Source organism: Antechinus flavipes, chromosome 3, assembly GCF_016432865.1.
Source record: "Antechinus flavipes isolate AdamAnt ecotype Samford, QLD, Australia chromosome 3, AdamAnt_v2, whole genome shotgun sequence".
Lineage (NCBI taxonomy): Eukaryota > Metazoa > Chordata > Mammalia > Dasyuromorphia > Dasyuridae > Antechinus > Antechinus flavipes.
This window is the reverse complement of record NC_067400.1, coordinates 596886189-596957975: the sequence shown is the minus strand read 5'-3', so window position 1 is coordinate 596957975 and position 71787 is coordinate 596886189. Positions and strand designations below refer to the sequence as shown.

General features: G+C 44.4%; 1 protein-coding gene across 1 annotated transcript; it reads left to right on the top strand.

The window, feature by feature from the left end:
* Nucleotides 1–28581: 28581 nt before the first annotated feature.
* On the top strand, nt 28582–71168 carry H6PD (hexose-6-phosphate dehydrogenase/glucose 1-dehydrogenase). Its single transcript, XM_051988624.1, has 5 exons — nt 28582–28678; nt 36642–37278; nt 38933–39050; nt 60480–60749; nt 63232–71168. The coding sequence occupies exons 2-5, from the start codon at nt 36658–36660 to the stop codon at nt 64593–64595; spliced, it is 2373 nt and encodes a 790-aa protein (XP_051844584.1). The 5' UTR covers nt 28582–28678; nt 36642–36657; the 3' UTR covers nt 64596–71168.
* Nucleotides 71169–71787: the final 619 nt, after the last annotated feature.

The window sequence follows — 71787 nt, the reverse complement described above, 5'->3', positions numbered from 1 at the left end:
CAGCAAATAATCTAATATATGTTAAACATATGCAATTCTCTTATACATATTTTCACAATTATTATGCTGTGTAAGAAAATCAATCAAAAAGGGAGAAACGAGAAAGAAAACAAAATGCAAACAACAATAACAAAAAGGTGAAAATGCTATGTTGTGGTCCATACTCAGTTCCCACAGGCCTCTCTCTGGTTACAGACGGCTCTCTCCATCACAAGACCATTGGAAACTGGTCTGAATTGTCTCATTTGTTGAAAGAGCCACATCCATCAGAGCTGATCATCACATAACTTTCTTGTTGTTCTGTACAATGATCTCCTGGTTCTGCTCATTTTGCTCAGCATCAGTTCATGGAAGTCTCTCCAGGCCTCCCTGAAATCATCCTGTTGGTCATTTTTTATAGAACAATAATATTCAATAACATTCATATATCATAACTTATTTAGCCATTCTCTAATTGTTGGGCATCCATTCATTTTCTAGTTTCTTGCCATTACAAAAAGGGCTGCCACAAACATTTTGCACATGTGACTCCTTTTCCCTCTTTTATGATCTCTTTGGGATACAGGCCCAGTAGAAACACTGCTGGGTCAAAGGGTATGCAAAGGGAATGGCTAAATAAGTTATGATATATATATATACTTATACCTTTTGGGTATAGTTCCAAATTAGTCTCCAAAATACACCAACGATGTATTACTATCCTGATTTTTCCCATATTCCCTCCAACATTCATCATTATCTTTTCCTGTCATCTTAGCCAATCTCAGCGGTGTGTAGTGGTACCTCAGAGTTGTCTTAATTCATATTTCTCTCATGTAGAACATTTTTTCATATGACTAGAAATGGTCGGGGAATGACTTGTAAGAAAGTTCATTTTCCTGGTTCATCTAATGACATGGAGAAAACAAAGAAGGCTTGCGATATCACTGGAAAAGTGTAGAGTATATTTCTTAAAAGTCATGTAAAAGAGTGAACATGAAGCATTCTCTCATTTTCAAATTATTTTCCATGTGGAGGAGGAGACACATTGCATATTGATATCACTGTTCAATAATATGATCTCCTTAGGGCAGATTTGCACTGGGAAATACCAGAGAGCTGCCAGCCACTGGATTAAATAGACAGATAGCCTGTTTGTCAAATTTGTATACGACAAGGCTGGGAGGAAGGGATGATTCCCTGAATTCAGTGCACTTTTAAGGGCCAGAATTCTTGCCATCACTCAATCTTGAGCATGTACATTAAGTCTCTCCTGAAATCTAAATGAGGGACCACGGGTGTTATTGCTTGAGCTTTCTCCATTGTAATACTTGGTTCTAGGGAGGAATACAGAGACATTTCACTATCCTGAACCTCAGTTTCCTCATTTGTAAAATGCAGATCCCAATGGTTGCAAGAACTTGCAATTGGGGGCCAACTTGCATAAGACTTAATTGGAAGCATTAGAGAAGAAATAACTTAGGAAGTGGGGGGGAGATGGGGGGGAGATGGTAATGTCTTCAAATTTCAAGGACTATGATATGGAGGAGGGATTAGCTTTGTTCTGCCTAATCCTACAAGGCAGAACCAAGAGCCAGGGATGAAAGTCACAAAAAGGTGTGAATGAAATAAACATCTATTAAACACCTACTTTGTGTCAAGCAATGTGTCAGGCTCTTTATATCTGACTCTCACAACAACCCTATGAGGTAAGTGCTATTATTATCTTAATTTTTTACAATTAGGGAAACTAAGGCTGAGAAAGGGTAAGTCATTTACCCAAGGTCACGCAGTTAGTTGATGTTTGAGGCAAGGTTTGAAAGTAGATCTTCTTGACTCAACTGTGTCATTTAGCTGCCTCAAATATTTCAACTTGATGTCAAGAAAAGCCTTCTAACAATTAGAGTCATCCCAATGTGTAATGAGATGCTTTCTGAAGCAGCAGAATTATAATTATCCGTCATACCTAGAATAAGTGGCACAAAACATACAGTAAAGGCTGAGAAATGGGTGCAAATGAAGAAGGTCACTTCAGGCATGGCCTGTCCTGCAGTTTTCTGGTTTTGATGAATTATTCTTGCCCATTGGATGCTAAGCTCAGTTGCTTCCGCACTGCTGAAGACATGAAAGCTCTATCAACCCCCTTTAAATGTCAGTACCCTAGAGAAAAGCCTCAGTTGCCTTACCCCAGTTGCAGCTCTGGGAGGTAGAAGGTTCCCCATCATTGATATTCTTTAAACAGATTTTTATGAAGTTTCCTTCCAGTCCTAAATTGAATCTTTTGAACTTATAAAGAATCAAAATGGATTGGGGACACCAGAGTACAATGAAAGAAGGGAGGTGTCGGGATGGATGATAGTGTGCTGGCTGAAGAGTAGTCAGAGATTGGATTGTGAATACCCACACCATCTAGATACTAGATGGAGTAGATGCTCCCTTCATGTCCATGATTTATCTCCTGTGATATCATTATAGCTCTGCAGAGAGGACAAGGCTGTTCTTCCCTGCAGGCTACACAGTCAAGAAAGAATAGAACCAAATTAAGTTTAAAAATCTACCAAATGCCAACTGTGTGGGAGTTTTCAGCCTACCAAGTGACATCATTTTCTTAACCCTGATAATATAGAATTATAGCTTCAGAAATGAAAGGGTCCTAGAAATCTCCTGATTTGTCATTTTTACAGATGAAGAAAGTGAAGCTCTCAAAGGTCATCCAACTCCTCTGGCTCTAATCATATCATTGGGGGAAAATGCAGTACTTGAAGGGCCAGATTTAATATCCTGGAACCTGAATTCAAATTCTGATTTTGCCACTTAGCTACCTGTGTAATCTTGGCACTTAATCCTTCCCTGGGACTCAAGAAAACACAGTTCACAATGATAGAAGTTCTTTGAGAACAATAATAAGATCAATCAGTTAATCAACCAATAAAATAAATATTTATTAAGCCCCTACTATGTGTAAGGCACAATGCTAAATCCTATGGATACAGAGAAATAAATGAAATAATCTCTGAACTCAAGGATCTTGCTGCCTACTGGGGAAGAGGAGACATTAATATTTAAATATGTGCATGATGTGAATAAATAAATGAAAAAATATTGCAAAGATACATACTTAGAATGTAAAAACAAAAAAGTTAAATACAAGGTACTTTGGGAAGGATGGTACTGGCATCTGAGAGGAATAGGAAAACTTCATGTAGAGGTATGTGTTGAAGGAAGGGAGGGAGGAAGTATATGAGTTGAAGGGAGTATATTTTAGGCAGGGGATACAGCCAAGGCAAAGGTTTGGCTGTGGGAGATGATCTTGGTACGTAAGGAATAGTAAATAGAGTTCCAGGGCTAGATTGTTCAGTTTGGGATAGGGACTAATATAGAAGAAGACTAGAGATGGAGTTAGGGTCCTGGCTGTGAAAGAGTTTAAATATTCAACAGAGATATTTATATAGGATGCTATAGGTACTAGAGAGTCCCTGGAGTATTTAGCAAATGAATTCACTTGGTCAAACCTGCATTTTAGGAAAATCCCCTGGGCAGCATTGTAGAGAATGGACCTGAGGCAGTCTGGGAAATTGTTCCTAGACCAGAATTAGTGAGAGCCTGAACTAGTCCCGCATGGCCAATCAGAAATTAGGAGAAGATACTTCCCCAGGTAATATGTAACTCATCTGAAAGTCTAGAATTTTTAATAAACTAATGAGTTAATGATAACGAGCATCAGGAAATTAGCTTTTCAATAGCCCTTCTCAAGAACATCCAGTTTGTAAAGCAAAGTGCAGCAATAACACCCCTGCCTTACATAAATAGTACCCCTCTGCTACCACTCCCCTAGCCAGACACAGGTTTGAATCCCTAGAGAAGAGGCTGACTACTGATCACAAGCTGATTCTAGGGGACTGTGATTTTTTTTATTAACTTTTAAATTAACTTTTATTTTATTATTATTATTATTTTTATTAATTGTTATTAACTTTTATTAACAAGTCCCCAGTGGTGTGCTCTCCATCGACAATCAGCCAGTTGTCCTCAGTAACTTCCAGAAAAGGGGTTTAATGGCTAAATATTTTGCGTGACTGCACATGTATAATCTATTTTCTAGATGAGTTACATACTATTTGGAGAAGTACTTTATGCTAATTTTTGGTTGAGCATATGAGTCTAGTTCAGGCTCTCACTGATTTTCTAGAGCCTCAAGGTGATTTTCCTAAAATGCAGGTTTGACCACCCTTTGCCTTACTCCAGGGGCTCTTCATCAACTCCGGGATCCAATATGAATGTTTCTATAGAACATTTAAAACTCTTCACGACCAAGCCCCTCTAATCTTTTTCTAAATGTTCTTTAAATCTTGCTTTCTTAAGGAGGTGGGGAGGGCAGAAGGAAGGGAAAAAATATGGAACTTAGATTAAAAAAAAGTTTAAAATTTTCCTTTACATGTAATTGAGAATGATGATAATTAAATATAAAAAAAGTTACTGTAACATTTAAAAAAGAAAAGGGATTTACTGGGAATTTCATTGGGAAAGTGATAATGGTTTTTACAAGATGTTGCCCTCAAACCTGGAATACAGTTGCCCCTTACACACACACACACACACACACACACACACACACACACACACACTGTCCCTGGGGAGAGTGGACTCAAGCTTAAAGTCCAAACATGATGAGCTACATTAGTAGAGAAGATGTGGGACAGAGAGTTACCTTACAGCTCCAGTCTCCTTCCAGGGAATACTTTTTTTTTTTTTTAAAAACAGATTTTTATTTATAGAACATACATATGGGTAATTTTTCTAACACTGACCCTTGCAAAACCTTCTGTTCCAACTTTTTCCCTTCTCTCCATCCCCTCCCCTTTGTGGCAAGTAGTCTAATATATATTAAATATGTTAAATTATATATTAAATCCAATATATGTACACATATTTATACAGTTATCTTATTGCACAAGAAAAATCGGATCTGGAAAGAAAGAAACATCCCTGAGAAGGAAAACACAAAGGCAAGCAATCAATAACCCAAAGAGTGGAAATGCCATGTTGTGATCCACCCTCTGTTCCCATGGTTCTCTCTCTGGGTGTAAATGGCTCTTTTCATTCCTGGAACTGGGTTGAATCATCTCATTGCTGAAGAGAGCCACATCCAGGAATGCTTAGGTTCCCCTCAGGGAGAGCTCCCTTTTGGGTGGACAGCTCCTACGGACCCTGACAGCCATTGCCTGTGGTGAGTCCACAGCCAGTACCTCTCCAAGGGTCACCGGATGTCCCTGAAGCTGCCTCTGCCTCCATGTCTCTCTCTAAGTGTCTGTGGGTAGTTCCCTTGGGTAGCTTCCTGCCATTCGGCCCATTACTGCCATGTCACCATTTAGCTCTGGTTACCTCTGGGATTTCTGATGGGACCATTGGGTTCTCGGCCTCAATAAGGTCAACTGATACTTTCCTCTTAGAACACTCATCCTCCTAATATCAGGGGGGAAATAGACCCAAAAAATGCAAGCAGCCATGTGCTCATGGCCGTTAGGTCTGGGTTGGAGAGGGGCAGGTGCCCTTCCCCCTGGCCCGGTCTCAGGGGGGCCGTCCTGCCTCCTCCTGGAAACTGCAAAGGAAAGAGACAAAAGACAAAGGACGGGTCTTCCATTCTGGATGCTTACTCAGCAGGCTCTGAGTCATCATTTTTCTGGCTCGGAGGCCAATTAGAAGACGTTTCTTTATCCTATAATACCAACCCCTGAGTCATCCGTTTGGTTGTTTGGACGGAAACCAGGCAGGGAATATTCTGCATGCTGCAAGGACTGGCCTTCAGAGGCTATTCCGCCCAAGGTGCAGATTACAAATGAACTTTTGACACAGGTATACTCCATCTTATCTTCCCGGGTCCTGGAGTGCGACTTCTCAGGGACAGAGATTACATCTTATTTGCCTTCGCATCCCCTGGATGCCTAAATATCTACAATAGTGCCGGATCAGTGGAAACAAATAATATTCCCCAAATCATAGCTCTAGAACTGGAAAGTACCTCAGGTCCTCAGATCTAACTCCTTCCTTCTCAAATGTGGGGATGGGTCACTACTCTGGCTCAAGGAAGGCTGCAGCTCCCCTCAGGGATCTCGGGGTGTCCTTGGGGAGGTAGGGAATCTCTCTAGTGCTTTTGACTTGAACTCCCATTCTGGCATGTTCCTACCAATAGTACCAGTGTTCGATGCCAGTGATTAATGTCTTAATTCAATTTAAGCAATTAACATCAATTAGCTTTTCCAAAGGGATGTGTAATTCCAAGTACAAAAGTGCAAACTTTTCTTCCCATCACATGAGTGGGGAGGGCACATTCTCCCTTAGGGTGCCTCATTCTCTAGGGAAAATGGGCTCAAGCTTAATGCATTTTCTACAAAAATACAGAAAAGGAAACTGAGACCCGGAGGAGTGAGTTAATTTGGAAATCTTTGGCTTTTCCACCATGCCTCCAATAACCTCATCACTGGGAAATCATCATTTTGCAAAAGCTAATCAGCCTTGGTATGTACAGCTCATCAGTGCCCTCTGCCCCTCCAATGGGGGAAGGGAATGGAATTATAAAATCCTCAACTTCCTTTTAAGGAGGGGAACCAGGAGAGAAGTCCCCTCATTTCCCTCCGAGATGCGTTCATTTTTGGATTTCTTCTACTTCTCTACCAAGTCCCCAATCCTCGCCCCTTTTCAGCTTTCTTTAATGTGTCTTTTCCCCCATAAATTATAAGCTCCTTGAGGGTAATTCCTGCATTTCTTTTTCATATTTATATCCCCAATGCTTAGCACAATGCCTGGTACATAGTAAGTGCTTAATAAATGATTATCAACTACTGAATTGACTTACTCGAGAGCAAATGGACAGCTAGAGGGTGCAGTGGATAGAGCGCAAACAGGCTTGGAGTCAGGAAAACCTGAGTTCAACTCCAATCTCATATACTTAATGGCTGTGTGACCCTGGACAAGTCACTTAACCCGGTTTGCCTCAGTTTCCTCATCTGTAAAACGAGCTGGAGAAGAAAATGACCGCTCCAATATCTTTGCTCGGAAAGCTCCTAATGGGAGTCAGACACAACTGAGCTACAACAAAATTTCGCACTGGCAGGAGGTAGACGTGAGATACAAACCCAGAGCCCTTAACCCTAAATCTGAGGTCATTCTACTCCTTTGATATTGCTTGAACAAGCATAGGGGAGACCCAGAGAGGAAAGCGGGAGAAGATGAAGCAGCAGATGTAAGCCCCATAGCCTGCCCTTCCATCCCGGGGATGGCGCTGGTTGGGGAGAGGCCCCTTGCACTGAGGTCTTGGCTCCTAACCAGGGGACTGCAGTTCTCCTGCTCTGAATAATCCCCTGGGGTTTGGGAGTGGGGAAGAACACTGTCCTCTGCCTGCAGCCCCGGGTGGAGAGCAGAGGGACGCAGGGGCGGGCGTGCTCCCCTGGATGCTCTGCCGGGCCCACTTCCCAAAGGCCCCGTCCTTGCTGCTGACTCTGCATCACCTGCCCTGGGTGCTGGGAGGCCATCCCTCTCCCTCTCAGGCTGCATGTGCCTCCTCCATTTGGCCTGAAGGAGAGAATGCGGCTTTTTCTTTTGCCAGTGCAGGGATTTCTGGGGTGACTGCCAATGCTTTTATCTGCTCGTTTCATCTGCAAGCCAAGAGCTTTTGCTAGCTCCTTCGTCTTGAAACTTAAGGCAAGGGATGGAGGGTCCAGGTGCATCTGCCGGGGTTAGCCGGTGGGCCCTTTCCCTGCTTCTGCTCCCCTTTCCTCCTCACCCCACCAACCAGCTCTCGCCCCCTTCAGCTTTCTTTATGTGTCTCCCCCCAATAAATTATAAGCTCCTTGAGGGTAAGTGGCCTTTCATATTTATATCCCCATTGCTTAGCACAATGTCCGGTACATAGTAAATGCTTAATAAATGATTATCAACTACTTACTCAAGAACAAATGGACAGCTAGGTGGTGCAATGGATACCATGCGCCATATTGATGATATTCTTCCCTCTCACATTGGTGATAATCTTCCCTCTCCTTCCCCTCTCCTTCCCAAGCACATTCATTGTGACTTCCTGAGCAACACTTCCTCTAGTACCGATGAGACCTTTACCTCCTTTATCTGAGGGTGTCTAAGTACTCCCCATCCATTAACAGCCTCTCAAAACTGAGGGTGATGCTGTGGCTGCTCCATCCAATGTGGGAAATTGATGGACCCATCTACTCCGAGCCCCCAAAGTGAGCGATATAGCCCAGTTCTAACCATGACAGTCTCTTACTTAAGGGAGGCTTTTCAGAGATCCCCTTTTTTAAAAATCACTGTTACTATAAAGTACCCATCTTTGCAGGTTCTTTCTTTTAATGAACTCTACATTCTGATCAGACTGGCTTATTTGCTAATTCTCAAACTCACTATTCCATTGCCTTAAGGCTTAAAGCACTAAATAAATGCTATTGATGATTGATAAGGAAGAAGATGATGATGTCTGGGTGGAAGGGCACCAGCGTCTGGGAGTTCAGGAAAGACATGGTCAGACAACAGTGTCTAAACTGCTTCTCATTGAAAGAAATGAGGTAAGGTAGGGAGGGAGGGCACTTCAGGCATGAGGCACAGCCAGTGCAAAGACCTAGAGGTGGGAACTGTAATGCTTTCAGAAAAGACTAGTTCTGCTTGACTGAAGAGTTTGGGAGGCAGAAGGGGGGGGAGGGCAGGTCTGAAAAGACTTTAAAAGCTAAACAGGCTTTGTGTTTTAGTCTTAAGGCAGCAGAACATTAATTGAGTTGGGTAGTCACATACTCAGATTTATGGCTAAGGAAAATCACTTCAGAAGAGGGACTGAAGGGGAGAGAGACTTGAGGCAGAGAAGGCCTCTTAGGAGACGGTTAGAAGAATCTTGTTGTGGTCCATCTTGTGTTCTCAAAAAGGACTAATGACATCGCAGGCTAATGTCTTCACGTTTTAGTGCATTCTCTTTAAGTGAGGCAAAGTCATCAGTTTCCCTCTCACCTCCAGGGTCATTGGAATCCCATGGCAGGACAACGTCAAGATGAATAAATTAGGGCCTCTCACAGGCCTCGATTTGTCTGAGGCAATACCCATTTGATGACTAAGGGTGAGGTAAGACTAATCTAGGGGAGAAGGGAAAAGGGCCTGTGTGAGCCAAGTGAGTGGAGGAAAGAGGTGGGGTAAGAGAACTGTGGAGGTAGAAATGGCAAGGTTTGGCAACTGAGGAGATGTGTGAGCTGAGCAGGGGGAAGATTCAGTCCAAGAAAATATCAAGATCAGGGCCCCGAGACACCGGAAGGATGGTGAGGCTCTGACAGAAACAGGGAAGTCTGGAAGAGGGGAGGCTTGAGGGGGAAAGATGATGACGTCAGTTTTAGATCTATTGAGTGAAACCATTTCTGGGGCAAACAGTTTGAAATGTCCCATGGGCAACTTTCCCTATGGAAAAGGAGCCAGGACTAAAACTTAGGGCAGTTTGTGTGTGTGTGTGTGTGTGTGTGTGTGTGTGTGTATTTGGGAGACATCTACACAGAAATGATAGTTAAATTCATGGGAACTGATGAAGTTACAGAGACACAGAAAAGAGAGTCAGAGAAAAGCAGAAGACAGAGAAGGAGAGAGAGAAGAAACACACACACAAAAAGAGAGAGAAAAGACAGAGACAAGAGAAAGGAGAAGAGAACAGAGAAGAGACAGGGACAGAGAGAGAAGAGAGAGTGAGGAAAAGAAAGAAAGAAGGAAAGGAAGAAAGAAAGAAAGAAGAGAAGGGAAGTACATAGAGAGAAGAAAGAAAAAAAAGAAAAGAGAAAGAAGAGACAGAGATTGAGAAAGACAGGAGGAGGAGGAGAAGGAAGAGAAGAAGAAGAAGAAGAATGAAGAAAGAAAAAGAAAAGAGAAAGGAGAGGAGAGGAAAAGGGAAAGGGGAGGTGGGAGAAGAATGGGGCAAGAGAGAGAGAAAAAAAAAGATAAAGAGAAATGAGATGACCTGTGCTAGAACTTTGGGGAATCCTCACAGCCAGGGAGCATAATACTAATTCAATTAGTGTCTTGGCCCAGTTCATTCAGATAGATGGGGGCAGATTGGGGATTTGAATTTGGAGTTTTCTGTGCCTCCTCATACAGACTGGTCTCAGGGCCGTGTGAACCCCCTGGTTTCTTCAGTGGCAGTGTCCTTACATCTGGGTCATATTTTACACATTCAAATTTCTGATGGAAACAGGAAAGGAAAGCGGAGCTGGTCCAGAAGTCAGACAGGAGTCTGAGATGAGCACAGAGATAAGGAGGAAATCCTAGTTGAACAGGAGGAAGAAAGAGATTCAGTGAGATAAAAACAGAATCGCGGGCCAAGCCGCCACGTTGGGGGAGTCAGGATGCTAGGCTTCCATTGGAACCTTGGGAATTACAGAGTCTGAACCCTAAGGGGTTTGTCTAAGAGCACAAAAACAGTGGCAAAGGTAGAATTTGAACTCAGATCCTCTGACTCCATAACCAGCTCTTTCCAGGGCCTCCAAACTATTTTAAGCACGGTATAAAGTATTTTAAGAAGAAGACCTAGTTTCATTTCATGGGACTTCCTTACTCCTGAAAAAAATGTTGAGGCATGAATTTCTTTTATTTATCTTTCAACGATGAGTAATTTCATCAATGTGGGTGGGTATTTCCTGCACTGATGCAAATGATGACTCTCCATGACTGAGCAGAGGGTCCTCACGAATTGCTGTGGTTGAAAATTTCATTGCCCTGGGATGAACTTGATACTGTGCCTTTTCAGACTAGAACTGGCCTGGGGTAACTGAGGCTCTGTCCCAGACTGCTAAAATTTAGAGGGGGCATTTTTAATTTCCAAAGAGTTCACCAGTTTGCCATCCTCATGCCTCATGGCCCTCCCCCAATCCCATGGCATAGTCTGTCATATTCAAAAGACAATTTCCCAGGATCCCTAGCTGGGCCCATTCTCACCCCTTCTGCCACTCAGAACCCAATGGACTAGCCGCCACCATTCCTTTTTCACAGAATCCCAGAATGTTGACTTAGAAGGGTCCTCAGGAGCTATTTCATCTAACGGGTGCTGGAACAGGAATCCCCATGATAACATACTAATATGCACCGGGTCATTGAAGACCTCCCACAAGAGGGAAGCCATCCATCACTTCCTGGGGCAGCCCATTCTTGTTGACACAGTTATCATTTGGAAGTTTTTCCTGAAGTGAAACTTCAATTTCCCTCTTTGAACATCCTCCATTGCTCCCAGTTCTACCCTCTGGAACCCAATGGAATAATTTCTTCTTTATGACGGCCCTTCAGAGTCTTCTATTCTCCAGGCAAAACCTCAGTTCCTTCGACTGATCCTCATGCCTGAAAGGACCCAATCTAAGGGACTGATTAGGAGAAGCAGTCCCTGGAGGGGACGATGGTCAGAGGAGATCTGGTTGCCCCGAGATTTAAATGCCAAATGGGGGAGTTTCCACTCTGCTTTGGTAGAACTGATTAAAGCTTAGTTTCCTCCCACAGAACCTTTAGGACCCTCGGGTCTTCTTCATTCTATAGCATTAGTGCTGGCTGTCTTTTGGTTAAGAGAATTTCCTTTATTTATTTTTAATCCTAGCCAATTAAGGCTCTAATTAAAGTAGCCCTGGGTTCTGATGAGTCCTGCAGAGAGAGAGGGAGAGAGGAGAGGGCTTACGACCTCTGCCAGCCAGGACTGACATTCAGCTTGGCGTCCAGGAACACTCAGGCTGGCCTGCCACATCCACCTGACCCCTGCTCCGGGCCCTCCCTTGGCTGTGGCTGCAGGAGCTGTGTGGGGACAGAGAGACCTCCTGGGGGGCCGTTAGGAAATCTGAGAAGGCTCCCAGAATTCAGAGGGCTTGGCTGGCTGGAGCCCCAATCCCCTCCCCCCCTCTCATTCTCCTACCAGCGCTCCTGCTCCAAGCTGAGGGTGTGGCTGGCAGTGAGTCCCAGGACATATTTGTCCAGCTATGGGGCACCTGCTCACCACGGTCCTGAGTAATTTCTCAGAAGGGAACATCCCGTGCGGGAGACCTCCAAGCCGTCCCTGTGGCCTTGAGAGCTGTTTGTGTATGTGTGTGAGTGTGTGTGTGAGTGTGTGTGTGAGTGTGTGATTGTGTGTGAGAGTGGGTGTGTTTGTGTGTGTGTGTGTGAGAGTGGGTGTGTTTGTGTGTGTGTGTGAGAGTGGGTGTGTGTATGTGTGTGTGTTTGTGAGTGTGTGATTGTGTGTGAGTGTGTGTTTGTGAGTGTGTGATTGTGTGTGTGTTTGTGAGTGTGTGAGTGTGTGTATGAGTGAGTGTATGTGTGTGTGAGTGTGAGTGTGTGATTGTGTGTGAGTGTGTGTGTTTGTGAGTGTGTGAGTGTGTGTGTGTTTGTGAGTGTGTGAGTGTGTGTGAGTGTGAATGTGTGTGTATGTGTGTGTGAGTGTGAGTGTGTGTGTATGTGTGAGTGTGAATGTGTGTGTATGTGTGTGTGAGAGAGTGTGTGTATGTGTGTGTGTTTGTGAGTGTGTGTGTGTGTGAGTGTGAGAGTGGGTGGGTGTTTGTGTCTGTGTGTGTGTGTGTGTGAGAGTGAGTGTGTATGAGTGAGTGTATGTGTGTGAGTGTGAGTGAGTATGTGAGTGTCGTGGGGGGAGGGGACAGATCAGCCTGGTACCAGCTGCCCCAGAGATCAGAGCTTTCCCGGAAACCCCTTGCTTAATCTCCTGGCTGCTAACAACCCTTGGGGAGAGAAGCAGGCAGGAGGTGAGCATAGGGAAGGGAGCGAGGGTGGAGGAGGTGATTTCTTCCCCCCTCTTGGCTAGAACTGCTGCTTTCTCTTGGACTCCTAACCCCCACCTTCTGTTTCCTTTCCCTTTGCCTCCTACAAGGGGTGGGGGCAGGGAAAGCTAGCTTCCCACCACCAAAAACTCCAGGTCCCCTGTCCCACCTTCACTCAGGACTTGTGGGAAGTCCATGGAAGGAGGCCAGAAATTTAAAGCAAGGGTAGATTCTCATTGGCTTCAAGTAGTGATCTCAGAGCTGGGGGAACCTGAAGGTCATGTTATTGAACTTGAAGCTGGGGAAGTTCATAGTCCCCAGCAAATGGACAGTGCAGCTTCTACTTGTATACATCTGGTAATGGGGAGCTCACTATCTCTTGGGGAAGCCCAATTTACTCTTTAGCAAATTTAAATGTTAGGGAATTTTTCCCTATGTGGACCATATAAAAAACATCGTGGAACCAGGGAGAGAACTTTTCATCTGGAATCAGAGGACCCAGGTTCGGATTCTGACAAAGCATTTGTGCAAATCTCAACCTCCCTAGACCTCAGTTTACTTGGAAATTAGACTCAATGACCCCTTAGGATTTTTTGTTGTTGTTTTGTTTTGTTTTTTTGGCTCTAACAATTTTAAATACAAAAAAAGAGGCGGGGGGGCTAGTTTCAGGTTAGTACCTAGCTCTATAGATGAACCTCATTAATCCAGAAATTCAGAATATGCTTTATTGATGGATTGATTTATTTTTGTTTGTTTTTGAGGCAATGGAGTTAAGTGACTTGCCCAGGATCACACAATAAGCCTCTGAGACTGGATTTACACTCAGGTTTTCCCCACTCCAGGGCCACTGGTTCACCTAGGTGTCCATGACTTTATTTATTTATTAAATTAAACTTTATTCCCAAATAATTTCACTTTTCAGGAAATGGGCCCAGAGGAAACATATGCCCTGTCCAGTCACATAGTGAATTAGTAGCAGAGGCAGGGATTAAACCCAGGTCTCCTGACCTGCAGTCCAATGTGCTTTCCTGTATATCACGTATCTGACTCCCCTTTGCCAACTTTGAGGTCACTAACTCCAAGCAGAGAAAAGAGTGGGTGTTTGACCTCTCTGGAAAGTGGCCCTTTCTTTCCACTATTTCAGGCCTTTATCTATCATCCTGACAATTGCAAGTCTCCTAATTATTTTCTGTCCTTTAAGCTTTGACTTCCTCTAACCCATCTTCCACACATCTAATAAAATGAACCTCAAAGATACAGTACCACTTAATTGCCTCTTTAAAAATATTTTATTCCCCCCAATTATGTGTGGAAATAATTTGAAGATTTTTTTTTTTATTTTGAGTTCCAAATTGTGTCCTTCCTCTCCTTCCTTCCCTATTCCCTGAGACAGTAAACAATCATATGGTTATACATGTACAATAGAACATATTTACATATTAGTCATTTTGTAGAAGAAAACTCAAACTAAAAAAAAAAGAAGAAGGAGAGAAAGTGAAAAATAGTATGACTTGGTCTGCATTTAAATATCATCTTCTTTCTCTGGAGGCGGATAGCATTTTTCATCATGAGTCCTTTGGGAGAGTCTTGAATCATTGTGTGGCTGAGAATAGCTAAGTCATTCACAGTTCCTCATCATACAATATTGCTATTATGGTACAATGTTCTCTTGGTTCTACTCACTTTGTTCTGCATCGGTTCATGGAAGTCTTTCCAGGCTTTTCTGAAGTCAGCCCGCTCATTGTTTCTTACAGCACAGTAGGGTTCTATAAAAATCATATACCATAATTTGTTCAATCATTCCCCAACTGATGGGCATTCCCTTAATATTCAACTCTTAGTTGCCACAAAAAGAGATGCTATACAAGATTATGGTATAAACATGTGTACATATATTGGATTTGACATATTTAGACATGTTTAACATATATTGGATTACTTGCCATCTGGGGGAGGAGGTGAGGAGGAGGAGAAAATTTGGAACACAATGTTTTTTAAAAGTCAATGTTGAAAAATTATCTATGCATATGTTTTGAAAATAAAAAGCTTTAATAAAAATTTTTAAAAGAGATGCTATAAATAGTTTTGTATATGTAGGTCTCCTCCCCCCCCTTTTGGGTGATCTCTTGGGGATACAGACCCAGTTGTGGTCTTGCTGTGCAGAGTTGAATTGTCCTTTGAACAAATCTCCAAAGTGTTCTTCGGAATGGTTGGATCACTTCATGACTCCACCAACAATGCATTAGTGTCCCAGTTTTTCTATATCCCCTCCAGAAATTATTGTTTTTCTTTTCTATCATATTAGCCAATATGGGGTGAGAGATGGTACTTCAGTTTTTTTTTTTTTAAATTTTCATTTCTCTAATCAATAGTAATTTGGAGCATTTTAAACATTTAACTATAGATAGCTTTGATTTCCTGTTCTGAAAACTACCTGCTTATCTTTGATCATTTATCAAATGGGGACTAATGTGTATTCTTATAAATTTGATTCATTTCTCTATATTTGAGAAATACAGTCTTTATCAGAGATACTTACTATAAACTCCCCTTCCCTGGTTTCCCACGTTCCTTCTAATTTTGATTGCATTGTTATGGTTTATGCAAAATCTTTTAAATTTAATATAATCAAAATCATCAATTTTATATTTGGAATGTTCTCTATTTCTTTTTTGCTCCTAAACTCTTCCTTTCTCCATAAATATGATAAATAAACTATTCCATGATCTGTCTCCTAATTTGCTCATGGTATCTCCCTTTATGTCTAAATCATGTACCCATTTTAACCTCATCTGGATATGTGGTAAAAGGTATGTGTCTAAACTTAATTTCTGTTAAACTGTTTTCCAGTTTCCCAACACTTTTTGTCACATAGTGAGCTTCCCTCCACCACACACACACACACACATACACAAACACACACCTTAGATTGTTGGATTTATCAAACATCAAATTATCATGGTCATTTACGACATTGTATTGTAGGCCTAATCTGTTTCACTGATCTACCACTCTATTTATTCACTAGGGCCACATTGTTTTGATGATCATCACTTTATAACGCAGTTTGAGATCTGGCACAGTTGGTCCCATTCCTTCACATTTTTTGGATTAATTCCTTTGATAGTTTTGAACTTTTTGTTCTTCCGGGTGTTTTATTTTTAGCTCTATAAAATAACTTCTTTTTGATTGGTATAGCATCGAATAAGTAGATTAATTTAAGTAGAATTGTAATTTTTAGTATATTGGCTCAGCCCATCCATGAACCATTCATTTTTCCAGTTGTTTAGATTTGACTTTATTTGTATGAGAAATGTTTTATCACAGGTCTTGGATTTATCTTGGCAAATAGACTCCCAAGTATTTTAAACCGTCTACAATTCTCTCGATTGCAATGTCTTTTTCTATCTATTGTCTCTGGGCTTTGTTGGTAATATACAGAAATGCTGATGATTATTGTGCGTTTATTTTATATCCTGCAACTTTGTTAAGCTTGTTAATTATTTCAAATGCTTTTTAGTGGATTCTCTAAGTATGCCATCATATCACATCTGTAGAGAGCGATAATTTTGTTTCCTCATTGCCTATTTCTAATTTCTTCAATTTCTTTTTCTTCTCTCGTTGCTATAGCTAGCAATTCTAGAACTAAAATAGTGGGGATAATGGGCTTCTTTGTTTCACTCTGATCTTATAATTGGGAAGGCTTCTAGCTGATTTTCACTGCAGGAAATCTTTATTGATGAGTCCTTATTGATGATTTTAGATAGATACTGCTTATTATTTTAAGGAAAATGCTATTGATTCCTATGCTCTCTGGTGTCTTTAATAGGAATGGGAGCTCTATTTTGTCAAAAAGCTTTTTCTATATCTATTGAGATAATCAGGTTACTGATGGTTTTGTTACCGATGTGGCCAATTATGCTGATAGTTTTGCTGCTATTGAACCAGTCCTGCATTCCTGGCATAAATCCCACGTAGTCATAGCGCATCATCCTGGTGATATTTTATTGTAATCTCCTCGCTAGTATTTAATCTTGATTTTTGCAATAATATTCATTAGGGAAATTGCTCTACAATTTTTCTCCTCTCTATTTTAGCTCTTTCTGGTTTAGGCATCAGCTCCATATTTGTGTCATAAAAGGGATTTGGTAGGACTCCTTCACCTATTTTTCCATACAGTTTATATAGAATGGGATTAATTGTTTATCTGTGCAAGTAGTCTCTCTCTTCCCCTCCCCCCCTCCAGCAATTGGGGTTAAGTGACTTGCCCAGGGTCACACAACTAGGAAGTGTTAAGTATCTGAGGACAGATTTGAACCAGGTCCTCCTGACTTCAGGGCTGGTACGCTATCCACTGCGCCCCCTAGCTGTCCTCTGTGTAAGTATTCTTGAGGTAGAATAGAACCCTTCAGAGGGTAGGAAGGGTGTTGTTCCCCACATCCAGCACAGCATCTGACTCTGCCCGAGAGGAGTTAAAAGAAGCACCTGCGCCAGGTACCCTTTCTGTTTCTCTCTGTCTGTTTCTGGCTATCCCTCCTCTGGGTCTCTCTCTCTCTTCTCTGTATACACATAATTATACACGCGAATTATCTATGTAATATATCATACATCTACAAGGGATGGGTTACTGGATAGGGAGAGAAATAAATATATTTGGAAACGATTTAGGGCATGTTTTCATAGCTTTGATTTCTTTATCTTCAAACTGCTTGTTCATATCCTTTGACCATTTATCAACTGGGGAATGATTCCTATTCGCATCCATTTGACAAAGCTCTCCGTGTATTTGAGACGTGAGACCTAAATCAAGGCGCCCCCCGCCCCCCAAAGATGGGAGTGGACACACAGAAGGACCTTATCAGAGGTCCCTTGCAGGGAGAGATGCTACCTAGAGAACAAGGAAACTTGTCCAGCCAATCAATCACTCTGCAATGATGAGGCGCCAGAAAGGATCCGAGACAAGATTCAAATCCACGTTCCTCTGGCTTGGAGGCCCGCTGGTCTTAGTGCTCTGCGGCAGGCTCGTGGAGGGGGGTGGGGTCGGGGGGTGGGAGAATTCTCAACCTCTCCTGGCTCTTTCCCGCCCGCCCGCGCGGACTAGGAGAGCGTAAAGGAGCCCCAAACCAAAGATTTTACTCGCAGGGCCCGCCCCCTTCTCCGGGGCCACCCGCGAATGGGCGGGGACAGCCCTCCCGGCTGCAGCGGCTGCCTCCAGCCCGGGCCCCCCAGTGTGCGCCTTGGCCCGGGTTCCCTTGTGCTTCCGCACCCCCAGGGTGAGTACGGTCCCGGGCTGAGCGCATGCACCCTCCTATTGCTGCGGAGCCCCGAAGATGAGCGCATCCTATGTGGGGGGGAGAGACGCAAAGGAGCGGTTTGGGGAGGAAGGCAGGAAGTGGGGTAGGGGAGCCCTTCGTTGATTTGTGGCCCTCTCGATTTTCCCACCTCCCCACGCGTTTGCAGAACGAAATGGTGCCGGGAGACCTTTGCACCTGTTGGTGCCCAGGAGACCTGGTGCACTGCACCAGAGGCTTGCTGGGCGTTCTTGGACTAACCTCGCCCCGGGGCTTGCTCAGAGCTTGCGGAGCTCTGGGGAGGAGGCAGTAGCCCCCCACCCCGACCCCCACCCCCAGGAGGCGCGTCACGATTGAGGGTGGGGGCCGCATATCCACAGCTGCTCCCCCGGGCCCAGCCTCAGCACCGCGAGGGTTCCCGTTATCCTGGAAATTGAATGCCTGCCGGGCTCCCCTCTCTGGGATAGGGACCCAGATCTCTGGGCCCGTTCTATAATTCCTTCGCAGGCTGAGCATCAGTCAGTGCGCCCATGGTGGGATAGGAGACCCTCCGCGAGAGGCTCTCAGCTCTACCGCTGAACTGAAAGTGGGTGTGGGGGGGGAAGGGAGGAAGGAACAGTCACGTGGAGAGGGGTGGCCACTGGTGACAGCGCTCACCATTCGTCCACTCGTCCCTTTCCCCCAGGGCCCTGGACTGAAAAAACCTCTCCCCACCCCCACCCCCCTGAATCAGCAGAATCTTCGCTTTAAGCTTTTGAAATTTCCCGAAATCCGCCGGCCTGGCCCTGGGCTGCCGCTGACCGTCTCAGACGCAGTGGACTGCAGTCTGCTCCGTGTCCCCGCTGCCCCTTCGCCGGACTCCTCCCGCCAAAGGCTTTATTTATAAGCTGACTGCATGGGCGTGCTGGAGCGGGTGCATCGGCTCCCAATGATACATGAGCCTCTGCACTCTCGCTGATTAAAACGCTCCCTTGGCAGGGTCCGGGAGAGCCTTCCCGTCCATTCTCGGGCCGACTTTGACAAACTGCAGCCACTTCCCTTCCTCCCCGCTACCCCCGGCACAATGGGCTCTCGCTTCCTTCCTGTGGCGCAAACCCGCGCGGCCGGCCCTCAAGTAGCAGCTTTTCGGTGGGAGGTGAAACCGGGCCTCTTATTGGCAGGGACCGAGGGGCCTCTCCGATGCTTCGGCCAATCCGATCGCATAGGCACTTATTGACCGCCTACTGTATGCTCGCGCATCGGGGATACCGGCACAAAAAAACGCCTTGAACCCACCGAGGAACTTACATTTTGTCTTGGGAAAGAGCCAAATTCAAATCATTGCCGAGCCATTTACTACCAGTTTGACCTTGGGAGCCACTGACTTAACCTCTAAGCAGTTCAGCTTCCTCCTTGGTCGAATGAAGGTGTTGGAACAGATGACCTTCAAAGCCTCTTCCCGCCGGAAATCTGTGATCCTGAGGGGATCTCAAAGATTTACTGGCCTCCCTAAGGTTGTAGAGTGATTAAAGGCTAGAATTCAAAGTCAGGTCCTTGCCTCCAAAAAGCTTTTCGCAGGCCGTGAGGAATCTTAGCAGGCAGAAAGTCCAGTCTCTTCGGTATAGAGAGCGTTTTGTTTGTCTTTCCTTCTACAAGGACCATGACATCAGGGAGGTGACGCCATGACACGTAGAGGAGGCCGGAGGCTCCGAGGTCAGCTCATCTGATCAGGATCACATAGCTAGTAGCTGACTGTGGTAGAATTTGAACCCAGATCCTCAGTCTCAAGTCAACCAACTTTCCATGACTTTAGATACCAGAGCCTCCATTTGGCCCCGGACCCTCTGAATTCAGTGTTCTTTTCCACCGATGGTTAGCATCTGTCCATACATGTATGAAAGTATACTTATGTATATTTTGGTCCCAACCTGGGATTCTCTGGTCTAGGTAACTCTCCATCACTGCAGATCTTTGGATCATAGCTCTCTGGGACCGCAGAGATAATCTAGTTCAACCCTTTCATTTTTCAGATGGGGAAACTGAGTACCAGGAAGTACCTTTTTCAAGGTCACATGGGTATCAGTAGCAGGTTTTTGAACTCAGGTCTTCTGATTCCAGAATCTTTTTCCTGTACCAAGCTGCCTCTATTAGCAACTGTTCTTGGTTTTTTTTTTTTTTTTAATTTTAATTATTTTATAATATTCATTTTAAAATGTTAAGTTCCAAATTCTCCCTCATGGAGAAGATAAACAATATGATGTCCACTATACAGATATTGGTGACAGATCTGCGACTTATTTCATTTTAGATGTCACAGAGTCAATGCCTTTGAATCCGAACTTGAATCCAAATTTCCCTGATTGTGAGGAAACTGTCTATCCACTAAGACAGATTGCCTCTCTTTCCCTCTCTCTCTGTCTCTCTGTGTCTCTCTGTCTCTGTCTCTGTCTGTCTCTTTCTCTTTAACATGGTAAGAGTTTAACATCCATTGCTTTAATTGAATTGAAAGCCTGGCAGGGCTCGTATAATTTTCTGCTTTGTTGTTGGCAGCCGAAGCTCAATTTTCCACCATTTTAAGTGCCCCCCTGGCAATCAGCCGGGGGTGAAGTGTCCTCTACCAGGGTAAAGGCTGATGCGGCTTCGAGAGCCCCATCAGTCACTGAATGGGTGCCCAGATGCCTCTGCAGAGTTGGGGGGAGGGAGGAGAGCTGCAGTGTTAGCACATGGAATGATGCCACCTTGTGGCGCGAGGCCTGCTCAGGTCCTAGAACTAGTGAGGGCTTAAGGTCTCCTCCTGAGTGTGTGGAGGAAGGGAAGATGATGGGTCTGGTGGACTCCCGGTGTGGGAACTCCTACCGCCTCAGAGCATCATCTGTAGTAGTTAGCCATGAAGACATATTCTAGCCATAGTTTCCCACCAGAAACTATTATTGGGATTTGTCTCTTTGTCTCTTTTTCCAAGGCCTAGAATGTGCATGCTGAATTAAATTTAAAATCTTAAAATGTAGCTCAGGATTCATTTACGGTCACACATTTTAATGTGTATGTCTGGCCAGGACAGGATTTGAACTCCAAAGCCGACATTCCCGTTACTACCAGTGGTTTCCTTTATTTTTTATTTTTTTGGTTCCACAATGCTTTTCAATAACAACAAAAATGGACTGTGGAGCCCCCACCCCCACTGTCAGAGATAACTGAATATACTACTCATTTGTTCAGGCATTTCCCTCACGTCTAATTCTTTGTGACCGCACTTGGGGTTTTCTTGGCAGAGATGCTGGGTTGGTTTGTCATTTCCTTCTGCAGCTCATTTTATAGATGAGAAAACTGAGGCAAAGAAGATTAAGTGACTGGCCCAAGGTCAAACCACCAGTGTCTGAATTCAGATTTGTTCTTAGGAAAATGTCTTTCTGGTGCTCTATGCACTATGGCACCCCCTAAGCTGCCACACTATTCATAATATTCTGTAATTATTTACTGTTTAAAGTTCTATTGAATTTTTATTTTTTGTTTCTTTTTAAAAATGAAAACTTTTTATTTTCAAAATATATGCATGGCTAATTTTTATTTATTTATTTATTAAAGCTTTTTATTTTTCAGAACAGTGGCAGCTAGATTGTGTAGTCGATAGAGCACCAGGCCTGAAGTCAGGGGGACCTGGGCTCAAATCTGGTTTTAGACACTTAACACTTCCTAGCTGTGTGACCTGGGCAAGTCACTTAACCCTAAATGTCTCAGCAAAAAAACAAAAAAAAAAAAAGAGTGGACAATTCTTCAACATTAGCCCCTGCAAAACCCTGTGTTCCAATTCCCCTTCTCACTCCATGCTCTCCTAGATGGCAAGTAGTCCAATATATGTTAAACATGGTAGAAATATTACATAAATAATTTTCTAGCATTCACCCTTACAAAATCTTGTGTTCTAAATGTTTCCCCCCTCCCTCTTCCCTAGATGGCAAGTAATACAATATATGTTAAACACATGCGGTTGTTCTATATATATTTCCACAAATATCACGCTGCACAAAAATAAAGAGAAAGAAAACAATTCCACTGAATTTTTAGCAGGAATTTGGGAACCGCCAGTTGGGGACCACCATGCTGCTTCCTGTTGGAATCTCTTAGGGTAGATTTAAATCCGAAAGGGGTTTTTGAGCTCATGTAGCCTTCCCCTCATTGTATAAATGACTAAATCAAGAATCCCGAGGGAGGGGAGGAAAGGACTAACATCAGTAGTTAGAAGCTTCCTTCTTACATCTTCCACCTCCAAATTCGCAACTTATTCCAGAGATCCAGGCTTGTTATATTTCTAATTCAATGGAGCAAACATTTGTTAGTTCAGCACCTGTTCTGTGCTGAGAGAGACATATCGGGACATATGTTAGAGCCTCAAATCCTGCTTCTCGGCACCACGGGGGAATTATTTAACTTGTCTCTGCCTGAGCCACTCCCTAGGACTTTAAACCTAGAACTGATGCTTCTCTGCTCTGGGAGAGGGAGCTACTGACACAGCCCCCCTGACAAAAGTCCAAGGTGCTGTGAGGGTCCGGGTCTATAGAGACAAAGAGGTCTTGGTCCTCGTGTGTCTACTGGGCACAGATGTGCACAGATACAAAGTATTTTTAGAGCTTCTGTACAGACAAAAATAATGCACCTAAGAGAAGAAAGTTGTCCGATAGGGAAAATTCTTTTGTCTCATATTTCTTTGATGACAGTTTGGCATCCAAGAGATAGAAAAATAAATATAGAAAAAAATACACACATATGCGGGTATTTATTTATTTTTTAAAGAAGTATTTTCAGGAGGGATAATAAAAGCTGATAACTGAGGTAAGGGGAGAAAGGAGGGAATCTGAAAGAGATCAGTTTGGGAGGGAGGCAGTGGAGCCATGTTTTTAAAAGGAAGTTAGGATGGAGGAAGGCATTCTAGCTTGGGAGAGCTAGTTTACAAAGGCTTGAAGGTGGGAATTGCAGGACCGTGTTTGCAGAACAAACGGGCTAATTTATGGTTTGTTTGTGTTTTACATTCAATATCTATTATCTTTTTGTTGTTTGCTGTTTTAAAAATTGATTGATGTTCTTTTTTTAAGATCAGGATCACTTCCTGAAGATTTCTATCCCTCCCCACCCTTCCAATTGAACCTTCCCTTGTAAAGAGCAAGTAGAGTTTAAGCAAAGCACTGATTATGGTATATGTGGCTTTCTACACCTGTGGTCTACCCTCCATCTGCTGGAGGCAGGCCAATCGGACTAGACTGGAGAACAGGGGAAGGGGAGGAATGGGAAATAATGGGAAAGGTAGATGGGAGCCAATGACAGAGGGCTTTAAATGCCAGCCTGGTGACTTTCTCAAGGAAATAGGGAGCTGCTGATGATATGAGAGCAAAGGAGGGATATGGTCAGTCTTATGTTTTAGGAATATCACTTTGGCAGCTGAGTAGAGAATTGGATTAGGGAGACGGGGGTGGTAAAAGCTGGAAATTATGCTGGTAAGGCAAGAAAAAGGTAAGGAAGACCTGAGCCAGGGTGGTGTGTAAGTTTGTAGAGAGAGATAGAGACATATATACAGAGAGAGATAGACTCAGAGACAGAGAGAGAGAGAGAGAGAGAGAGAGAGAGAGAGAAAGAAAGAGAAGAATTTGTAGTGGCCCAGTGGATAAAGCACCAGCTCCGAAGTCAGAAGGACCTGAGTTCAAATCTGGCCTCAGGCCTTAATTCTTCCTATCCTGGGCAGGTCACTTGACCCCAATTGCCTCAACTAAAAAAAAAAAAAGAAGAATTTGTAGGATTATATTTATAAGTGCTTTTCTATATATGTAAGTGCTTATACTTAATAAGCACTTACTATGTGCCAAGCACTGTGCTAAATGCTAGATCTACAAAAAAGGGGCAAAAGCCAGCCCCTGCCTCAAGAAGCATACTAACAGAGGAGGCAGCATGCAAACAAACGAATAAAGCAAGCTATAGACAGGATAAATGAGATAATTAAGAAAGGAAAGTCAATGAAATGGAGAAGCTTTGGAAAAGGCTTTCTGGAGAAGGTGGCATTTTAGTTGGGATTTAAAGGAAGTTAAGGAGATCAGTAGGTGGAGAGGGAGGGGGTGGGAAGTGTTCCAAGCAAATGTTTGGAAAAGGGAGTTTAAGGAAAGGAAAGATGTTATGGGCCAGAACACTGAACTTGGAACAAAGGGTTCTTACCAGATACAAAATCAGTGGAATTGATAGAGACAATAGTTATCTAATTTAGCATGGTTCCGTATGATTGATCTGATCCTACGGGGACATGTTATGGGCCAGAACTTGAAACTAAGGTACTAAGTGGAATTGAGGAGACAATGGTTAAATCTAGTTTAGCACTGATTTAATCCTACAACAAATAATGGTTTCCTATTGATATAATGATTGATTTATACTCTGTGTGGGGCATATAAGGAGGAGCTCTCAGGGCCAAAGGGGAGAAGCGCACTAGAAGCTCTCAGAGGCTGAGACAGATTCATTCCATCGTCTACCTTTGCGGTGACTGGAGGCTGAAGCACAAACCTTTGGATTCAGGGAGAACAAGGGAAGACAGAGAAGTGGTGGCAGACTGTCCTTCACTTTTCCACTGAAACCAAGATCAGGAAGGCGTCCAGAAAAACTAGCTGAGCCCCAAATGAAGGAGACAGAACTTTGAAGGAGACAATAAAGGATTTGGACTTTAACTCCTGGCTGCATTTGGAGAGATTACTGAACTGAAAGGAAGGCTGCTCCCAGAAGCCCCCCAAGAAATCTGCTCCCACAGAACATTGAATTTTAGAGAAGAATATTACAGAAGGAGGCAAAGATGACTCTAATGTGGCAAACTTGGGTGACTGGAAGGATGAGAGTCCCTTAATAGGGATGTAGGAAATAGGGATTTTGGGGAGTTGTTATACTCTGTATGCAGATAATAGCACACAAGGTGTATCAAAGTTCTTGCCTTCTCAAAGAAAGAGAAGGGAGGGAGAGAATTTGGAATTCAAAAAAAAAAAAAGAATGTTCAAAGTTTTTATTTACGTAAATATAAAAAAATAAAATGCATCCTTTACAGAATATGCTTAGAATATTCCCCTTTGAGTATATGTAAGGGGAAGGGGAGAGGTCTGTAGCATGGGGTGTTCCAGGGTTTGGCTCCTGTTCCAGATTTGGCCTGAGTAGCCAGGACAGCTTTGGGAAGATGATGAGCTGGGAGAAGGCATTCAGGCCATTCGTTCTGAGGACATGATGTACCAGGATGGGGCTGACAACAAGGAGGGAGACCTGGTGCTATGACTTTTTTTAATAGATGGGTTATATTTAACATCAGAAAATTCCCCTCTCCATGGCAGAGAAGTGTTTGTTTGGGGTTAAGCCCAGTCCTGTGTATTTTAGGGAGCTTTGGGTCACACATTTTTCACTGGAAGGGAGCTGTCCCTGCTTTCAGATGTTGCCCAGTGCCTCTGGTTAAATGACCCTTTGGACAAAGGATCTCACTGGAACAGACTCGTTCTAAGGCAATTTGGCCAAGCCCTGCATCATCACTACCCAAATAGAAATGGCTGACAGCTCTCCTCCCCCACTACTCCCTTCCATCTTTCTCCTGTTTGTAGGTCACCATGGGAGGAAGCACACATGCCTGTGATGCTTGGGGCCTGATCCTCTTTAGCTTCCTTATGAGCCTTCCTGGGGATCTGATAGGCTGTCATCAAGTGAGAATGGGAAGGGACTTTGGGTAATAACCAATCCCAATCTTTTATTTAACCAACTCCAGGCCAGGCTTGGTCATTTACCAGATGGGATACCTTGGCGTTTATTAAGTACCTACTGACACACAGTGGAGACTAAATGGCTTGCTCGGGGTCACAGGAGATTGTAAGAATCAGAGTTAGATTTGAATCCATAACCTAGGAGTCCATCTCTATCTTTCCCCCTCTACCAATCTGGTTGACTCCCTTTTTTTTATGTAGGTGTACTGGACCTCTAGTCAGCTAAAGCATGGTTTTGAATTCTGTCTCTGATACTTATTGACAGATCAGGAAATTGAGACTGGAGGCACGAAGTTAGTAAGTGGCCCAGAGTGACTTGCAAACAGGCCAGTGTTTGGTGACCCCATTTTGGGTTTTTCCTGGCATACTGATGGGGTTTACCATTTCCTTGTCCAGGCTGATTTTACAGATGAGGAAATTGAGGTAGATGGGGTTAAGTGACTTGTCCAGAGTCACACAACTACTAAGTGTCTGAGGCTGGATTTGAACTCAGGAGGATGAATCACCACCAAGCTGCCTCATGGGCACATAGTCATACTCTACACTATCAAAGACAAGAAAAGTAGGTGGTCGCCATGGTGGCAAGGACTATAAATGGCAGGCAGAGGACTTTTATATTTGATCCTTGCAGCTATAAGGAACCCCTGATCATTTTTAAGTAGGAGAATGACAGAATTAGACTAATTTGGCAGCTGAGTGGATGATAGAAATGAAAGACTGATCCTACTTTAGACCATGATGAGCAAGAGCCTCAGTTTCCTTATCTATAAAATTACCTGGATACTTGATCTCCCTCCATTGCAGAGTTCATTTGAAGAAAGCAAATCACTGAATCATCAAGAGATTATTAATCACCTATTATGTGGCAAACATCCAGAATGTGAAGTTAAAATGCTGAAGAAATGGGAATTATCCCCATTCTCAACCTGCAAAACTATATCTTCATTACTCTTTGTACAGTGTGTCCTTGGGGGCCTTCAGAGCCATGGTCTGGGCTTTCTCCGCTGACGCAGACTGGAACCTTTCGATGCTTCAGCAGAGTTTTTTAAGCCAAAAGCTCCATCAGGCCACATCCAATCTCCCGGTGACCAGTATCTCCAGACAGAGCTTTGCTGCTCCTTGCCAGGCCTTTGCCCAAAGCCTTTCTGGTCTGCGGGACTTGGCTAGAACTTGGGCTCTGCTGGCATAGTTAGTGTTGGAGAGTCCAGGTTCACCTTCACTGCTGGGGGCATAGTCGGGCAGGAAGACCCTTTGGGAGAGGAATACAGGGCAAGGTCTGTGTTCTAATCCAGATTCTGCCATTTGTCAGACATGGTGCCCTGGACTGTCATGCAATGAGCATTTATTATTGGTTGATGTGTTGGTGACTAAGTGCTATTATCACTTGTGTTCAGTTTCTTCATTTGAAAAAGGAGAGTTTATTGGGCCTGTATCCCAAAAAAGAAGGGGAAAGGATCTATGTGTGCAAAAATGTTTGTAGTAGCCCTTTTTGTGGTGGGCAGAAACTGGAAACTGAGTGGAAGCCCATCAGTTGGAGAATGGCTGAGTAAATTGCCGTATATGAACATTATGGAATATTATTGTTCTGTAAGAAACGATCCGCAGCATGATTTCAGAGAAATCTGGAGAGACTTACAGGAACTGATTGATGCTAAATGAAGTGAGTAGAAGCAGGAGAACATTGCACACAGCAACAAGATTATGCCATGATAAGTTCTGACAATGTGTCTCTTTTCTTTTTCTTTCTTTCTTTCCTCCTTCTCCTCCTCCTCTTCCTCCTCCTTCTCCTCTTCTTTCTCCTCCTCCTCTTCCTTCTCCTCCTTCTCCTCCTCCTTCTCCTCCTCCTCTTCCTCCTCTTCCTCCTCTTCTTTCTCCTCCTCCTCTTCCTTCTCCTCCTTCTCCTCCTCCTCCTCCTCCTTCTCCTCCTCCTCTTCCTTCTCCTTCTCCTCCTCCTCCTCCTCCTCCTCCTCCTCCTCCTCCTCCTCCTCCTCCTCCTCCTTCTCCTCCTCCTCCTCTTCCTCTTCTTGCTCCTCCTCCTCTTCCTTCTCTTCCTTCTCCTCCTTTTCCTCCTCCTCCTTCTTCTTCTTCTTCTTCTTTTTTTTTTTTTTTGCTGAGGCAATTGGGGTTAAGTGATTTGTCCAAAGAACAAAGAGAGACCTCTTGTCTGTATTTAAGATCAGATTTGAATTCAGGTCCTCCTGACCTAGCTGCCCTAATAGACTCTTAATAAATGTTTGTTGACAGAGGGAGTTTCCTCATCTGACAGCAACTTAGAGCAGAGAAATTACTGGTTAGGAGTCCTATCTCCTGTTGTTACAGATGAGGAAACTGAGGCTCCAGCAATTATTGTGAGAGGCAGGACTTTCCGGAACTGACCTTAGCCCACATGGTCAGCATGCCGGTGCTGCTCTCTCACAGTTTATCTTTTTCCCCCCAAAAAGAAAGAAAGACTTGGTATTTCATTCCTATGCACACTTTTAGAAGTTCCAGGGCAGATGAGGATCCAACAGAAAATGGTCCTCCTTTCCTTCAACTCCCAGCACCCTCCCTAATTGGGCAGGGTACAAGGAGCAGTGAGGGGGAGTTGGGAGGAGGGGCCGGGTCAGGTGGGACCTTCCCCTTTCAGCTCCTCCCTTGCTGGGAATGAAGTTAGATCTGTTTCCTCCTCCGGTTTACCAGAAACCACCCTGTTAACTAACTGGGCTGAGCCCCAGGCTTCTGTTTGGTCAGTAAGGCTGATCAAAGAAACTTTCACTTCTGGTGACCCTTTGCCCTCTGCTTTTCTCACTAGGGAGAGCTGAGGAGAGGAGAGCCGAACTCCATTGGAAGCTTCTGGAGGGGCCAGCACCCCCACAGACCCTTGGGGAGCCTGGCAGTCCTCATTTTTGCAAAGGTGAGTCTGTTCGCCAAAAACTTGGATGGGTTTTCTCAAGCTCAAGGCAGAGCGGCAGAGGAAACTTCCAAGGATCCTCCAGGGAAACAGGAATCAATTTGTATTGTATTAGAGAGATAAGGATTCTGGTTTCTGAGACAGGACCTGGGTTCAAATGCCACTGTGTAAACTTGGGAGTTTATAACCTCAGTGAGCTTTGGTGTTCTTACCTGAAAAGTAAGGGGGTTGGACTTGTTCCAGATCTTGACCACTGATTTTATGATTTAGAGCTGAAAAGACTCAGCTATCCTCTTCCACATTACTTTACAATGGCTTGTCCGAGGTCACATAGAGAGTAGCAAAGTCAGAATCCTCACCTAGTCCAGCATCCTCATATATGACTCCTTTTGTGACTTTGGGCAAGTCACTTAATAATAATACTAGCTAATATTTTTGTTGCTATTGCTAAGTTTTTTATATCTGGGGATATTTGTTGTTCAGTCATATCCGACTCTTCATGACTCCATTTGGACAAAGATACTGGAATGATTTGTCAATTCCTTTTTTAGCTTATTTTTACTGATGAGGAAACTGAGGCAAACAGTGAAGTGAAATGACTTGCCCAGGATCATCCAGTTAGTAAGTGTGTGAGGTCACATTTGAATTTCTGGACTTTAGACTTGGTGCTCTGTCTGCTATGGTGCCTTTTTTGGGCTTCAGTTTCCTCATCTGTTAATTGAGGGATAATGGCTATTTTCCATCCCTTTTCACCTCTACCTTTAGAATCCCCGCTTTCATTAAAAACTGAGCTTAAATTCTATCCTCTCCCAAGGGCTTTCTTGATTCCTTCCCTTCCCCACCCACTCTCTGTATAGGGCCGCAGACAGTGGGAGAACTCTGGGGGAGGTTTAAGACCCTTCAGCCCAGAGGGAACCTGCTGACAATGTCTGGTTCGGCTGCCCGTTTTCCCTTTGGTGTTCTCATCTTTTCTGAGAAGTCAAGGAGGACGTGACCACCTGTGTTCTACTTGAAACAAGGATACTTACAACAAGGTGTTAACTCAGTGGGATCAATGAGATGATGGTTCTTTAGTATTAAGTACTTTAAGTAGTAAGTACTTAGCATGGTGATGTAATAGTTCTCTAGTTCACTCATATTCCATATGCTGTAATAATGTAATTGTATAGGGTATTTAAGATCTGGAGACAGGTAGTCAGACAGAAGTCAGTCTCAACCAGTCTTGGTTTCCTCTGGGCTGAAGGGTCTTATATCTCCCCTCAAGTTCCCCGACTATCTGCGGTCCTCTACAGTTCTCCCCCTAAATATGTTTTTATCTTTTATCTATATTACATTATACCTATATTATCTTTTATCTCTATATGTAATATATCTATATTATATATTTATATTATATTTATCTATGTTATCTATATCTATATTATATATTATATCTATATTACCTTTTATCTATATTATATATTATAGCTATATTACCTTTTATCTATATCTATCTAATTATCTGTGTTTGTGTTTCCCCTATGGGATGTAAGTTCTCTGAAGGCAGGAATTATTTTTATTTATGTCATTATATCCTGAGAAAAGGCTTCTTAACCATTTTGTTGTGTCCTGGGTTCCCTATGGACCCCTTCTTAGATTCTAGTTTTTAAATGCATAAAGGAAAATATAGAGTATGTAAAATGGAGAGCTGCTATGGTGGATAGAGTGCTGAGCTTAGGCTCAGGAAGATCTCTTCCTGAGTTCAAATCTAGCCTCAGATACTTTATAGCTGAGTGACCCTCAGCAAGTCACTTAACCTAGTTTGCCTCAGTTTTCTCATCTGTAAAATGAACTGGATGAGGAAATGGCAAACCGCTCCAGTGTTTTTGCCAAGAAAACCCCAAACGAGGGCATGGAGAGTCAGAGACAAGTGAAACAACTCAACAATAACCACAATCCAAATATATAAATTATATATAAATAATTGGTTTATATTTCCTTTACAACCGTATATATTTTCCCTATCCACGCCCTTAGACCTCCTGAACTCTATCCATGTTCTTCTCCATTAGATTGTGAGCTCCCTGAAGGAAGGCAATCTTTTGCCGTTTTTTGGCAAATTCAGCACCTAGTTATCAGTAGTAAGTGATTATTTAGTGATTGATTGTTTGGTTTGTTAATTGATTAATCCCCTCTGAGGCCCCCTCCAGCCTTAAATCTGTGGTGTTCTGTTGCTCCTTGAAAGTGACGCTCAGAAATGTGAAGTGTCTTGTCCAGGATCCCTTCACAGCAGAACGAGATGCCCCAATAATTCCTCCTGGATGAGTTGTCTCCACTGACCTGCAGGCTTTCCGGCAGAGAAGCTTCTGTAAAGTGAGCCACAACTATATCAGGATCTCTGATGCACCTGCAGCATCCTTTGGAATGATCTTTTGTCGCCAGCCTCCTTTCCCAGTCTTTTATTTAGATATATCTTTTTTGCACCATTGGGTAGGTAATGAGTGGGATTAAGCACTCCCTTCACTAGGGGAATTCTTAAAGGGATTTTTGGACAGGGAAAAGTCCTTCTGTAATATGAATAGTGATGCCTTTATCATAGAAATCATAGACCTCAGAGCTGGAAGAGGCCTTAGAACACAGAATGTCAGAGATGGGAGGGTCCTTAGACATAGAGTGTCAAAGTTGGAAAGGCACTTAGAATATAAAGTGTCAGAGCTGGGAGAGGCTTTAGAACATGGAATATCAGAGCTGTAAAAGCCTTTAGAACCCAGGATGTCAGAGCTGGGAGACCTTGCCAAAGAGATCATCATCATGTCTAGCCTCTTTCATTCTGGATAGAAGGACACCAAAGCCCAGTGATTTTGCCCATAGTCTCTCTGATCACTGGCAGACCTCGCAGGTGTGAAGCCCAGTTCTCCTGGGCACTAGTTTGTTCCATTTCCCTTGGCAGAATTTGAAAAGGTTTCTGTATGTGGGTTCTGTATTTATCTCCCATTATCCAGAGGGATGATTTCTCTTTTGGGGTGGATATGAGGCTGGAAATTCAGAAGCCTCCCGCTTCGCTCATCTAGTAGTTTGGCCAGGTGGGGCCAGAAGGGTGGGGAAGTCTAGATTTCAGAAAGGGAACCTGGGAGCTTGACTGTGTCAGGGATTAGACCAGAGACCTGAGTGACAGAGAGCTTGTAAAACTCTTGCCCATTAGCTGCCTCTCGCCTGGTTTCCCTGGTTTATTACTAACCCTGGAGCTCACTTCTCTGCCTTCTTTTCCTGATTCTGTTAATCTCGCTATATGACTTCAAGCAAGTCTTAGTGCCTCCGTTTATTTTCCTTATACTAAATAGATTCAAGGTAATTGGGTGGAGGGGGAGAAGATATCTGGAGGGGTCAGGAAAGACTTCATGTATAAGATAACACTTAAGCTGGGTCCTAAAGGAAGCTAAGGATTATTAAGAGGTGCAATCTAGACTTGGGGAACAATTGGCTCAGAGGCATAGAGATGAAGCTACAGAGTTCTGTATGAGGCGAGTATAGTGAGATTATAGAATAATCATCTCTCCCATTAGCATGTGGGCTCTTGGAGGACCAAGACTGTGTTTTTTTTAACTTTCTTTATACTTCTAGAACTTAGTACAGTTCCAGGCATACAATAAGAGTTTAATAAATGCTTGTTAATTTACCAGCTTATTGTAGTTGGAGGATCTCATGATTCTTCCATTTGCTTGGCTATTAAAATAAAGCTTTAAGAGCAGCTAGGTGGTACAACAGATAGAGCAGTCCTGAACTCCGAAGGATCTGAGTTCAAACTCAGCTTCAGACATTCATTAGTCATGGGATCCCGGACAAATCAGTTAACCTTGATTGCATGGAGGAAAAAAAAACACAACTTATTGCTATATTTTGTTTTGATTTCATCAGCAATGTCCAATGTGTCTCCCCTGATCTCTCCATCTTCTGTCTCTCAGGGAGCCATCTCTTAAAACAAAGGGGGGAAAAAGAAGAGAAAAAACCAACTCATCAAAGCTAACCTACATTTGAAAAATTCTGATATTATGTGCAGTGTTCCATAACCACGGTCCCCCCACTTCTACAAAGCACTGTGGGGTGGGCAGGTGGGCAGGGAAGGGAGGTGTGTGGCTCCATCTATACCCTCTTCTAGGATTGTGAAACACTATTCGCAGATCAGGAGGCCTTTCCCCTTATAAAAGAATTTATTGGTTTCAGAAAAATAATAACATTTAGACCTGAAAGACTTGGAGAGATTTTAGGGGATTTCTGAACTTGGGTAGGGAAAAAGTAATTTTCAGTAATGTCTGGCATTTGGTATTTCCTTTAATTATGTCTAAAGATTATTCTGAGAGCCCCACACGTATCATATTAACCAGACTGCCAAAGGGTTCCATGACACAAAGATGGTTAAGAACTGCTTTAGAGGTCACCAAGTTAATTTAATTCTGTCTGGTGTACATTTATTAGGTGCCTACTAAGGGCTAGGAACGTTTTGTTAAATATTATTACTCAAGGGCTGAGCTCCTATCTGTATTTCAGAAGGTTTCATCCCTCTCTTTTCTTTTTTCACCTTTGGCTAGTGTTCAAGAAACAAGGGAAAGGAGAGTGTGAGGGATAGGAGGGGACAACGCGACAGTGCCCTTCCAGCCTCTTCCTCCATCCCCTTCTCTTTTCTTTCCCCCACTTCAGTAGACGAATGGGGTTGCCGGGTCTGCCTGCATCCCATTCCTTGGTCCTCTGCAGGTTTCTCCTCTAGAGATTTCTCTGTCTTGGAGAGAAGGAAAAACCTGCAAGGTCAGTGAGGAGAGAAGCAGAGAGGGGAAAGGGAAAAAAAAACCCAACCACTCTCAGAATAGCCAGGAGAAACAACAGCAGCAGCTCTGCCAGATGGCAGACGCAGGGTACACCTCACTGCACATTCCCTAGGCTGCCTGGTCACTGGGGGCTGCAGGGACCTGGTTCTTGGCCAGGACTCCGGTACCTTGGAGAGAGGAAATTGGGTGCTGCAGTTGCACGGCTGCCAGGTCTCCAGAGGCTCAACCGCAATGGAGCTGTCCGGCCAAAGCTGGTCCTGCTTGGATTTTGCTTTCATTGATGTATCGTTTGTTAATAATCACCTGCATTTTAAATTTTAGTCTTTGGCGTCCTCCGGCATCTCTTATGGGCTAGGGACTGGATTTGTGATTTCATTGATGTAGGACACTTCTGAAGGAGGAAAATCTCTCCACCAAGGAAGGTTAGCATCTTTTAGGGCAACTTATCATCTCAGAGAGTTGCCTAAAAGGATTGAGAACTTAAATGATTTTCCCAGGATTATTTAAGTGGCAGAATTTGAACTCAAGCCTTGATTTCTAGGCCATGATGTGATCTGGCCTCAGAATAATAATAATTATTAAATAATAACTCAGAGAAAAAACAAAAAAAAATAACTCAGGAATAAAAAGAAAAAGAATAATTCCGAGACAGCCAGGTAGTTTCAATGGATAGAGCACCATGAGGACCTGAATTCAGAGCTGGCCTCAGATGCTTACTAGCTGAGTGATCATGGGTAAGTCACTCAAACCTAATTATCTTAAAAAATAAAAAGCAACTCAGCAAAATTAACACTCCCCCCACATACTCTTCAATACAGTAACATGGGCCTTCTTAATGTTCCCAGAGCAAGATAGTCCATAAGACCGATCTCCAACTCTGGCTGCCCCCCCATCTCCTATCTCTGTGTCTTGGCACCTATAGTCTCCCATGCCTGGAAAACTTTTCTCCCCCATTTCCGGCTAAAATCCCAGCTTCTACAGGAAGCCTTTCCCAATCCCCCTTAATGTTAGTGCCTTCCCTTTCTTGAATATCTCCCATTAATTTTGTATATATCTTGTTTATACACAGTTGTTTTCACTAGTCTGTGAGCTCCTTGAATGCTGGGACAGCTTTTTGCCTTTCCTCTTTATCCCCTGAACTTAGTACAGTGTCTGGCACATAGTAGGTCCTTCATAAATGCTGAATGACCATTGCCAGCCAGAATTAGACAATATATGCAGTATTTCACATCCAGAGCCCACAGCCTCCTGAAAGAAAGAAAGGAGGAACTCTATTTCTAGGCCCCATTTTAAAATTTCATTTCCAATGACTTCTCAAGGATATTGCAGGAGGAATCCTTGCTCAGGAGATGGAAGAGTACAGTAGAGAGTGGGAGGAATTGGGAGTTAGTGGACATGGACTTAAGTCCCAGCTTTGCTGTTTCTTTAGTGTGACCCTGGTAAGTCATCTCTTGGGGCCTCAGTTTCCTTCTTTGTAAAAGTGAGAGGGTGGGATAAATGACCTCTAAAATTCCTACTAGTTTAAGATCTGTGTGAAATACAGGCAATGGTCCCGGCTTTGAGAAGCTGTAGTGTCCCTTCCTGTTCTGGTACAAGTCTGGACCCCTGAACCTGGCCATCCACCCACCTCATTTATTGAGGTCTTCCCCTTACCCTACTTGCCCTCTCCATAACCTCTCCTCCCTCCATCACACACTTCAAAATGAAGATGGATGACAAATCAAAGAGACTTGAAAAGGGTAAAGTTATCATGGGGTCACTAAGAATGAGATACACCTCTGAGAAGCTTAATTTGGAGTCAATCAAGAAGCATTTATTAAGCACCAACTAGAGGCCACGTACTGTGATGTGTGGGGATACCTTTCATGCATTTCTTTAACAAGCATTTATTAAACACCTACTAGATGCCAGGCACTGTGCTAAGTATTGGGGCACCTTTCATGCATTCCTTTAATAAGGATTTATTAGTTATCTACCCTATGGCAGGACACTTACTGTATGCTAAGTGCTAGAGATACTTTCATTCCTTTGTTGAAGCATTTATTAAGTATTTATTATATACCACTTGCTCTTTACTAGGATCTAGAGAATAAAAAAAAAAGCAATCAATCTCTCCCCTCAAGGAACATACATTCTAATGGGCAAACAATTTGTACTTATGGATCCAGGAAGGGATATTAGAACCCAGGAGGTCAGAGCTGGGAGGCCCTTAGAACCAGGAGGTCAGAGCTGGGAGGGTCCTTGAACCCAGGAGGTCAGAGCTGGGAGGGCCCTTAGAACCAGGAGGTCAGAGCTGGGAGGGCCCTTAGAACCCAGGATGTCAGAGCTGGGAGGGCCCTTAGAACCCGGGATGTCAGAGCCGGGAGGGTCCTTAAAACCCAGGATGTCAGAGCCGGGAGGGCCCTTAGAGCCCAGGATGTCAGAGCTGGGAGGGCCCTTAGAACCCGGGATGTCAGAGCCGGGAGGGCCCTTAGAACCCGGGATGTCAGAGCCGGGAGGGCCCTTAGAACCCAGGAGGTCAGAGCTGGGAGGGCCCTTAGAACAGAATGTCCGAGCTGGGAAGTGCCTAGAAGGTCAGAACTAGAAGGGTTTTCAGAACAGGAACTCTCCAAGCTGGGAGTCCTTTCCTCAGGATCATGCTGGGTCTCAGCAGCCCCCGTTTTCCCTGCCCTGATTCCTCTCTTTTTGCCTTGGCGTCTGGGTTGCACCGTCTGCTGATACAGGTCACTGAGTAGCTGGGCAGAGCCGAGCTCTGACTTTGGAGCTGGGATCTGGGTGCATTCTCTCTCCTTTTCCCTACCCAGGAGCCCTTGGATGAATAACTGCCCCCTTTCCCCCCCCCTACCCCCGCCACCCTGGGCTTCTGTCCCATGTGCACTGAGGCCCCGGCGGCAGTGGCTGCTGGCCGCCTCTTCCTCTTGCCTGGCTCAGCCTCTGCCAGGGGCAGCTCCCAGCCTGAGGCCCCTGCAAGGTCCCCTTCTCTGCCTGGACCCAGGCTGAGCCAGAGCCCTCTTGCTGAGGAAGGCCGAAATCTAGAGGGATTTCCTAGGTAACAGAGGGCTTATAAACGTTACCTGGAAGCTCCTCACCAGGCGGGAAGGGCTCGGGCGCTTTCTCCTCGCCACTCCCCAGCTCCTGACCGCCTCCTGTGTCCCCTCGCTCCCTAGGGCTCTGGGTCTCGCCATGCTGAGCATCGTCATCTGCGCCGCCTGCATCCTGGGGTCTGTCTTAGCCCAGGAGCCCCCGGGCCACGTCTCCATCATCCTCCTGGGAGCCACGGGGGACCTGGCCAAGAAGTACCTGTGGCAGGGGCTGTTCCAGCTCTACCTGGACGAGGCCGGCAACGGCCACAGCTTTAGCTTCCATGGGGCGGCCCTGACTCGGCCCGAGCAGGGCCAGCGGCTCATGGCCCAGGCTCTGGAGCGTCTCTCCTGCCCCCGCGATGTGCAGCCCGAGCGCTGCGCCCAGCTCAGGGAGCAGTTCCTGCGGCTGAGCCGCTACTGGCAGCTGCAGACGGCGGAGGACTACGTGGCCCTGAGGGAGGACATCGAGACCCGGCTGCGGCAGGAGGGGCTTCGAGAGGCCGGGAGGATCTTCTACTTTTCCGTACCTGCCTTTGCCTATGCGGAAATCGCCCAGCATATCAACAGCAGCTGCCGGCCGGGCCCGGGAGCCTGGCTGCGCGTGGTCCTCGAGAAGCCCTTCGGACACGACCGCCGCTCGGCCCAGGAGCTCTCCAAGGAGCTCGGGACCTTCTTCCGAGAGGAGGAGATGTATCGCGTGGACCACTACCTCGGCAAGCAGGTAAGGGCCGGAGCCGGTCTCTCTGTACCCACTTGGGTCGTGTGTGGCTCTGAACAAATTTCTTCCCCCTTCCAGGCCTCCAGCCTTGATGATTATATGATACCTGCTGTTTGCCTCCGCCGTGGGTGGAGAGAGGGAAGCAGGGAGAGAATTTGGTGTCCAAAATTTTAAAAAAGTTACTGTACAAATATGTAAATATTTGTATTTATTTATAATATAGATATAATATATCATACGTGTCTGGGGCATGTAGTATGATAGAGATATTTATCATATGTATATAACATAATTTATTACTTAATATTTATATTCATATTTATTATTTATATGATTTATCATATGTATATAACATAATTTATCACTTAATATTTATATTCATATTTATTATTTGTATGATTTATCATATGTATATAACATAATTTATCACTTAATATTTATATTCATATTTATTATTGATATGATTTATCATATGTATATAACATATATCACTTATGTTGAATACATAGTATATATTATATAACACATGTGCATTACATATGTAATATAATACTTATGTACATTATATATTTGTACAAATATTATGCATTATATGGCCAACTAGGTGGTGTAGTGTTAGAGCACCCAGCCTGGAGAGTCGGGAGTTCAAATAGGATTCAGATACTTGCCAGCTGTGTGATTCTGGGCAAGTCACCTCACCCTGCTTGCCTCAGTTTCCTCATCTGTAAAATGATCTAGAATAGGAAATGATAAACCATTCTGATATCTTTGCCAGAAAATCTGAAATGGGATCATGAATAGTCAGACACAACTGAAGAAGAAAATGTATTGTATGTATAATATAATGTAATGTAATATAATATGTGTGTGTGAAAATGAAAGAGAAATATCAAAGGGAAGGTATAACAGAGAGGAAAGGGCTAGCCTGGAGAAGGTATGTGGGAGAAAGACTGACTGGAGGCAGAGGAGCGGGTTCAAACTCAGCTCTTTGGTACCTGGATCATCTTGAATCCATCCCTTAATTTCCTGGGGTCTCATCTTTCTCGTTTGTACAGTGAGGGGGTCAGTTTGGCTGGGCTCCTGGGCTCTTCCAAACTTTGAGGTGCTGGTACAGAGGAAAGATTTGGGAATCTGAGGCCTTGGAGTTGTGCCCTGCCTCTGACACTATCTGGGTCCATCTGACATCTGGGAAAGTGAGAGAGTTGGATAGACGACCCCTGAGGTTCCTTTGAAGTGTTAATTTGGGGTCCTATGTCTCTAAGAAGCAAAGTCTTATAATTTAACACTGGCTGTGTGAATCCTTAATTTATCAGTCTCCTAAGAAGCAGAGTCTTACAGTTTAACACTGGGTGTGTGAGCCCTTATTTTATCAGCCCCATTCTTTGCCCCCTAAGGATCTATAAACTCTCTGCCCCCCAAGGATCTATAAATGTCTAATGGCTAATCTGTATTGGTAAAGGGAATTTCCACGGGAGTTTCCTCAACTGAGTCCATCATTGATCGGACCAGACCAAAAGAACAGGTAGCATTATTAGTGAGGGGTTAGTCCTGCCCTTCTCCCAGTGCCAGTGACCAGTGATCATCCCCAGATGGGGGCTTTCCCTTGGCTTCCTCCTCGTGGGTGCGGCGAGCTCAAGCCCCCCTTCTTTCCTGACAGACAGTGGCGCAGATCCTGCCCTTCCGAGACCGGAACTGGAAAGCCCTGGATCGACTGTGGAGCCGGCACCACGTGGACAGGGTGGAGATTGTCATGAAGGAGACGGTGGACGCCGAGGGTGAGTGAGGGATGGAAGGAGAGAAGGGAGGAGGAAGGAGAGGCCTTCGCTGGACCTTCCCTGTTCTGGCCTTCCTCCTTAACCCGAGGCTCCCACTGGCTGGGGTGGAGGTGCCAGGAGCCTGGAGAGCTGACTTTGCTAAGGCTGGGAAGATCCTTCCAGTCTTCTCTTGTATTTTCAGTCTGTCAGCAGTCAGAAGCTGGTGGCCAGAAGCTGGCATCCGTGGTTGTCTGAAGGTCTAGAAGGAGGCCTCCCAGAGAGTTGGGGAGCAAAGCAGTGCTTTATGGGAAGATCTCAAGTATAGGGAGAAAGCTGGCTGGATTTGGAGTCAAATAGGTTGAATCTCCTCTCCTCCCTTTGCTGGTTTGAACCAAAGAACCACTGAATTTGATGTTGTTGGGGGCTCGGCAGTCATCCAGTGTGCTATAATCCTCCCCAGCAAAGCAGGAGCCCCCATCGCCCCACACAGACTGTCTGCTTTGGGACAGCTGGAACTGTTAGGAAGTCTGTCCTGACGCCAAGCCTACACTGGCAGCTTTGCCCCTGCCCCTTGTCTTTCTCCTGTTAGCAAAAGAACAAGGCTGCTCCCTCTTTTGTAGTCCTGCTTTCAACTCAATTCAATCATTTATCATCACTTTCTATGTGCCAGGCACTGTGCTAAGTGCTGGGGAAACAGATAAATTCAGCTCAATAGACATTTATTAAATGCCTACTATGTGCCAGGCAGAGTGCCAGAAACATAGAGGCAAATAATTCAATTCAATATATATTAAATGCCTACTATGTGCCAGGCACAGTGTCAGGAACTACAGAGGCAAATAATTCAATTCAATATATATTAACTGCCTACTATGTGCCAGGCAGAGTGCCAGAAACTATAGAGGCAAACAATTCAATTCAATATATATAAAATACCTACTATATGCCAGGCAGAGTGCCAGAAACTATAGAGGCAAACAATTCAATTCAATATATATAAAATACCTACTATGTGCCAGGCAGAGTGCCAGGGACTATAGAGGCAAATAATTCAATTCAATATACATTAAATACCTATTATGTATTATGCTAAAAGCTCGATATACAAATAAGAAAAAGAGATAGCCCCTGCCCTCAAGGAGCTTGCCTTGGGGAAGACAGTATATCAAAAAACCCTCAAAACTCCAAAACCCCTAACCCCCAAAAAACAAAAAACAAAAAAATCAAACAAATCTAAAAAGGGGGGCGGGGAGAAACGGACCCGCATTTATTGGAAAATGAAGCCACCAGGAAGACTCTAAGCCCTCTCCTCCAGCCCTCTAATCAGAGGGGAGAATGCATCGGTCCATCTGGGTGGTGATGAGATCGGAGGTGATCAGCCGGGGTGGAGAGGCAGGGATGGGGAATGGTGTTCTTGGCGTCTAAGCCAAGCAAAGGACACCTAACAAATCTCTCCTGAGCCTTTTTGTCAGTTCTCAGAATCCTCAGTTCCTTTTAACCAAAGCTCCTGTGGTCTGGACTCCTGTTATCCCCCCCTCGCTTGTGCCTCTGTTTCCCCAGCTGTCCTAAGCTCAGCTCAGGTCCCACCTTCTGTAGGAGGCCTGGTCCCTGCTCTCCAGGGCCTATCCCCCTGTGCATTTACCTTCATCTACGTCCTCTTTTCCCTGTGCCTAGTCATTAACATGCTGTTCTTGTATTAGACTGATCATCCTTAAAAGGGGGAGTCCCTTTTGGTTTTCCTCGGTCTCCTCAGTGCTTAGTATAATGTCGGGAACATTTGTTATTTAGTCTGATTTTTTGCTGACCCCGTGGGCTGTACTATCCATGGAGTTTTCTTGTCAAAGATACTGGAGTGTTTTGCCATTTCCTTCCAGTGGATTAAAGCAAACAAGGTGACATGACTTTCCTAGGATCATGCAGCTAGGAAGTTTCTGAGGTCAGATTTGAACTCAGGGCTTCCGACTCCAAGTGCAGCGTTCTATCCACTGTGCCGTATGGCTGCCCCTGACTGACACCTAGCAGGTACTTAATGAATTTATGTTGATTGATAAATTGCTAACCGATCGTGCCCCATCCTCCCCTAGGGAAATTGATTTTTTGAACCTAAATGTGAGACTTTACATTTATTTCTCTTGAATTTCATCTCAGTAGACACCTTCCAGTGCCTTAGAAAGTTCCCAGGTTTGAGCAGAGAAATCACCAAGGTCACTAAGTTCCTTAGTTAGCCCTCTATGGACTTGCTGTTATTGCTTGATTTCTGGAAAGCCCCTACTGTTCCTAGCCCCTCACCCGTCTCTTGCCATAGCCTTAGCCGGTCTAGTTCTTGCTCTCCATTTCCCAAGTCTGGTTGCCCATGAAAGGCCTGGGTGTGGGGGCCGGGGACTGCCATCCCCTTCCTTCCACCGAGAGCAGGGACGAGTGAGCCAGTGCCAGGCGTGTGGGCGCTGCTGCTGCTGCTGCAGAGTGGTGAGCATGGCTGCTCCCCCTGCAGTGATGCTGCAGATTTAGTCTGCAGAGCTCAGCAGACAGTGAGGTATTCCTGGCCCGCATGCTAAGGAAGCCCTCGTGGCTCAGCCTCCCTCCGTGGGTCTCTGCTGGAGGGGAGGAGCAGGGGTCCCCGGCGCTGCCCTCCCTCAGGAGTCGGCTCTGCATTCTCCATCCTCTGTCTGGCTCCCTCCTCCTCTTCCCCCTCCTCCCTTTCCTCTTCCTTCTCTTCCTCCTCCTCTCTCTTCTCTGCCCTGCTTTCCTCCTTCCCTCCTTCCCTCCCTCACTTTTGTAATCTTTCACTAAGGACCCCCGGGAGCTCTTGTCTGCAGAGACCATTTGTAAATGTGCTTTGGGATCATGGAAAAGGAGGAAGAGAGCCAGGGAGACCCAGTTTGGGGACTCCGGGATCAGGATAACAATTCATGTCTTTTAATAGTACTTGAAGGCTTTATAACACTATTTTATATTTTATTTGTACTTTTATAACTATGACAATTTTTGATTGTTTTCTGGCTTACAAAAAGTGCTTTCCCCCTCCTTTTTTTTCTCCTAATTTCCTTTTTTTCCCTCCTAAACTCTTATTGCATTAAGGGTCATGTGCCAGAGTAAAAGTCAGTGGACGTGTGTGTGTGTGTGTGTGTGTGTGTGTGTGTGTGTACACACAAATATATATATATCTATTTAGTCATTCATTCATCTCATTCTTTCATTACTTGCTTGCTCATTACTCTATTTATCTGCTTGTCTGTCGGTGTATTTATTTATTAGCTAAGCCGGTGTTTTCAGCTCCATCAGTAAGTGCAGCCGATCAAGCCCTTCTCGGTAACTTAGAGACGTGCTTGGGGGCCTGAGACATAAGGCAGTTAGTCCAAGGTCACACGGCCACGTGTTAGAAATGAAACTTGAACTCCAGTCTTCTTGCCTCCGAGGTTAGCCCTGTATTCATTACCCCACGTGCCTGTTACGGTCCATAAGGTATGATGATCCACGAGCATGATTGTAAGATTTGTCCATTGTGGTGAGACCTTGAGCTTGGGAACAGATGTCAGTCAGTCAGTCTGCAAGCACTTATTAAGCGCTGACTTTGTGCCAGGAACTGGCTCCGAAGAAAGGCAGAGAAACCCAAAAGGTCCCTGGGCAGCTCACGCCTTAGTGGGGGGACAGTAGGGAGCCACAGGCGGTTATTGAGATCCTTTTGGTAGCTGATCGATGATGGGTGGATGTCATTTTCAAGGCCAGGCTTCTTATTTGAAAAGATGATCAAACTGAGACTCGGGGAACGATGGGACCGGAGGGGGCTGCTGCCCAAAGTGCTTAAAAGGCAACTAGGAGCCAGGAGTTAGAGGCAAGCGGCAGAAAAACTGCCCAACTGGGGACGGAAGGAAGCCGCCAGCCTGGCCCTTGTATGCAGTAGGCAGTTAAGTGTTGCATTAAGCTTAGAGCTTGGAAGTCAAATGCTGCCTCTGACACTTCCTATTGAGTAAGTTACATAATTTCCCTAAAATTCCTCATTTGTTGGACTTTTATTTTGTTGTTCAGTCACGTCTGATTCGTGACCCCGTTTTGGGTTTTTGTGGCAAAGATCCTGCAGTGATTTGCCAGTTTCTTCTCCAGCTCATTTTATGGATGAGGAAACTGAGGCAGGCCGGGACTTGCCTAGGAAGTATCTGGGACCAGACTAGCTGACCTCCAAGCATTCTTCTAGCTCTCCACTTGGATCCTGTGGTCCCTGGGAGCACTCAGCGAATGAGTCATCCTCATTACTGTGCTCCCTCTGCCTAATTACGTCTCTTGGCTGTTCTGCACCCCAGCAAACTCTCCAGCGTTCCGGAGAAGAGCTGGGCTTTCCCTGGCACCTGGTGTCTCCGGAGAGCTTGCATGGGGGTGATGCTGTGCAGGAGCTCCTGCAGGGAGGCGTCTGGGAAAGAGTGGAGGCTGCTCCCCTCCGCGGCCCTCTGCCGAGGTCTATGGTTGGCTGTAGTGCACAGAGAAAGAATTGTGGCTCAGGGGAAGGAACGGGGAATCTGAAGACTAGCCCCGGGTTCGAATCCCTGTGGAACCCTGAGTGACCTTGCACAAGTTCCTGCCCCCATCTGTCATCCATAGAAAGATGGGGTTGGACCGAAGATGTCTGTGGTCTATAAATGAGACAATATTTGGGGAGCGCTCGGAAAACCTTAACTCTCTGTATAGTGATAGCACGGAGAATGAGGGTGAGTGGCTCTGGGAGCCATGAGGTGAGGAGAAGACATCCTGGACTAAAACATCCCACTTCTGATACTTTATGGCTATGTGACCAGGGACAAGCCCCATTTCCTTGTGAGAAATTGGGATAATAATATGTATCACTTGAGGTGGAGGGCTGTTGGCCATGGAATCAGGAAGTTCCAGGGTCCAGGCCTGCCTCCCACGAAATATGACTGTGTAATCCTGGACAAGTCACTTAACTTCCCAATGCCTTGGGCAGCTTGTGAAAACTATAAATTACAGAGGAATAACCGATTGATACAGGAAATTTTCATACAGGAAGCTCCTTCTTCCTTACGAAATCATAGATCCAGACTAGAAAAACAAACATAAATCTATCCCGGCACTTAGCCCCATGGCTGTTCAAAGTAAGTTTAATAAATGTTGACTGACTGACCAATGAGAGTCCAAACTTGAATGTCCTGTTTTGTCACATTCTAAGTGTGGGCTTTTCCATTTCCCGACTTCAAGTATTTTTATCAACTGTCTCACGGGCTTGGAATTCCTCCCTCCCCATCTCTACCTCCTGGCTCGACATCTCTGTCTTCCCAGCAAAACCTTACATTCTGCAGGAAGCTTTTTCCCATCTCCCTCAATTCTAGTGGTTTCCCTTTGTGTTGATAACTTCCCATTTCTCCTATTTCTTATTTGAATACACTTGTTTGTCTGTACTCCTCCATTAGATTGCAGTCAGCAAGACCTGAGTTTGAATTTTCAAACTCTTACTAGCTATATGACAATGAGCAATTCACTTACCCTGTGTTTGCCTCAGTTTCCTCATCTGTAAAATGGGAATAGGGCCCACTTTCCCAGGTTGTTGTGAGGATCAAATAAGATAAACTTTAAAATGCTATATAAATCTCAATATTAACATTATTATAGGTCCAGAGCTAGAAGGTCATCTAGCTGAGTTCCCCAAACTTTTTCTGGGCCCTGACCCCATGTTGCCTCTACCGATACAGTTGGCACTTTCTCCAAAACTCAAAAGGCTTCATGATGCTAGTATTGCCAAAAGCATAATGAGAGGTGATGGTCCAGAGTCCCATAGCCAGTTGGCGTCAGAAATGGGATTTGAATTCATGGCTTCATAACTTCGAGTTTGATTTTTTTCTCTTTTTATGCTATACTTTATCTAAAAATATCGTTATTTTTCATTAAGAGATTAAGCTGGCAGATGGGTTATACTTTGAGCGTCTCAGGTGGGCCCCATTCAGGTCAGCATGTTTCCTAATGACCTCAGAGCTGGCAGCCACTTGGGAAAAGTCCCTGAATCACAGATTTTTCCTTAGCAGATGCTCCCTAAGGGCCATCCTTCCTCCTAGAGTCCAGCCTTGTGCCTTAAGCTGGCCTTACAACTGTCTCCAAAGCAGTCTTAGTGACTTAAATACTGGCTTGAAAGTCAGGAGACCTCAATTATTTTTTATCAAAAAGTTTCACCATCTATCTATCTTTCTATCTATCTATCCATCCATCCATTTATTTATTTGTTTGTTTATTATGCCTTTTGTTTTTATAGCATAGTCACTTCTGGATATATGTGATCAAACATCACCCTGACCAAATTAACTATCTTTTGTAACAAAGAGTGATAGACAAAACTTAATAGAGGAATCTCCAATGTTCCTCACCTGGCTCCCCAACTCCCTATGGGAAGGAAGGAAGTGCCCTTTCGTGCCTTCTCAGGGACCAAGACTGAACTCCATAGATAATTCTTCATTTGGCTTTGATTTTGAGTTTTCTTTGTTTACATTGTGGTGGTCATTGCTTAGGAGTAATTTAACAGATTCTACTCACTTCTCTTTGCATCAGTTCATACAGGTCTTCTCATGCTTTTCTGAATTCCTTGTATTTGTTATTGCATCACATTATACATCTGATTTAACTCCCTCATCTTACAAATGGATGAAAGGAAAGAAGAAAGAATTGAGGAAGGGAAGAGAAAAGGAAGGAAGGAAAACAGAGAAAGGAAAGAAAAAGAAAAAAAGGAAAGGAACGAGGAAAGAAAGAAGGATTGAAGGAGAGAGGATAAAAGGAAGGAAGGGAGGGGAAGGAGGAAGGAAGAAAGGAAAGAAGGAAATGAGGTAGGGAATGTAGAAAGGAAGGAAGAAAAAAGAAAAGAGGGAGGAAAGAAAAAAGGAAGGGAGAGAGGGAAGAAGGAAGGAAATATTAAGGATCTTTTATGTTTTAGGCACTGTACACTTACAGATACTATCTCAATTGATCTTAATTGATTTTTTCAACAATTCTGGGAAGTAGCTGCTAGTATTATCCCCATTTTATAGATTAGGAAACTGAGGCAGATAGTAGCGAAGCAATTTGCTTAAAATTGCAAAACTATTAAATATCTGAGACTAGATATGAATACAAGAGGAGGAAAATGAGACCCCCAGTTTGTTGAAGGTCCCATAGTTGCTTGAACTCAAGTTCTTTGATTCAAAATTGGCCCCTATTTCCATTTTTCCGATGGGATAATAATATTCCATTATATTTACATATCACACTTTGTTCAGCTGTTGTTCAATCAATAGATTCCCAGTTTGTTTCCAGAGCTTAGTTAGCACAAAAAGTGCTGCAGAATATTTTGGCAAATATAGGGCCTGGCTTTGCTCTCTTTGGGCATATGCCCAGTGGTAGAATTTCTGGGTAACAAACTTCTTTTTTTCCCTCTCCCTGCTGCTCTGTGACCGTCGGTGCCCTATTGTGCTTGTTTGAAAAGTAGAGATGGCAAGAGTTAGTTCCTGCCTTTCTGAGCCAAGATGGCGGAATAACTCCATACTTCTATGAAGCTAAACAACATGGGTATTCCTTCCAATGATATGGATTGAAACCCAATCGTGCCTCTTTTATCTTGGATGGGTCTTGTCTATTTGCTCCCATAAATCCTTTCCAGGGGTCCTCCTAATATGCTCAGGGCCTTCTCGCTCTCTTGTCCTTACATGGATGCACAATTATTGATCCTTTATTTATCCCTCATTTTTCTTGTGGGATTGGCCCACTTCCTTTCCTGAACTGACATTTTGTCTTCTAATTTTATTTATAGTACACTCACCCACAAAATCACCAGGATTGAGATCATTAGATTTTGGAGCTGAAAGAGAATGATCTTGAAGACTGACCCTTTCGATTTACAAATTGAGACCCAGAAATAAAGCAGCATTTGCTACAGGTCACACTAGATAGTATGTAGCAGAGATGGCATTTCAACCCAGCTGACTCCAAATTCAATGTTCTTTCCACTTCCTGGCCATTACCAAACCTTCTCACTTCTAATATTTTCTTTGTATGTTTTCTTTCCCTATTAGAGTGAAATCTCCTTGAGGATAGGGATTGTCTTGTTTGCTTGTTTTTGTAAGCCTGGTTGTTTTCATTGTGCAGTGCTCTGTGATCCCATACTGAGATACCAAATGGTTTGCCATTTTCTTTTATGACTCATTTTACAGATAAGGAAACTGAGGCAAACAGGGTAAAATGACTTGCCCAGTTCCTTACAATTAGTATGTGTCTGAGGTCAGATTGAGCTCAGGAAGATGAGTCTTCCTGACTCTTATCTTGTCACCATATTGGTCAAAGGACAATGAGCTCACATTTCCAGTTCTGATAGTTAAGTTCTTGCTTATAGATGATCTAAAAAAATTATATAAAACAACCCCGTGTCCTGAGTGACTCTCTTCCATTCTATTCCTTCCATGATAACCAACTTACAGAGAAAGGAGCTAAGGGCAAACGCCAAAAATCATGCAGCTTTTAAACAATCTATAAGCAAAAACTTAACTCTTTAAGGGATTGTTTTTATCAGTGTTTTTTCCAATTACACGAAAAGATATCTATAACATTGATTTTTAAAAAAATTTTGAACTCCAAATTTTATCCTTCTCTGTTTCTTTTCCCTCCTTCCTAAGATAGTAAGCAATTTGATATACCTTATATATGTGCAATCCATGTAAAACATATTTCATATTAGTCATATTGTAAAAGAAGATACAGATTAAGAAAAAAAGTGAAAATAGTCTACTTAAATCTACATTTAGACTCCATCAGTTCTTTCTCTGAAAGTGGATAACATTTTCCATCATGAATCCTTTGAAATTGTCTTGGGTCGTTATATTTCTGAGAAGAGCTAAGTTTATCATAGTTGATCATTGCACAATATTGCTGTTACTATGCATGATGTTCTCTAAGTTCTACTCACTTCAATTTGCATCAGTTCATGTAAGTCTTTCTAGGCTTAAACATCCTACTTATCATTTCTTATAGCATAATAGTATTCCATTACATTGATATAATACAACTTGTTCAGCCATTCTCCAATTGATGAATATCTAAGGGATCTTAAAATACAATTTGACCAGGTCCCCTCATGCCCGCAAAGAACTTTAGTGACTTCCTCTTCAGTCTAGGATCCATCCTCAATTTGGCATTTAAAACTCTTCCTGGCTTTCTTTAAGTCCTAACCAAACTCTCATTTTCTACAGGAAGCTTTATGCAACCCATCTCAATTCCGGTGCCTTCCCTCTCTTAATTCCTATTTATCTTGTATTTAGCTTATTTGCACATATTTGTTTGTTTGTTATCTCATTAGACTCTAAGCTTTTTGAGGGCAGAGACTGTGGTTTTATTTTTTATTTTTAGTTTTCAACATTCATTTTTGTAAAACTAGTGCTCCAAATTTTTTTCCCTCCCTCTGTTACCTCCTCCTTCCCCAAGATAGCAAGCCATCTGATATAGATTAAATATATGCCATTCTTTTAAATATATTCCCATATTTGTCATAGTGTGCAAGAAAAATCAGTTCAAAAAGGAAAAAAATACAAGAAAGAAAAAACATAAGCAAGCAAACAAAAAAGGTGAAAATACTATGCTTTGATCTTCATTCAGGCTCCATGATTCTCTCTCTGGATGTAGATGGCATTTTCCATCCCAAATATGTTAGAATTTCCTTGTGTCACCACATTGTTAACAAGAGCCAAATACATCAAGTTGATCATCACCTCATCTTGTTGTAACTGTGTATAATCTCTTGGTTCTGCTTATTTTATCTAGCATTAGTTCATGTAATTCTTTCCAGGTTTTTCTGAAATCAGCCTGCTCATCATTTCTTATAAAACAATAATATTCCATTACATTCATATAGCATAACTTATTCTCCTACTGAAATTTCCAGTATCTCTTTGAGATACAGATCCAGTATTGAGACTGCTGGATTTAAGAGTATGCACAGTTTAGTAGCCAAGGCACAGTTTCAAATTGCTCTTCAGAATGGTTGGATCATTTTACAACTCTACCAACAATGCACTAGTGTTCCACATTTCCCACATCCCCTCCAACATTTATCGTTATTTTTTTCCTGTCATCTTAGCCAACCTGAGAAGTATATAGTGGTACCTCAGAGTTGTCTTAATTTGCATTTCTCTGATCAATAGTGATTTAGAGCATTTTTTCATATGACCAGAAATGGTTGTAATTTATCAATCTTAAAATTGTTCATATTGTTTGACCATTTATCAATTGAGGAATAGCTTGTATGTGGTATTTTAGAAATAAGGCCTTTATCAGAAATACTGACTGTTTCCCAGCTTTCTGCTTCCCTTCTAATCTTGGTTGCATTGATTTTGTTTGTGCAAAACCTTTTTTAATTTATGTAATCAAAATGATCCATTTTGCATTTCCATAATGTCATCCAGTTCTTCTTTGGTCATAACTTCCTCCCTTCTCTGGCATGCAGACTATCCCTTTACTCTCCTAATTTGCTTATAATATCACTCTTTATGTCTAAATCTTGAACCCATTTCTACCTTATCTTGGTATTGAGTGTTAGATGTTGATCAATGATGTTAGATGTTGGTCAGTGCCTAGTTTCTGTGACACTATTTTCCAATTTTCTCAGAATTTTTTGTCAAATAGTTCTTATCCCAGAAGTTGGAATTTTGGGGTGTCAAACACGAGATTACTATAGTCACTGATCATTGTATCTCATGAATTAAACCTATTCCACTAATCTACCATTTTATTTCTTAGCAATTACCAGATAATTTTGATGACTGACAGAAACTCTCTTTTGCCTCTTTCTGTATCCTCAGAGTGCACAGTGGCACATAGTAGGTGCGTAATAAAAATTTATCAATCGACTCTTCACCACCTGACTCCATCCTTCCTTTCTAGCTTTATTAGGCTTTATTCCCTTACATGTTCTCTGGTCCAATCCAATTAGCCTTCTTGAAATTCTTCATCTCCCACCTCTCTGCCTTTGCATTGGGTGTCCCTGATTCTTGGTTGTTCTTCCTCATCATCTCTGCCTCTTGGAGTCACTGGTTTCCTTCAAGACCCAGCTCAAGCACAACCTTCTGCATGAGGTTATTACTGGTTCTCCTAGACCTCTTTCTCCTCTCCAAAAACTCCCTACCTCTCATCTGCTTTGTATGTTTTATAAATATTGACTTAAATATGTAAGGCAGCAAGGGGGCACCATAGTGCACAGAGCATTTGGTCTGAAGATCAAGGAGACTCATGTCCCTGAGTTCAAATCCAGCCTCAGATACTTCCTAGCTGCGTTACTGTTACCCTATTTGCTTCTGTTTTCTCATCTGTAAAATGAGCTGGAGGGAGAAATGGCAAACCACTCCAGTACCTTTGCCAAGATTACTTCAAATAGGTCACAAAGAGTCAGACATGGCTGAAATGACTAAACAATTTAGGTGCATGTTGTCTTCCTTATTAGAATGTAAGCTTCTGGAGAGCAGGGACTTGTTTTACTTTTGTCTTTGTATCTTCAGGACCTAGAACCTAGTGAGTGAATATTTAATAATTGTTTACTTAATGAGCAATGGATTAGTGACCTCTGGAAACCCCTTTACAATATACCCAACAAGTGGCCATCCGGCCTTTACTTTAGGCTCTCTGCTGAGGAGGAGCTCACTCTCTGCCCCCCCAAGCCAGTCCTTTCCAATTTGGAATATTCCAGTTCAAATTGGAACATTTTTCCTTGCATCATGCTTAAATTTTTGCAACTTCTTGTCCCTTTTCTCTAAGAGCTTTGTCTTCTGGGACCAAACAGAATAACACTCCTCCTTCAACTTTCAGACACATGATGACAGCTTGGCTCAATCTTCTCCTCTCTGGGCTGAATCTCCCCACTTCCATCCTCCTATGGCATGGATTTGAGGCCCTTCCACATTCTGGTTGCTCTCCCTCCTCCTCTCAAGCTTATCATTGTCCTTCCTAAAATGTCAGCCCCAGACCTGACTGAAATATTCTAGCTGTCATCTGAGCAGGGTAGATGACAGAGGTTCTGTCACTTCTTTACTCCTGGAAATTGTGCTTCTCTGTCTCAATCCTGATTCTGGAACTTGCGTGGCCATGGATAAATTCATTATCCTCATCAACTTTCAATTTCTTCCTCCATAAAATAGGGATAAGAAATACACATGGGATAACGCATACTTCACAGGATCATTGTGAGAGTCTCATGAGCTAATTGGTGTGAAGTACTTTGCAGAGCATGGTATAGTTTGGAAGTCCAAGATTCTGGGTTTGACACTCACTATCTTCACTTTAGACAAATCACTCAAAAATCTCTTAGTTGATGAGGATGTTGGGCTGGGATTCTGTGACCTCATTTCCATGGGCCTCAGTTTCCTCATCTATGAAATGAGCATAATGATATTTAGACACCTCATTATTAGGGTCATTCTGAAGTCTAGCCTTTCAGGTATTCTAGAATCCTTAAGGCACTCTAGAAATGTAAATTTGTTTTATTATTGCCAGCGCTCCTTAAAAGGCTGGCAATCTCCTGTCAGGGAAAGTGTATGTGGAGACTAATGTTACTTTTGCCCTTGTCTCCCCTTTTGGAGGCCTTCCTTTAGTCAGGAAGGGGAGGGAGGAAGAATTTCCCAGAATGGAGGAGGTCTGCACTGTCCACACAGGAAGGTCATTGGTCCGAGGGCCTGGTGCTGAATGATCTCAGCATCCCAGATGTGGAGCAGCTGTGCCATCTGCTCTCAGCATGGATTTGTGAATAGGGTGGTACCAGAGTTGGAGGGGTCAGGAGACCTAGCTCCCTCCACCCTCACCCCCATCTGCTCTGCCTCCTGCAGGTGAGAGAGCATCAGTCAGCCAAGACCAGCTGCTAGATCTGAATGGCTGGTGGGGCAGTAGGAGAGCCCAGCCCCTTCCTGCAGGAAGGATTTTCTCCTTTCTGCCTTGCTTTTCTCTATTTTTAAAGATCCCAGCAGGTGACTGACTGCAGGGAGAGCAGATGGGACTTGTTTAGAAACCTCTTCTCGATTCAAGACCAGACGTGTCTGAGGCAGAAAAGAAGGGAAAGTGACAGAATTATCAATCTAGACCTGAAAGGGACTTAAAAGGCCATGGAGGCCAATCCACTTATTTGACAGACAGATACAGAGACTAAGCAACTTGCCAAAGTCACCAAGACAGCAGATTGTAGAGATGGGGTTTGAACATATATTCCCTAGCTACAAAACAGGTGTTTTCCTGCTGTGAGGTCCCAGATTAGAATGATGGATAATCAACAAATCAATCAAAAAACATTTATGAAGTACCATTTATTATTTAAACCCCAGGGCAGCTAGGGAGTGCTATAGTGCATCAAAACTCATTTTCCTGAGTTCAAATCCTGCCTCAGACCCTTATTAGTTGTGTGATTCTGGACAAAGCCACTTAACATCATTTGCCTCAATTTCCTCATCTGAAAATGAGTTAGAGAGGGACATGACCAATCACTCCAGTATCTTTGTCAAAAAAACCAAAAAAACCAAAAACCTAAAACCACAAATAGGGTCACAAAATAAACCTAAACAAAAAACCCCTAAAAATTAAAAAAACAAAAATACCCCCCCTAATTAAACAGCAATTAAAAAAAATAAACTAAAAATACTAAAAACAACAACAACATCATGAAACTAAACTAAAAAAAAAAAAAAAACTAAAAACAACACAATAAAAATTCATGCTTGATCTCTTAGCTCTTGATTATTTTCTCTGCTGACGCTTAGCACAGTACCTGGCACATAGGAAGCACTTAATAAATGCCTGTTGATTGATGTCCCCGGTGCCTGGAATGCTCTTTCTCCTCATCTCTGACTACTGACTTCCCAACAGATACTCTTAAATGCTGCTTTTTTTCCCTTCTGGATTGCTGAACCCTTCCCCAAAATACTTTGGGGTTTTGGGGCTAGATTTCTTTTTAAGGACCATGACTTAAACCCAAACCATTCTGATTCTCATTGATTGGCCACTAGTAGGTCCCAAGCCAAGCCCCATTTTGTAATATTCTCCTTAAAATGTAATGTTCTCTTCGTTTCAGTTCAGTAATCACCACAAGTACAGCCAGGTGTTAAAGTCCAAATCTTTGATTATCTCTTTCAAAGTCCTATCTCCTTCACTTGGGGCTCAGCTAGTTTTCTGGAGGCCTTCCGGAGTCTTGGTTTCAGTGGGGAAGCAAAGGAGGGGAGGTTGCCACCAAGGTGGTGTGAGATGGGATGAATCTGTCTAAGTCCAAGGGCTTGTGCTCCAGCCTTCTGTCTGCTTGTCTCTGAATCTCCCTGGCTGAGGCTTCTTGCTTATATGCTACACACTGAGTACAAACCAATCATTATATCACTAGGAAACCATTATTTGTTGTAGGAATAAGTCAATGCTAAACTAGATTTAACCATTATCTCCTCAATTCCACTTAGTACCTTGTTTCAGGTTCTGGCCCATAACATCTCCTTGCAGGATCAGATCAATCATACTGAACCATGCTAAATTAGATAATTATTGCCTCTATCAATTCCACTTAGTACCTTGGAAGAATCCTTTGTTTCAAGTTCAGAGTTCTGGCCCATAACACCATTTGGTCATTGTTTGGGTTTCAATTGATTCAGATTGAATGTAAATATTAATTATTTCTGCTTTGGCAAGAAACCCTGAAGGTCTTTCCCTCCTAGATTTATTTGGATTTTTTATTTTGGACTAAGTGAAAGAGGAGACTCTTTGCCTCCAATGCTACCTAGCCTTAATCACTGAATGGGTGTACCCTCAGTCAAACTGAGACCTTTTGAAGACTTCGGCTTAAAAAGGTCAAGGTCTCCCATTTCATCCAGAAAGAAACAAAGAAAACATACTTTATTTTATACTCTGAGATCCATTAGTTCTCTACCTGGAGGTAAGCAGCATGTTTTATGATGAATGCTTTGGAATCACAGTTGGTCATTGTATTGACTAGAATTTCTTGGTCTTTTAAAGTTGATTCTGTTTTCTTATGGTTCTAGGGTATAAATTGTTCCTTGTTTCTTCCCATTTCACTTTGCATCAGTATATACAAGGCTTCTCAGGTTTTTGAAATCCATTCATTTCATCATTTCTTATGGCATAATAATATTACTTTCACATACCACAACTTGTTCAGCCATTGCTCCATTGATCGGTTTTGTAACAGCTATAAATACTGTAATGCCAGAGAAACTGAGGCAAGACAAAACTTGATTTTTAAGTTTTTAATTGTGGAGATTTTAGCTAGCTGATTAAGATGGGACTCATGTCCAAAAATCATTCTGGCCCTGAGCGACTGAGGATCATAGCTTAGTCCTGACAGGATAAGGGTTAAGATAAGAAGGTGGAAGGCAGGAGACAGTGAGGCAAGGGACAATACCCAAAGGGAGGGGGAATTATCTTAGCAAGGATCACGATAATGCACCTCGATTTTATGATACAGGGGGATGTAAAATAGCCAAAGCTTCAGGGTTTTTCCTGACTTAATTCTCCCAGTCCTACTGGCAAGGAAAAAAGTGAGGGGCTATAATAATTTTATTCAGGGCATAACAATACTTTTGTACATATGCATCCTTTTTCTTTTTTTCTGATCATTTTGGGGTAGAAACCTAGCTGGGTCAAAGGATAAGCACTGTTTTAATAGCTTACTTTCTAGAAAGTTTGGACTAGTTCACAATTTCATCCACAATGGGATTATTTTTGTCATTTTTATTTTCTGTCATCTTCACCAAGCTGATGGACATGAGATGGTACCTCAGAATTGTTTTTAATAGGACTGCTTATATTCAATCCAGCAAATTAACCTCAAAGGTATTTCTTAATCACCTTCTATGTTCCAGGCAGTAGACCAGGAAGGGGAGCCAAAGACAAAAGAGGAAACAAACAGTGACTGACCTGAGGAGCTTATGATCTATCTGGGAAATAAGATATACAGTCACGAATACAATGTGTAGACTAAGAAATTTTAATAGGGAAAGATTTACCAATACCTGAGACTGCAATCAGGAGAAGCTTTGAGTAAGAGGGAGCCATAAGGTGAATGTGAAAAGTTTTGGGGAAATGGAAAGTGAGAGAAGTGCGATAATAGGAACTGAGATTAGAAGGGCAGGTGGGAGTCAGAATGCAGAGGGATTTCAATGCCAGGCTGAGGATTTTGTATTTCATCTTATAAGTCATAGGCAAACAGTGAAGATTTTTGATTAGATATGGGGGAGGGGGACACACTAGAACACACCTGTGTTTTAGGAATGGTGGATGGATTAGAGAGGGGAGGAATAAAACCAATTGGGACCAATTAGGAGGCTATTACAGCAATTCTGGTACACCAGGATGAAATCCTGAATCAGCATCCAGGTCGTGTGAATGGAGAGGAGGGGACCAATTGGGAGAGTGCTGTTGAGGAGAGCTTCTTAACTTTTTGATAGCATGGATTCTTGGTATCTGGTGAGCCAGAATTGTGTTTTGAAGGACATGCCAAGTTTAAAGGTCAGTGAAAATAAAGATGGAATAGATTTATCCCTCCGAGTTCACGGACTCGAACTCCACCTGTGGTTCCAGATTAAGCTCTCTGCTAGAAAGACACTACCAGATTTAGGAGCTGATTGGATTGGCAGTTAAAGGAGAGGGTGATTCCAGTATGGGTCTGAAAGGAAGAACAGGCTCTTGAGAAAAATGGGAGTGTTTGCAGTTCGTTTCCAGATGTCTCTGTGATATAAGGAGCCTTACAGGAGGATGGACAAGGTGAGGTTACTCTTACCAAAAGCTTTTCACTCATTAGCTAGTTGGCCCCAACATCCTTTATAGCCCAATGAATCAAGCTCTGGGCTGCTAGGTGGCGCCATAATACATACAGCTTCCTTTTTAGCCCAATTCATTAAGGTCTGGGGCTGCTAGGTGGCGCCACAGGCACACACCTTCCTGTATAGCCCAGTGAATCAAACTGTGAGGCTGCTAGGTGGCGCCACAGGCACACACCTTCCTGTATAGCCCAGTGAATCAAACTGTGAGGCTGCTAGGTGGCGCCACAGTGCACACACCTTCCTGTATAGACCAGTGAATCAAACTGTGAGGCTGCTAGGTGGCGCCACAGTGCACACACCTTCCTTTATAGTCCAGTGAATCAAGCTCTGGAATTGCTAGGTGGCGCCATAATACATACACCTTCCTTTTTAGCCCAATTCATTAAGATCTGGGGCTGCTAGGTGGCACCACAGGCACACACCTTCCTGTATAGACCAGTGAATCAAACTGTGAGGCTGGTAGCTGGCGCCACAGTGCACAGACTTTCCTTAATAGTCCAGTGAATCAAGCTCTGGGGCTGCTAGGTGGCGCTATAACACATAGACTTCCTTTTGAGCTCAATTCATTAAGCTCCGGGGCTGCTAGGTGGTGCCACAGTATACAGACCTTCCTGTATAGCCCAGTGAGTTAAGCTCTGGGGCTCCTAAGTGGCGCCACAGTGCACAGATCTTCCTTTATAGCCTAGTAAATCAAGCTCTGGGAATGTTAGGTGGCGCCATAATACATACACCTTCCTTTTTAGCCCAATTCATTAAGGTCTGGGGCTGCTAGGCGGCGCCACGGTGCACACACCCTCCTGTATAGCCCAGTGAATCAAATTGTGAGGCTGGTAGGTGGTGCCACAGTGCACAGACTTTCCTTAATAGTCCAGTGAATCAAGCTCTGGGGCTGCTAGGTGGCGCCACAGTGCCTAGACCTTCCTGTATAGCCCAGTGAATAAAGCCCCGAGGCTGCTAGGTGGCGCCACAATGCACAGACCTTCCTGTGTAGCCCAGTGAAGCAAGCTCTGGGACTGCTGGGTGGCGCCATAATATATACACCTTCCTTTTTAGCCGAATTCATTAAGGTCTGGGGCTGCTAGGCGGCGCCATGGTGCACACACCCTCCTGTATAGCCCAGTGAATCAAATTGTGAGGCTGGTAGGTGGTGCCACAGTGCACAGACTTTCCTTAATAGTCCAGTGAATTAAGCTCTGGGGCTGCTAGGTGGCGCCACAGTGCCTAGACCTTCCTGTGTAGCCCAGTGAATAAAGCCCCGAGGCTGCTAGGTGGCGCCACAATGCACAGACCTTCCTGTATAGCCAGTGAATCAAGCTCTGGGACTGCTGGGTGGCGCCATAATATATACACCTTCCTTTTTAGCTGAATTCATTAAGGTCTGGGGCTGCTAGGCGGCGCCACAGTGTCCAGATCTGCCTTTATAGCCTAGTAAATCAAGCCCTGATGCTGTTAGGTGGCGCCACAGTGCACAGACCTTCCTTAATAGTGCAGCGAATCAAGCTCTGGGAATGTTAGGTGGCGCCATAATACATACACCTTCCTTTTTAGCCCAATTCATTAAGGTCTGGGGCTGCTAAGTGGCGCCACAGTGCACAGACTTTCCTTAATAGTCCAGTGAATCAAGCCCTGGGGCTGCGAGATGGCACCACAGTGCACAGATCTTCCTTTATAGCCCAGTAAACCAAGCTCTGGGAATGCTAGGTGGTGCCGTAATATATACACCTTCCTTTTTAGTCCAATTCGTTAAGCTCTGGCGCTGCTAGGTGGTTCCATAGCGCACATACCTTCTTGTATAGCCCAGTGAATCAAATTGTGAGGCTGGTAGGTGGCGCCACAGTGCACAGACTTTCCTGTATAGCTCAGTGAATAAAGCCTTGTGGCTGCTAGGTGGCGCCAAAATGCACAGACCTTTCTATGCAGCCCGGTGAATTAAGCTCTGGGGCTCCTACATAGCGCCACAGTGCCCAGATCTGCCTTTATAGCCCAGTAAATCAAGCCCTGGGGCTGCTAGGTGGCGCCACAGTGCACAGACATTCCTTAATAGTCCAGTGAATCAAGCTCTGGGGCTGCTAGGTGGCACCATAATATATACACCTTCCTTTTAACCGAATTCATTAAGGTCTGGGGCTGCTAGGCGGCGCCACGGTGCACACACCCTCCTGTATAGCCCAGTGAATCAAATTGTGAGGCTGGTAGATGGTGCCACAGTGCACAGACTTTCCTTAATAGTCCAGTGAATCAAGCTCTGGGGCTGCTAGGTGGCGCCACAGTGCCTAGACCTTCCTGTGTAGCCCAGTGAATAAAGCCCTGAGGCTGCTAGGTGGCGCCACAATGCACAGACCTTCCTGTGTAGCCCAGTGAATCAAGCTCTGGGACTGCTGGATGGCGCCATAATATATACACCTTCCTTTTTAGCTGAATTCATTAAGGTCTGAGGCTGCTAGGCGGCGCCACAGTGTCCAGATCTGCCTTTATAGCCTAGTAAATCAAGCCCTGATGCTGTTAGGTGGCGCCACAGAGCCCAGATTTTCCTTTATAGCCCAGCTAATAAAGCTCTGAGGTGTTAGGTGGCGCCATAGTGCACAGACCTTCCTTAATAGCCTTGTGAGTTAAGCTCTGTGCCTGCTAGGTGTCGCCACAGTGCCTAGACCTTTATAACCCAGTGAGTCAAGCTGTGGGTCGGCTAGGTGGCGCCATAGTACATAGACTTTCCTGATGAGCCCAGTTTATTGAGCCCTGGGGCTGCTTGGTGGGGCCACAGTTCACACACCTTCCTTCATAGCCCAGTTCATTAAGCTCTGGGGTTGCTAGGTGGCGCCACAGTGCACAGAGTGCCAGAGCTAGAATGAGTCTGCTCATCTTCCTGAGTTCCAGTGTTCTCTCAGAGTCTCACTGGCTGTGGGACCCTTGGGAAGTCACTTATCCCTGCTTGCCTCAGTTTCCTGAAGTGAGCTGGAGAAGGAAATGGGCCATCCCTCCAACATCTTTGCCAAAAAGACCTCACGTTGCAGTTGTGTAGTGTTAGACGTGACTCAACAGTCTAATTTCTTGCAGTGAAATTCACCTGTTGCCTGTAACAGTATCACTCATCATCTGCATTCGTCTTCCCATTGCACTCTTTGCAACTCTATGACTCAATAGCTCCCTGGTGGTCCTCAAACTTTTTAAATGGGGGGCCAGTTCCCTGTCCCCCAGACTGTTGGAGGCCGGACTATAGTAAAAACAAAAACTTTGCTTTGTGGGCCTTTAAATAAAGAAACTTCATAGCCCTGGGTGAGGGGGATAAACGTCCTCAGCTGCTGCATCTGGCCCGCGGGCTGTAGTTTGAGGACCTTTGCCTAGAATGAAGTACAAAGTCCTGAGCCTGGTATTCGAGGTCCTTTCTATTGAACCTCATAGCTCTGTACTCCCACACATTAACTCTTTCCTCTCCTTGCTATCCCCTAGGCTTGTCATGTTCACCTGAAACTCTGGGTCTCTGCTTGGGCGCTTTCTCTCAGCTTCAATAATAGTTCTATATATAATAATAGTTTCTATATAGTTTCAAAGTTTATATTATTTCATCTGAGCCTCATGCAGACTGTGAGGATCGTTATCATTCCCACTTTACAGATGTGGAGACTGAGGCTCCTCCAGCTGGAGGAGCTAGTAAGTTTTGGAAGAGAGATTTATGTCAGGTCTCTCCCTATTCCAGATCTTACTCATTTCTCTTATTGTACATTAGCCCAGTGCCAGCACATGTTATTGTGGTTGTTCACTTGTTTTCTGTCCAGCCCAACTCTTTGTGACCCCATTTGGGGCTTTCTTCACCGGAATGATTGGCCATTTCCTTCTCCAGATAATTTTACCAGGGAGAACTGAGGCAGACAGGGGTAAGTGGCTTGTCCAGAGTCACGCAGCTAGCAAGTATTTGTGCCTGGATTCGAATTCAGATCTTCCTGGCTCTAGGCTTGTCTCTGTCCGCTGAGCCATCCTAGTGACGCCACCTGGCACGTAGTGAGCACTCTGTAAATGTTACCTTTTACCGATTATTATTATCAGGAGGAGCAGCATTACTCTCTACAACGTGCTGTGTAGGGGCTGGAAAAGACACACAATTTAGTCTGTCCTTGCAGTCCAGGAGGGGATAGATCCCAGCACAGATGGCCATAACATGAACCAGGAAGGAATCGACGTAAGATCCAAGGGAGAAGGTTATCATAACCTTCCCCCTCTTTGCTGTGGGGGGAGTGATTCAGGAGGGGTTTCAGGGGGAGGGGCTGGTTCTTGGGTGGCAAAAGGAAGAAATCAAACAGGTGAAAGAGGGGACTTTTTTTTTAAGCTCTTTTTTAAGCTTTTTAAGCTTTTAAGCTCAGGGACCTGAGTGAGCAAAAGCTCAGAGTGGGGAAGCACTGAGTTTGGCTGGCGTTCAGTTTGACTGGAATATAGACTATCAGACTATTTTTGGATCTTGGGGATGGGGGTCAGTGCTGAAACGTGACTTGGAGAGTGTTCCGTAGCAGATTTAGGAGTTGGGACTTGACTCAATGGGCCTTTGATGGCGCTGGAGGCTTGACCAGCTCCCTCCCCTTCCTCCTCCGGCCCAGTCTTCCCTCTGTCCTCCCAGACCCACTGATTCCCTCCCCATCCCTTTTGCTTCTCCCAGGCCGCATCAGCTTTTATGAAGAATACGGAGTGATCCGGGACGTCATCCAGAACCACCTGACGGAGATCCTGATGTACGTGGCCATGGAGCTGCCCCGGAACCTCAGCGACCCAGAGGAGCTGCTCCGCCACAAGCTGCAGACCTTCCGGGCCCTTCGGAGCCTGGAAAAGGGGAGCGCCGTCCTGGGCCAGTACCAGGCGTACGGTGGGCAGGTCCAGAAGGAGCTGCAGAAGCCTGCCGGCTATGTGAGCCTGACACCGACCTTCGCAGGTAGGTTCCCTGCTTGGGCTGGATCGGGAGGAACTTACCTGGAACACAGGGCTGCCTCTGAGCAAGAGTCAAGAGACCTGAGTTCAAATGCTGCCTCTGATACTGTAAGTCACTGGACAAGTCATAAATAGTACCCTTGATGTCCAGCTGGAGGGACTTTAGAGGACCAGGTGATTTTTCTCAAAGCCATATCGGTAGGAATAAGAATTTAAACCTAGTTGGCGCAGTGGATAAAGTGCTGGGCCTAGAGTCAGAAAGATCCTTCATGAGCCTCAGACACTAACTGTGTGACCCTGGTCAGGTCATTTCACCCTGTTTACCTCAGTTTCCCCATCTGTTAGATGAGCTGGAGAAGCAAATGACGAATCACTCTAGTATCTTTACCAAGAAAACCCCAAATAAGGTCACAAAAAAAAAAAAAAACCCAACTTAACAACCACTTCCAAGCCCAAAACTTTTTTTTTGTTGTTGTATTCTGCTGCCTCTCACTCGACACCTTTGATCTCCACCTGAAAAATATCCAGTGATTTCACTGGATGAGGAAGAAGATATTTTCTATTTTCCCCCCTTTTTTCCCCTTTAAAGCATGGTAAGGTTTATTTATCTAATTTTTAAAAATTAACAAGCATTTATTTTTCTCTCCCTCCCATCTTTCCCCATCCAGTTGATAAAAAAAAAAAAAGAAAAACCAAGCTTCTGTAACAGATATACATAATCAAGCAAAACAAATCCTCATATTGTCCACGTCAAAAACCTTCTGTCTCATTCTGCATCTTGAAGCCACGACCTCTCTGCCAGGAGGTGGCAGCAGACTTACTGTTCCTCTGACATTTGGATCGGTCAGTTTTCTCTGCTGTAAAATGGGAGAACAATTACGCCTCGCCCACGGGGTGGTGGTGAGGGCAGAATGCAAAGACAAAGAACTATATTGAGACCAGCGCTGATGTGATTATTATAATTCAGCCTTTCGAAGTTATTTGCAATGCTGCTGGTGTTGTATAAATTGCCTGCTTGGTTCTGCTCCTTTCTCCTTGCACCAGTTCATCCCAGTCTTTGCGGCTTCTCAGAATCTGCCTCTTTCATCCAGGAGGCGTTTTCCTGTGGCCCTGGTCTCAGTCCAGAGGCTATTCCCATATGGCCACCGGTGACGGCCCGGGGGGATTTCCAGGAGGACTCTGGGGGATGTGTGAAATTCCTCTGAGATCCCTTTAGGGTTGACCTGGAAAGCCTGGTTACTAGTAGCTTTTTTCTGGGCAGAGAACAGCCATGGTGGCAGTCTTCCCACCCTGGCCCGACGAAGATGGATTGAGACCAGCTGCACATCCTTCTGGGCCTAGATCTAGGGTTAGGCAGCTTCTCGCTCCCCAGGATGTTAGTAGAGTGGAGTGGCTGGACGATGCTGGGTGGTGGAACCTTCTCCACCCTGTCCGGTCAGACTGTGGCTGGTCAGTGATGAGTGAGCCAGCCGGGCAGACCAGGCCGCTCTCCTGGTACCTAGCGCCCAGCCCTCCTTCACTTAAATCCAATTTACTTGCATGTCATAGCATCCCCTCCCTAATGTCATGGAGCTCTTTGAGAACAAAGGACAAACAATAACAGTTTCCTGCGTACTGGCTATGTGACCTTCTTCTCTAGGGAACCAAGAAGACTCTCAGGGACCCCACTCTGCCTCGGCTGAAGGAACTCCCTCACTAGGAATTCTCCACAAACCACAAGTCTGGTTCAAATGCAAAATCCCACAGCTCTCTGTATTATAGGTTTTATTTTCCCCATTTTACAGCTGACAACAAGTTCTAGAGGAGTTAATTAGCTACCAAAGATCATACAGCCGGTTAGTAAAAGAATTGAGATTTAAATCCAGGCCTTCAGGTTTCCAAGTTGAATGTGCTGTCCACCAAAGGATTCTTCACTGCAATATTGTTGCCATGCCTTACTCTTTGTGACCCATTTGAGGATTTTTGGGTAAAGATACTGCAATGGTTTGCCATTTCTTTCTCCAGGTCACTTGACAGATGAGGAAATAGAGGTAAACAGGGTAAAGGCACGTGCACAGAATCACACAGCTAGTATTTGATTTTTCTCGCTCCAGGTCTGGTGCTCTATCCATAGTACCTACTATGTGTCAGGCTGAGTTTTGAGATACAGAGAAAGGCATAGAAAGTCCCTGCCCTCAAAGAGCTTACAGTCTAGAGAAGACTCAGGCTTATCTACAGGATAAGCTGCTGAGATAACGTTGGGGTGCAGAAGATGCGGGTTTAGCTGGGATTTGAAGGGAGCCTGGGGTGGGAGGTGAGGAGGAAGACTTTTTCAGTCACTGGAGGCTTTGAGCACAGTCTTGTGGCCCCTCATTCGGCATGTGGTCAAGGGCGTCCCTCCCTCTTCCCGTGCGGGTTGGACTAACTGGTCCCCAAGACCCCAACCCGATCCCGAGGCATTGTGCTGGGTGCCTCTCTGAGTTTCCTGCCTCCCCCTTGTTTTTTAGGAGTCCTCCTTCAAATCGACAACCTGCGCTGGGAGGGCGTCCCCTTCATCCTGATGTCTGGTAAAGCCCTGGACGAGAGGGTGGGCTACGTCCGGATCGTATTCAAAAACCGGGTGTACTGTACCCAGAGCGAGAGCCACCGGGATTCTGGGAAGAGCCAGTGCCAGCCCAGACAGATCGTTTTCTATATCGGGCACGGGGTGCTGGGCGGCCCCGCGGTGCTGGTCAGCAGGAACCTGTTTAAGCCCTCCCTGCCCCCTGGGAGCTGGCAGGAGATCCAGGAGATGCCCGACCTTCACCTCTTTGGACAGCAGCTGGCTGATTTCCATGCCTACCGCCCCCGCCAGGAGAGGGACGCCTACTCCATTCTGATCTCCCACATCTTCCACCGGCGGAAGAATTCCTTCATCACCACGGAGAACCTGCTGGCCTCCTGGGACGTGTGGACCCCGCTGCTGGACAGCATCGCCCAGGAGGTGCCCCGGCTGTACCCTGGGGGAGCCGGCAATCAGCACCTGCTGGATTTTGAGCAGGAGGGCAGCCAGGTGGTCTTTGTGCAGCGGGAGGTGGAACAGCTGGTGTCCGGCCCCGGCCCGGGCCCAGTGCCTGGAGATTTCAGCATCCTCAGGTCCAAGTACCGCAACAGCTCCCTTGTCTCAGCCTGGCCCGAGGAGCTGATCGCCCGGTTGGCGTCCGACATCGAGGCGGCCGCTGAGCGGGCCGTGAGACATCGCGGGGAGTTCCACCTGGCCCTCTCGGGGGGCGCCAGCCCCGTGGCCCTCTTTCAGAGGCTGGCCACGAGACACTACAGCTTCCCATGGGGCCACACTCACCTGTGGCTGGTGGATGAGCGCTGTGTCCCGTTGACCGACCCCGAGTCCAACTTCCAGGGTCTGCACGTCCACCTGCTCCAGCACATCCGCGTGCCTTACTGCAACATCCACCCCATGCCCGTCCACCTGCACCGCAGGCTGTGTGTGGAGGAGGACCAGGGCGCCGAGCTCTACGCCAAGGAGATCTCGGCCCTTGTGAGCAACAGCAGCTTTGACCTGGTGCTTCTGGGCGTCGGCACCGACGGGCACACGGCCTCGCTCTTCCCTCACTCGCCCGCTGGCCTGGAAGGGGACAAGCTGGTGGTGCTCACCGAGAGCCCTGCCAAGCCCCACCAGCGCATGAGCCTCAGCCTCCCCCTCATTAACCGGGCCAAAAAGGTGGCCGTCCTCGTGATGGGCAAAAGGAAGAGGGACATCGCCCATCTGGTGAGCCGGGTGGGCCACGAGCCCCAGAAGTGGCCCATCTCCGGGGTCCTCCCTTCCTCTGGCCAGCTCATCTGGTACATGGACTACGATGCCTTTCTGGGCTGATGGTGCTCATGGGCTCACCTGCCCTCCCATCGTCCCCACTCACCAAAGAACTTGGTGCTCAATGGCCATACATTCCGACAGCCCCCGAAGGGTGGGGAGAGGAGCGGGTAATAGCTATGGATTGGATGAGATGAGGAGTAATCCAAAAAAAAAAAAAAAAAAAGCTGGATTTAAAGTCAGGATCCGAGTTCAAATCCCAGCACTGATCTACTAACTGTGTGACCTTGAAGAAATCATTAATCTACTCTGGTCTCGGTTTCCTCATGTGTAAATGAGGGGGTTGGATTAATTGATCTCTCAAGTGCCCTCCAGCTTAAATCTGTGATGTGTAACTACTGTGGTCCCTTCCAACTCTGAGATTCTGTGATACTGTGATTCAAAGGGTTAATTCAATGACTACTATGAAGAGGAAAGTACCCAGAACTTCTAGGACCATTCCTTCTGTACCTCAAAGGAACTTTTCTTCTCTTTGGGGAGAGAAGATGCCTTATATGAAAAGAATGAACTGCCACATCCAGAAGTGCCGGGATAATGTGGTGCCAACTGAGCCAGCGGGATGCCAAGGAAGGTGGTGAATAGATGGGATGGGCTAATCAGGGGTGGCTTCCTGGAGGAGGTGAGTTTTTGACATTGGCCTTGGGAAAACTGATAGGGAAGAGTCAGGGGAAGATGCTAAGACCAAGAAATGGTGAAAATCAGAACCCAGAAATGAACTCTTTGTCCCTGGGAAGGGGGCACTTAAGTCCTTTGCCTTGACTAGAGCAGAATTCTTACTGTGAAATGCTGAAACAGGGATGGAGAAAGATGGGAGGCCGCTGGTGGTCAGCCAGACATTATCTTCTGTTTCCATAGATCTTTCAATGTCTACAAAGTACTTTACAGGAGCCTTGTGAAATAGGTGCTATTTTTATTCCCATTTTACAGACAAAGAAACTGAGACTTACTAGTTGAGTAACTAGTAAGTGTCTCAAGCTAGTTAGGTCCAAGCAGTTTAAGCTCCACCCCATGGCCAAGAGAAATGAACACCAGGCTCAAAAACTAGTAATTAATGCTATAAGCCATGTCTTTCCAGTAGCTCCATTCTAGCAGCCAGGAGCTTTTGGCGTGGGTGGTCTCCCTCTGATCTGAAAGGAGCAGCCATGTTCCTTTCTGCCTTAACCTAGATCACCTGGAGCAGGGGAAGACTGTGGGACAACAGCTGGACCACCGGCTTTCACTCAACCTTGCGATATCACTCTCTAAGTGCCTCCTCCTAGCGAATATGTCCATTTGTGGGTGTGGGGGACGGTCCGGGATCCTCCTAACAGACCAGAAATTCTGGACTGTGGTTTCATAAAATCTCAGGATTGTCTCCAGTCGTCTCCCAGAGAATCTAAACATTTTTTAAACAACTTTTTAATCCTCTTTTCTTCACATAGAGGGAATGTGCCATAATAGGTAGATTTTCAGTCAACAAGCATAGACGCACACCAAGAGAGAGAGGGGAATAATAATGTATCCTATGTATATACACAAATGTGAATCATAACTATAAAATGTTTTGTTTGCCGTATCATCCAAACGTGAACGTATATGTATATATGCATGTGTGTACATCTATACCCACATATTTCTATATACATCTATCTATATATACATTATGTGTATATACATACTCATGCATCTATAGAGAGAGGTATATGTAGCTTTCTATTTGTATGCATGTGTGTGTAAATACACACACACACACACACATATGGGTATATACAGATCCACATGCACATCTCCATATACATACATTTAGCATTCCTTCCTGAGCATTATAAGACCAGAAAAGCTCTGAAATAGCCGGGGGAGAGAATCTCATTATACACAGTCACACGTAATACAGCCCTTTTGGGGAGAGGAGCCCTGGGGATGATGTCACAGCCAAATTAATAGTTGATAATGTTTGTACTTCCATCCAGGCTAATTATGCATAGGCCCTTGATTAAGGCACGAAAGAGTTGGCCGAGACAGGTATACTGGTGTGATAAATGGCTTCTTCTTTTTGGAATTCCCCACCCACCCTTCTCCAGTGGACCCAATTAGATCAGACTCTCTTATTTCAAATCCACAGATGAATAATAGCCTTGACACGGGATCTCAGCTTCTAAGTTTGCTAATTGTTCTTCCCTGTTCTGTTCTGTGCTTTTCAGTTTTAGCTAGCTGGGATATGAAGGAGATCAGATAATCTTTTGTTGTTGTTATAGACTTTATTTAAAATAGCCTTAGTGAGGAAAAATCTTATTAATTTTCAAGATACATGAATGGTTTTCAACATTCACCCTTGCAAAATCTTGTGTTCCAATATTTTTCTCCCTTCTTTCCCTCCATCCTCTCTCTTAGACATCCAGATATATGTTAAACATGCACAATTCTTCTGTACATATTTCCACAAATGTCATGCTGCACAAGAAAAATCAGATCAAAAAAGATATCTCCATTACAATCTATTGGAATTGGCCATTGTTGAAGGGAGCCACGTCCAACAAAATTGATCATCAGATAATCTCGTTGTTTCTGTGTTCGATGATCTCTTGGTCCTGCTCATTTCACTCAGCATCAGTTCATGTCAGTCTCTCCAGGCCTCTAAAATCCTGCTGATCATTCCTTATAGAGCAATAATATTCCATAGCCTTCATATACCATCACTTTATTCAGCCAGTTTCCAGTGAGGGTTAGATACTCTTAAAACTTCCTTCGGGCCTCAGTGTTCTAGGATGCTGGGATTGCAGGCGCAGCCCCTCAGATCTGGAAGTCCCTCCAGGCCTACAGCTGAATAGGAGGACCCTTTGAAGGCTGCCCTTCCTTCCACTTTGAGACAGTCCTCAATAGGATTTTTTTTCAATGTCAATTTCTGTAGTGACCACTTGGTGGCATTAGTGCCCCACAACTTATTTTCAGATTTTTCAGCTGCAATCTGAGGCTGTGAATGTGGCTCACACTCTGTCCCATTGCACAGGTGGGTGCATTCCCAGAGACCACCTATTTGGGGTCAGAAGTAACTCGGGGGTCATTGGGTCTAATCTGCCCATTTTTCAGATCAAGAAACTGAGGCCCCTAGGAGGTGAGATCAGGTAGTGAGCGGTCCAAATCTAGAGTTCCTTTGTCCAGGGCTGCTTTTTCTTTCCCCATTGGGGGAAACCAGTTTGTTCAGGCCCCTTGGCCTGGAGCAGGCGTAGTATGGTCCAGAATTCCTTTCTGAGCATTGCGACACCAGAGAAATGCCCGGGAGAGAGAGCCCAGGCTCAGGGGTGAGCTTGCCATTGATGTCAGCATGTCAAATGGCTCGTGAGTCACTACGAATGGAGCCCAACCTCTCATTGTCCCATTCTCATTCAGCCATAGACTTTCTTGTCTTCTCATGATGTCAGAGGTTATGTATTGTAAGTCTGTGGGGAGAGGGGGAGAATAAAAAAAAACCCAAACTCTCTGTATGCTTTTTTCCTGGAACTGAGCAGCTTTAGACTTCCAAGTAGAAACTTCTTTGAAGGAAACTCTTTCTGCCACATGTGACCACTTCTCTGTGCCTCTATTTCCTTATCCATAAAAATGAGGGAGTTGGAGTTAACATAGGAAGGACCCTTTTTGTTTTTATTAATTGCATCTCTAGTGCTTAGCATGGTACCTGGCATATAGTAGGTGCTTAATAAAAGCTTATTGGATTGGCTTGACATTGGGCACGTTTCCTCATCAAGAAAGTCAAGGGGCCTGGGATCTTGCTTCTGGGACCTTGGGGGATCCCAACCCCTCTCTGGGGTTCCTTCCTTATCTGTAAAATGAGGGAGGGGCAGCTAGGTGGTGCAGTCGATAGAACACCAGCCCTAAAGTCAGGTGGAGCTGAGTTCAAATTTGACCTCAGATACTTAAGACTTCCCAGCTGTGTGACCCTGGGCAAGTCACTTAACCCCAATTGCCTCAGCAAATAAATAAATAAAATGTAGGGCTTCACAGATACAGGGAAAGAAGGCAGACCCCCTCAAGGCCACACAGATAGATCTGAACCCAGAGTTTCCGCCTCTGGTATATAACACTGTGTCTCTGGGCCTGTCTTGGTAGAGGAAATTACTTCACCATGAGCATCTCACTTTAATGAAATCACAGAGAGACAGAGACACACAGAGACACAGAGACAGAGAAAAGGAGAGAGAGAAAAAGAGATAGAGACAGAGACACAGAGAGAGAGAGAGGGACAGGGAGAGGCAGAGAGACACAGATAAAGAGACAAAGTGATAGAGAAAAACAAAGAAAGACACACACACACACACACACACACAGAAACAGACAGCAACAGAGATTGAGAGAGATAGAGTGAGAGAAACTGGAATGGTTTAGACCAGCACTTCTTAAATTTTTTCCATTTAAAATCCCTTTTTGCTGAAGAAATGTTTATGTGATCCCAGGTTTATAGATATATAAAATAATATCAAATCAAACATTTACTATAATAAATTATAATTTCATGACCCCCACATTCAATTATGCACCTATATGGGACTGAGAAGCACAATTTAAGAAGCTTTGGAGAGACCGCTAGATGGTTCAGTGGACAGAGCACCGGTCCTGAAGTCCAGAGGACCTGAGTTCAAATCCAGACTCAGACACGTAACACTTCCTGGCTGTGTAACCCTGGGCAAGACACTTAACCCCAATTGCCTCTCAAAAAAAACAAAAACAAAAACAAAACAGTTTTGGATTAGACTAGCTCTAAGGTTCCATAACTAGACGACCAATAAGGTCCCTTTTTGCCAGAAATCCTACGTTTTTGCTTTTAATTTTCACAATTTACATCTCTCTCCTTTTCCTTTCTCACTCCTGAGTTAAAATAAAATCCAAACTGAGGGGAAGCAGAGGAAGGGAAGGGGAGGGGGGGGGCACGGTGGATTAGTTGACCTCTGAGATCCCTTCCAGTTAAAGTCCAGGATCCATCCAATAGAATGGAAGCTCCTTGAGGGCAAGGTTTGTGTCACCCCCCTGTGCCTAGCAGAGTTCCTGAATCTGAATTCTGCCCAAATCTATGTCCTGTCAGAAAACAAATGGAGAATCTGTTTCCAGACCTCCGCCACCTCCTGACTGGGGTGAATGATTAGCACTTGTAATTGTAGCTGAGCCAGATTACCATTGGCTGCCATGTGGCAAGAACAGAGGGACTTTCCAGACTGTTGCAAGCTGCGTTCTGATTTTGGGTCTGGAGTAGATTCCTAAGTGACCACAAATGGCAATTTATGGAGACTCACATGGGTGCGATAGCATTGGAGCCAGATGGAGGTAGATATGGTAAAGCTCTTCAAAACTCAGCTTTTTCTGTTCGGTCTTTGAATTCTCTGTACTTGGCACATAGGAGATACTTACTCAAATGCTTGTTGATTGACTAATCATGGACTCCTAGTGTCTGGGTCAGTTAGGGAGGCAGTCAGCCAACTAGCATTTAAGTGTCTACTGTATGACAGATACTATGCTAAATAGTGGATTTCTTTTTTTTTTTTCACTTTTTTAAAAAAAATAATATTTTATTTTTCCAAATACATGCAAAGATAGTTTTCAATATTCACCTTTGCAAAACCTTCTGTTCCAATTTTTTCTCCCTCTCTCCTCCCTTCCTTCTCCCCAAGACAGCAAGCCATCCAGTATAGGTTAAATATGTGCAATTCTTCTAAACATATTTCTATATTCATTATGCTGTACAAAAAAAAAATCAGATCAAAAGGGGAAAAAATAGGAGAAAGAAACAAAACAACAAAAAAGGTGAAAATACTCTGCTTTGATCCACATTCAGTATCCACAATTCTCTCTCTGGATGCAGATGGTACTTTCCATCCCAAGTCTATCAGAATTACCTTTAATCATCTCATTGCTGAAAAGAACCAATTCCATCACAGTTGATCATAAGTGATGGATTTCTAAGGAAAGGGACTAACTTTCCCTACCTATGAGGAGCTCATGGCCTAGTTAACGAGAGGAATAATATGCAAACAACTACCTACAAACAACATGAAAACAGGAAATATTAGAAACAATCAGCAGAGGAAAGGCATGAAAATCAATAGGAATTAGGGAAGACTTCCTATAGAAGGTAGAATAACATTCCCTTCTTTTTTTTTTTCTCCATTATTGAGGCTCTCCCAAAATAACCAGTCCCTGAATCTCAGATCTCATCTAGTCCAGGTGATGCTCAAAGAATACCTGTTCTGATGTTGCCAATCAGTCATATTTTTTCCAATTACGTGTAATTTTTAGCATTCATTTTTGTAAGGTTTTGAGTTCCAATTTTTTTCTCCTTCCCTCCCTTGCCTCCCTCCTCCTCGAGACAGCACGCAGTCTGATATAGTTTATACATTAACATCCCCTTCTGCTCTAAATCTGTGATCCTATGTAAGTTTAAACCAACTAGTAGACAAATATATAAAGGGGAAAACGATTGCATATGCTACCTTAAGATGGTAACCCATTGGAATGGAAATAGCAGGGTACATAATGGAAGTATTACCTTTATGTTTTCCCGGCACAGTGCCTGGTTCATGGTTAAACTACTTAATAAATGCTTGTTAATGAGTGGGGAGTTGTGGGTATCTTTTCATAGGGTCCCTGGTTTAGAATGAGAAAGGCGTAACCATTCCATTAAAAAAAATTGAGCTAAGAGATGACTTTGAGAATAGATGTCTTCAAATCCTGGTAAGACTTGAGTTTGGCCCAAATAAGTGCTCAGTCTTTTCTAAGTGTCTTCCATCCTCTGGGAATTCCCAAGGAGCCAACAGGGCTCTCTCTCAGGGACCTTCAGAAGTGTACCATCAGGCTTTGTCTGAGACCTTCAGTAGTTACCCTGTTGCCCCTGTAATATTCAAGGGCCATCTTCTTCTTGACTTTTTTGGGAAGGTCCTATTGCCCCAGTCCTTTGTAGAAATGAAACCACTGCTGGATTCTGCTCCCTGGGTCATTTTGATGCCTTTTCCATGTTAAACCTGGCCCCTGATGGATGCAGGTAGTCACAGAATGGTTTTTCATTCAGGTGACATCTTTGGGGTCACTAATTTCCTCCTGCCTTTTCAGGACTTGGCAAAGACTTCAGGGGGTATCAGAACCTGATTAACCCTTCTGCCTTATTTGGTGACCTGATAAAACATCTCAGGAGGCAGAGACAGGCCTGTAGTGGACCTGAAAATGTCAGTTGGAA

What these genes read in the sequence shown, in the direction of transcription:
- H6PD (XM_051988624.1), top strand. Translation starts at nt 36,658, where the DNA reads ATGCTGAGCATCGTCATCTGCGCCGCCTGCATCCTGGGGTCTGTCTTA. An exon ending in ACCACTACCTCGGCAAGCAG is followed by an intron (nt 37,279 to 38,932) that starts GTAAGGGCCGGA and finishes CTTTCCTGACAG; the next exon opens with ACAGTGGCGCAGATCCTGCC. An exon ending in GGAGACGGTGGACGCCGAGG is followed by an intron (nt 39,051 to 60,479) that starts GTGAGTGAGGGA and finishes TGCTTCTCCCAG; the next exon opens with GCCGCATCAGCTTTTATGAA.